The sequence below is a fragment of the Vitis vinifera genome, chromosome 2 (genome assembly GCF_030704535.1).
Source record: "Vitis vinifera cultivar Pinot Noir 40024 chromosome 2, ASM3070453v1".
NCBI lineage: Eukaryota > Viridiplantae > Streptophyta > Magnoliopsida > Vitales > Vitaceae > Vitis > Vitis vinifera.
In genome coordinates this window covers 9954015-10026103 of record NC_081806.1, presented here as the reverse complement: position 1 = coordinate 10026103, position 72089 = coordinate 9954015, and the positions used below count along the sequence as shown (strand labels likewise).

At 31.5% G+C, this 72089-nt stretch overlaps 2 protein-coding genes across 4 annotated transcripts in view; both read left to right on the top strand.

The window, feature by feature from the left end:
• Positions 1-18708: 18708 nt before the first annotated feature.
• LOC100266131 (lysine-specific demethylase JMJ13) lies at positions 18709-30056 on the top strand. 2 transcript variants are annotated; one of them, XM_010664820.3, is made up of 11 exons: positions 18709-19151; positions 21358-21742; positions 21991-22147; positions 22227-22446; positions 23218-23271; positions 23361-23440; positions 23534-23811; positions 23971-24366; positions 24480-24898; positions 25075-25347; positions 29140-30056. In XM_010664820.3, the coding sequence occupies exons 1-11, from the start codon at positions 19149-19151 to the stop codon at positions 29497-29499; spliced, it is 2625 nt and encodes an 874-aa protein (XP_010663122.1). In that variant the 5' UTR covers positions 18709-19148; the 3' UTR covers positions 29500-30056. The 2 variants fall into 2 exon arrangements, with proteins under 2 accessions (XP_010663122.1, XP_010663114.1); XM_010664812.3 differs by having other exon boundaries at positions 18710-19151; positions 25069-25347.
• A 40982-nt stretch (positions 30057-71038) lies between these two features.
• The window catches only part of LOC100250498 (probable transcription factor KAN2), a 4850-nt gene continuing 3799 nt past the window's right edge, over positions 71039-72089 (top strand). The window contains exon 1 of one of the 2 annotated variants that reach the window (XM_010664833.3): positions 71039-72026. In XM_010664833.3, the coding sequence (XP_010663135.1) occupies positions 71381-72026 (646 nt within the window). In that variant the 5' untranslated portion in view covers positions 71039-71380. The remainder of the gene's footprint in view (positions 72027-72089) is intronic. The other variant, XM_010664827.3, reaches the window with a different exon arrangement.

The window sequence follows — 72089 nt, the reverse complement described above, 5'->3', positions numbered from 1 at the left end:
ATTTGATGAACCATCTGGACCCATAGCAGTCACCTCAACTCTCTCTCTTGTTGGTATCCCATATTCCACCACTAGTGCACAAGATCCCTTGCATGGCCACATTTGGTGGGCCACTCTCAAAACCTACGTGTCATACCTCCTATATTTTTATGCATGCCTTCAAAAACTGCATTTTCAAAAATCTTGTTTTCAAATAATTTTAATTCTTCAATTTTTCTTTCTTGTTTTTAAATAAATCCAATTTTAATAAATCAATAGCTACCAGTTTCCACTAGGCATGCATCCTTCCTTTTTTTTTTTCCTTTTTTTTAAATATTTTCCATTTTTCAATAAAATTTACTACCATTTTCTTTTCAGCAAGCATCATTTCATATTTTCCTTGATTTTTAAAATAAGCTTGAATCAAATCCTATAATTCCAAATAATGGAATTTATGAAATTGATTCATGCAAAAATAAATTGGGCTTTAGTGGGGCCTAATATATGGGATTTTTTCCTTCATTGAATGATTGGTTGTCATGCTTGATTGATTTGCCTCACTTTATAATATGCATGTGATTATTCTGTGTTCATTTACTAACCTTTGTTTTGTTGAAGCAATCAGCTCATTATTCAAGTACACTCTCTGTCTTTCTCGTTCATTTGATTATTTTTATATTGATATTCTTTTGGTACCCATGTTTGATCAATTAATTGTCACACTTGTTTTAGCTTAATTAGTAGAGACCCATTTTTAGGGGGTTTAGAGTGATGCTACGATTAGTACCATACCTTCCCAATAAGTAATTTAACCTTTGGACCCAAACTTAGTTTTTCACAGACCCGTTTTTCCTTCAAGAGTCACATTTAAGGTTTTCTTTCTTATTTTGTTTTTCCCTTTAAAAATAAAACAAAAATAAGTGGCGACTCCAAGTCTTTTTAAAAAAAATCAAATTTTCATCAAATAAATAAAAAGCGAGTTGCGCCATCGAGTGGGAACACATCGTGCAAAATGCGGGGTCCACAAAAAGATATATTAAAAATTATAATTAACCCAAATTTATTATTTATTTTAATTTTTTTCTAATGAAAAAGAACAATCATGATAAAAAAAATGAAGAAAAACGCATGTATGAATAATTAGAATTACAGTTGTTTATGTATAAACTAATTTCAATAATAAATACACATGTCACTATTTTATAATGAACTAGTCACTCTCTCTTTCCTCATTTCTCTTGAATCTCCTGCTCCACTTTAAAGTAGTATTTTTGTCCCTTACTATTACATATTCTTCTCATCAATTTTGCAAGTGTAACCCCTTCACACTAATTACCAATCTCATCAATCCTTAAAGGCATAATCTCTCCTTAATAAAACTTAATACTTATTTTTAATGACTTAAATTAACTTTAAGTTAAATTATTCTTCAGTTGTTAACTTAAAACTTATTAGTTATATTTTTTTTCTTTGTATTAATGTTGTTTGATAAAATTAATTTAAAATTTATTTTAAGTTATCAAATTGACATATTCATTCTCATTAGTTTTAATTAATGTTTATTATTATAATTTTATCCAATATTTATTTTCATTGATATTAAGCAATAAACTTGTTTATTAAACACTCGTACTTCAAAGTATTACATAAATATAAGATAACTTTAAAATCTTTACTATAAAAAATTAATCATAGATGTGGAGTCATGATGTTAAATAGATTCTCATTAAATGTGAACAAACAAAACAAAAAGGATTTAAAATTAAGGATCAATTAATTATTTTAAGTTAACAATTAAAGTCATTTTTAATTGTAAGTTATAATATTAAGTTATTTTATTAAACATACTTAATTTATTTAATAACTTAATTTGAGTTATTAAGTAATTTTAAATTATTAAGTTGATGTACCAAACACCATATAAGTGTATAAAAAATATTTTAAAAATCATTTTTAGGAATCTTTATAACTTTTTAAATATTAGAAAATTTAACTTTCAAGTATTAAGAAGTGTTTTCGTACTAGAGACATTGTGATGGTAAAATCTATAGTGCTGCGGAAACAAGTGGGTTTGCCAGTATGCAAGTGACTTGGATAGTTGGGCCTTGGGCTGCTATATTTGGGCTAGACCGGCCAAGTGAGGCCAACGATGACCCGCAGGCCCATTAGTTCGAATTAAAGATTTGGGCCTGGAAAGGAGGTTCACAGACAAACACCTGCTCTCAAGCCCAACCCATTCTTGAACCACTTTTGAACCTTTCTCAGAAACCTTCCTGTTTTTTCAAACCAGGCAAACGAACCCTTAATTTTTTAAGGTTCAATCCAAAACAGTAGTACGGTAGTAGTAAAGATTTTCTACTGTACAAGGGTTGTACCAATGGAACTTCACATCGGGACCATTAAATTTGTCTTACTGAAATGTGTAAGATTTTGTTTTATTGATGATGCCTTTTAATAAAGATTTTTTACTGAACAAGGATTGTACCTATCGAACTTCACATCGGGACCATTAAATTTATCTTACTGAAATATGTACGATTATATCTTATTGATGATGTCTTTTTTATTTTCGAAAAAAAAAAAAAACCTATTGGTACGTCAAAATAGTAACAAGAGAAAACGACATAGTAGATTTTCTTTGGAATAAAGCGGAGCAGGGGGTTCCTGGAAAAGGGATGAAAAGGGAAGAGAAAGCCGAAAATGGCACAGGAGGTAAAAGTAGTAGTGTGCGGAAGGGAATAGCCTAGAAGCACGTATGCTGGCCGCCAAAACATTCAGACTGGTTCAACCAAAAATGATAATGTTTGAAGTCACGGTCTCCTCCTATAAACATCACTGTCCAAATTCTAGTCAAAGCCGAAGAATGGGTCAATATTTCTTTCCATCTTTAAGCATATCCAAATCCGAACCTCTTGTTTTTCAACCTAAACTATTTTCTTTTCTTTATTAAAAGGAAAAAGAAAAAGAAAAAAAGTAGGTATATATTATTTGGTTGGTGGCTACATTTGACCACGTGGGATTTAAAATTTGGACACGTCCATGAACGGGGTCCCACATTTGGAAGCAGTTTCCTAGAATCTGTTCGAAATACGTCGGATGAAATCAACCATATTTCAAGATCAGAGACCCTGGAATGGGTTGGGCTCCAGTGGGCCCAGGCCCAGGCCCCATTTATTATTCCGCGTCTACCTCTGTTCACTTCGCCAAGTCACTCCGTTTTGACTTGTCGCATCCAAAGGCCCTCCAATCATCCATCACTCTGGAATTTTCAAAACAAAAACCTGTCCAATGCAGAGAATATAATTCTGTCACTGACGGTGTTTTCCAGCTTATATTGTCATTATCTAATGAAAGGTTTGGTGATTAGTTTTATTTTTTATTTTTTATTTTTATTTTTTTACTTTTTAAAATTTTATATTTGCTTTCCTTTTCCATTTTTATAATAATAGAAATTTGGGAGATGCCGAGTGGTTAGGAAGCTTCTAAACCCATTACATTTAGGGTATGTTCGAGTCAAAAATTGAAGGGAGGGGGGAAATTGTAAGGAAAAAAAAAAGTAAAGGGAAAAAAATATTCAAGGTTAATAAATTATTTTTATATATATTTTTAATTTATTTTACTTAATTTTTTATTATATAAAAATATTAAATAATTTGAAAATATATAAATTTCTAACTAATTTTAATTATATTTAATTTTTTTTATATCTTTTATAATAAAATCTTACATAAGAAAACCATTTTTCTTAATTTTTTTAATATTTTCTTGAATCAAATATAACCTTACAGTTTATTTGATTGTGTTTTTAAGTGTTTTTTAATAAAAGTGTTTTCTCTAAAAGTGATTTTAGAGAATCACCTATCAAGTCTATCAGATAGTATTTTTATTTAAAATGTTTTTTCTAAAAATGATTTTGAGAGAATCATTTATTAAAAGTGTGTTTGGTAGTGATTCTATAAAACGTTTATAGTTGTTTTAACACTTGAATGATAAAAATTTTCAAGTGTTAAAAAATGTTAAAAACGCTTCCTAAAATCAATGTCAAATAGAATAGTGTATTTGATAGTAATTCTTATAAATGTTTTTAACCATTCTAACACTTGAATAATAAAAAATTTTAAGTATTAAAAATATTTTAAACGTTTCCTAGAATCACTATATGAACTCTAAATGTTTTTAGATTGTTTGGTGATGATTTTAGAAAGTATTTTTAGTTTAAAAATCATTTTTGAAAAAAAAATGTTCAACAAAATTTAGAATACACTTTTATAAATCCGAAAAATCATTTATGGTGTTTTCTAAAAAAATACTTGATATGTGATATTTCTAAAAACATTTTTGAAAAAAAAAACATTTTCACTAAAAATACTTTATACACTATAAATTATTTTTTAATATTGTAAATATTTTTTCAAAATTTTAAAAATGTTTTCAAAATTTTATCAAATACCTCATATTTTTTCAAAACCATTTTTTATATTAAAATCATTCCTAAAATCACTTTCAAAAAAAGATGAAGAAGAACACTTTTGTGAGGTTGGTATTTATTTTTAGGATTGAAAATGAGAGAAATGGATGTTTGTATGTTTGGCATACTAGAATAGAATAATTGCTAAAGATATAAGAAGAGAGAAGGTGAAATATTAGTTGACTATATGCCAAACATATTCTAACAAAATTTTTGCAAATTCAAAATAACTCTACTTTGTGTCTAAGGAAAAAAAAACCCTACTATTATTTATACTTTTTTATAATTTATACTTAAATTTGCTGAATAATATCACTCTTTTTAATGGCCATTCTGTTTACTAATAGAAGAATTAAGGGCTATTTGAAAATGTTTTCAAAAATAATGTTTAAAAATATAGTATAAGAACCATTTTCAAATACAATTTTCTAATGTTTAAAAAAAATAAAAGTTTGTTTGAAAAATTGGGATGTTTTTAACATGATTTTTGCATTTTCAAATATTTTTTAAGAATAATATCATCTGTAATGTTTTATTTTTAATTATTATAAAATTTGTATAATTATTTTTAAAAATAAATGAAAATAATATTAATCGAAAATAATTAAAATGCATTTTCAAATATCATCGTACTCTCATAACTACTTTTTGTCAAAAAATTATCAAATATGTGCATTAATAACAAATTCATACCAATCGTATAAGTATTTGAATTTTTATGGAAAAGGTATATAGCGGTATTAGAATTCATTCTTATTTGTATTAATCAAATTTGAAAACCTTCATTAACAAATTCATTTTATGTTATTTCCCTTATCAAATTAGAGGTCACCAACAAACTATATACATCACTAAATAGAAAGTGTCAAATACATGAGCTATGGTTAACTTCTCACTGAAATCTCGAAAACAATTCCTAAACAAACTTTAAAGGGCTTATTTATGAACTATTTTTTAAAATAGTTTTTTATTCTCCAAAACAAAAAATACGTTTGACAACCAAAAACTATTTTTTATTTTACGTTTTTTGTTATTAAAAATTAAAAAATAGGGTATTTTCAGATAACATATTTTAAATGTTTTCTATTATTTTCAATTGTTTTAAGAAATAATTATACAAACATATAAAATAATTAAAAATAAAACATAAAATATATAAATTATTTTAAAAATATATCTAAAAATATTAAAAACATTTGAGATTTCCATACAAGCCTTTATTCTATAAAAATCACAAAATAATTTTCAAAAAGAAACTATTTTTTAGAATTCTTTTCAAAAATAGGTAACAACCCCACTCTTTTATCCTACCCAAAACATCATAATATAATTAGAGAATCAAACCATATGAAAGGTACAAAAAATGAAATGATTAGTTGTAGTGGGGGTGGAAGTAGAATTGGGCATAAGGTACTAGACATGGCCAAGGCAGAAGTATATTAGGGTAGGGGCTTGGACTCCAAACTCTAGTAGTTAGGGGCAGTTTATTAGTGGGTGATATGTGGAAAAGTAAGAGATGGATTAGGTTTAATCATGTGGGTTTGGTGAATCATTTGATAACTATATTGGCAACTTGATTAATTAAACTCAAAATGTAGGTTAGAACTTAGTTGAACCAATGAGAGACCAACCTCACTAATAGTTTTAAATTCTAGACCTTGATAATTTTAGGATTAAGTAGTGGGGATGCTTGGGCACATTTGTTAATAGTTGGGTTCATTTTAGATTTGGTAGCTTTGGCTTCACCTAAAATTAGTTTGGTCCAACCTCAATCCCAAATTAGATTATGCAAATTAGGCTAAACTATCTTCAATTTTTGTAATAATTCGCTATAAAAATCTTTATTCTTTTATTAGAATAAGAATTATGCAATGCTATTTTTTTTCTATTTAAAAGGTTGTTTAGTAAAACTTATTACTTAACGATTTAAGTTGATTTTAAGTTAAATTATATTTAAGTTGTTGAGTTAAAACTTATTATTTAATTTTTATTTTAAGTATTAAAGTTATTTGATAAAATTAGTTCAAAATTTATTTAAAATCATCAAATTGATATATTTATCATCATAAATTATAATTAATGCAAAGGAGGTGGAGTAAGTGTGACGACTATGGAATAACAAAGAAGATCATGAAAGTAGTTAGGATAAATAAAGGTAAAAATGTAAAATGAAAATATAAACTTAAGAATAATTTAATTGTTTTTACTTATTACTTAAAATTATTTTTTACTTTAAGTTATACCATTAAGTTATTTACCAAATATATTTAATTTACTTAATAACTTAAATTAAGTTATTAAGTTATTTTAAGTTACTAATTTAATTTATCAAACACCTACTAAATTTTCGATTATTCTTTTGAATTTTTTGTTGCCTTAATTTTCTTAAATTTGAGTTTAATAAAAGCATAATAACAATTTAAAACTTTTATAAGTGAAGAATATGTTTGGTTCCTAGAAAATAGTAAAGAAAAATGATTTTTTTTATATGTATTTGATTTTATTATAGAAAATATGAAAGAAAATAAAATATAATTAAAATTTTATTTTATTATAGAAAATATGAAATAAAATCAAATATAATCAAAATCAATTAAAAATTTATGTATTTTTAAATTATGTAATCTTTATATAATATAAAAAAAGAAATGAAATTAATTTAAATAATTATATAAAAATGATTTATTTAACTTTAAGTATATATTTTTATTTTCTTTATCTTTTTAGTATTATCAATTAATTAATGCTTCTTTTATAAATTGGTGATAAATATAATAGTAAAAAGATGTTGTAAGACCTCGAGCTATGAAAATCTCACGTCACATTCGAACATAAGAGCAGTTGAAATCTGAATTGATAGTTTCCCCAAGAAACACCATTGGGGTTTAAACCCATGAGTTCGGTTCTAATACCATTTGTAGGACCTCAGATCCTATCAATTCTCCTAAAAACAATAATTATCAAGAAATGTAAGTATCCTAATCTTATAATACTTTCACTCTAACATCACATTCAAACACAAGAGTTGATGGATACAGCTTGTGATGTGCCAATAGATGTAATATCTAATAAAAGTACTTTTTAAGGAAAAAAACTTTTTTAAAAAAAATTAAAAAACTAGAAAAATATTTTTCTAGTGGTAAGCGAGGAAATAAAATTAAAATCAATTCTAAATTTTTAATTTATTGCTGGAAGGAGGGATGTGGGTGCTGGAATTTGGAAAGCACGAACGTGGGAAACGGGGGGAAAAAAGGTGATACCCACAAGATGACAAATGGCAAATCTCCATTTATTGCGAAGGTTCCATCTCCCTTGCAAAATCCCCCACTTGCCAAATATATATATATAAATAAATAAAATAATATATTTCTAATGAAAATGAGAGCGTAATTTTGAAATTGACTCAGGAAATGTCCTTGATACTATTTTTTTTTTAAATATTTTCAAAAGATAAAAATTTAAGACAATAACTATTTTCAAAAATAATTTTTAAAAAATTGATGCCTAATTTTTGTGGAACAAAAATCTATTTAAAAATTTAACATGTTTTGAACATTTTAAATTTATTTAAAAAATATTTTTTATATTTAATGTTTTATTTTTAATTATTCTATATGTTGTACAATAATTTTTTAAAACAATTCTAAAAAAAATTAAAATAATAAGAAACAATAAAAAGATGCTTTTTGAAAACACTTTATTTTCTATTCTAATAACAAAAAACAAAAATCAGTTTTTAATTTTTAAACTTGTTTTTTTTGTATTTTTTGTTATAAAGAACATAAAACAGTTCTTAAAATAAAATAAAATTAAAATTAATTTTAAAAAAATGAGAAGGGGGTGGGGTCCATGTGAAGCAGGCATGGAGGTATGGGCGGCATGGAGGCGAAATATGAAGCCATAAATGGGAAGAGATTGTCCAGCCAAAAAGGCGGAAAAGTGGGGCATTCCTTTTCCTTTATGGTTGGAGTGTGACGTGGTTCTTTCTTACACATATGTATATTTCTATCCTTATATTTTAATATATCCACTTATAAATAAATAAAAAAATATATAAAATATGAGGTGGCTGTTACTTGTTACTCCTTTCTAGTAAAGTCCCAGAAAGTATAAAAATTTTCAAAAGAGACAGAAGCTAAGCGGCTCAAAGGCTAAGAGAGTTGAGAAGACATGGCGTGGTGTAGAAGGTCAAAAGGGCAAAGTGGATTAGGTTATAGAGTAAGCGTTACGTGGGGGGCATTTTTGTTGGTGAGCGTGGTGGGGCACTTGGACTTGGTAAAGAATATGGCCTTGTACAAGTCCATGGAAGAAGTCCCCATGGTTGGCTTTCTTTCAACTTTCAAATAGAGAAAAGAGAAACTATTTTTCTTCTCAAAGGGAATTTCCCTTTTGGGATGATGGTGTTCATTGTCATTGTGTTTGGTTGAGAATTGGTCATATATAATTAATTATTTTAAAAAGTAATATTATATTTCTATTTTTAATATTTTCAACATGAAATATACTTATTAAAATATTAGAAATTGTGAAAATATAGGTGGTTGCATTTATGAGTATCATATACAAATCCGAATAAAAAATATAAGTGAAATGAAAATTGTTCAAAATTCATAAAAATAATATTAAAAATAACTCCAAAAAAGAGAGAGTAAAATAAATAATAGACATATATATATAGAAAGAGATATTTAGCAATTCTACTAAAAAAACATAGTCAATATTTGGTAAATCAACTTAATAACTTAAAGTGATTTATAATTTAATTTAAGTTATTAAGTAAATTAAGTATATTTGATAAAATAACTTAATGGTGTGACTTAAAGTAAAATAAACAACTTAAAATAAAAAAATAAAAAAAAAACTTCAAGTGACAAGTAAAAACAATTAATTTATTTTTAAGTTCACATCTTTATTTTACATTTTTACTCCAATTTGTCCTAATTACCTCCACGCTTTCTTTTGTTACTTCACAACCTCCATTATTACTCGACCTCATTTGCCCTAATTATAATTTATAAGGATAAATATGTTAATTTGATGATTTAAAATAAATTTTAAGTTAATTTTATCAAACAACCTTAATACTTAAAGGAAGAATTAAGTAATAAGGTTTAAGTCAACAACTTAAGTATAATATAATTTAAAATCAACTTAAGTAATTAAGTAATAAGTATTAATTTTTACTAAACATCCTCATAGTAAGAAAATTTTAGAAAAATTTTAATATGTCAAAAAGCTAAAAAGTAAACTACAGAACAAAATAAAAAATAAAAAAAATCAATATTTCAATAAAAAAAGATAATGAAAACTTGTATAATTCATAACATAAAGTAAATTGATATTTCTAGTTTGAAGATTAATCCATTGTGTTCTCTTGTCTTGTCTTTTTTTTTTTCTCTTTAAAAAATAAATATAGAGTTATAAGTTTCGTGTGTGGGATCTCGCATTTGTCCAAGTATAAATCCATTTGCCATCCAGGTATTAGACGGACAAAGGGCTATTCAGGCAATGTCCATATTCATTGTGCAAGTAATAAATGTTCCAAACCATTACAAAAAATGTCTCACTTTTAAGCCCAAAATCATTATTCACAAGGCCAATTATTGGCATTTAAAGCATTAAAGGAACACATGAAACGTTATGACTCTATCAAAATAAAAGGCCACTAAACATCAAATTTAGGTATGGGAAAAACTCCTAAACAAAACTATTGTCCGTCTCTTCCAAAAACTAACTTAAGCTTCAGAGGGGTATGATCGAAAACACCATCCAGATACACTTGTTGTAAATACACTTATCGTTCATTCGAAGGAAGCTAGTCGGAAAGGACATTGTTGGCCATGCACCAACACCATGTATGTGAGAGTAGGATGAATTTAAGTATATCTTTCTTTCCTTTCCATATTCATGTTATTTTAATATCCATTTTAAGTAATTAACAACTCAACTTTATATATAGTATAAACAAAAGCCTCGGTCTTGGGCATTTTAAAAATTGTGACTATAGGGTTAGAATTATGGTTATAGTCATTGTACAAACTACACATACTAACAAAAACTTAAACATTTGTCACATATAAAAGCAATTCTACATATATCAACTAAAAGATTGAACCTCAACCATACAAGTCTTAAAAGAGAAAGAGAAGATAGATTTTTTTTTTTTTTTAAAAAAAGTATTAAGAGGGAATTCTCATTGAACCAAATATTATGGAGAAATTATTACCCTAATATCAACTAAAGGTATAAAACTAAAATAGTAATTTCAATTAGCAAACAAAGGGAGGGGGACACCTAACTCTATGCATATGAAAAGGATGGTCTTCAAGAGGATGAACTAGAAAAGGTTGGAGAATGACTATGAAGATGATATACATAAATGATGGTTGAAGAGGACAATGTTGGAAGAGCTTTGGTCTACAAACCAAAGGCCAATTCAATCAAGAAGACACTTAAAAGATATGAGAATGTGAAATTTAATAGAATGATGAATCAAGTATATAGTGTGATATCCCACATTGAATTGAGGAGAGAGTTCTTAGCACTATATGTGTATGGATTCTTTTTTGTCTTGTAGATGCATTGTAAAGCGGTGAAGGCCCCAAGGCTCACAATAGAATAATATTTATATGGTTGGAAGCAGATCGTTATAAATGATATCAAAATCAATGGTTGGAAGCAGAACATTATAAATGATATCAGAATCAATCCCTAATGTGGAGGTATTTTTGGTCTCATGAGGAATGTCAGTTAAGAAGGTTGTTATAAATGGTATTAGAGTCAATCCCTAGTGTGAGGGTATTTTTGGTTTGGTGAGGAATGTCAGACTGTTTGACTCCCTAAGGAATATCTGTCTTTTAAGTTTTATAATCTCATAGGACACAATGAGGATGTTGTGTTTGCATGAAAGGATGATTATTCATTCTAACCCTATCTGGATCAATCAAATTTTGAATAGTGCAACCTAAATTCTAACCAATTAATCCACCAATGTCAACTAAAAACATAAAATTGAAGTAGTTATCTCAACAAATGAAAAAATAGAAAATGATAACTATTTAGACTATGTTTGGTTGGTCAAATATATCATGAGATAGGATAAGAGAGTGGATATCATATCTCATCCCATGCTTGGACGTTGGTGGGATAAGATAGGTTAGTCCATCATTCATCTTATAATTTGTTTAACTAAACATGAGATAAGATAAGTTGTGAAATATATTATCCATTTTTCTTTTATATCCCTTCTACATATGATAATTAATCTTAAGTTAAGATGTGGGATATACATATTCATGTATTATAAATTTATTCTTTTTATTCTTTTTTATTTTTTATATTACTTATTTTTTAAAATAGAATTTTTTATCATAAAATTAAATTTGTGTTTAAACAATAAAAACTAAAAAGATATTTAAAAATAAAATAATATATATTAAATAACATAATATAAAAAAAATTTATTTATAAAATTTAAATATTTTAATCATGAATATTATTAAACGTAAGATAAATTTCACATTTTAAAAAAAATAGAAAATACTGTAATGTAATATAATTTTTTATTTTAAATATTGAAAAATAATATATATTCCATTTTTTTTTTTTTTTTTGTACTCATACTACAAACTAAATACAAGCATAACATAACATATATGATTGGATATGTTACCTTACAACATTATATCCACTGAATTTAATATCCAAATATATGATATTCTATTACAAATCATATCATAAAATATGTATTTCTTATCCAATAGAATATTGTTTCCTAAAATAGACATATCCTATCATCTTTCATCACGACAACCAAACGTAACCCAAGAGCATGATATTTGTAGTTTTATTGGGCATGAAGGAGGTCTAAGAAGTTTAGAGTTAGGATAATAAACTAATTAGGTCTTTTAACTTGCTATAAGAAAGAGATAATTCCATACTCTTAGGTTATGTTTGGTTAACGAGATATGATAAATTGGATGTTTATATTCTAAAATATCATATCCTTGTGGATATGAAATGCATATCATATAATATAAATTTTTAATGGAATATGATATTTTTGAAAATTAAATTTAATGGACATGATATCGTAAGACAACAAATCTAATGGCATATGTTATAGTATGCTTATATTTAGTTTGTGAATGAGCATCCTCGTGTCTTTATTCATAAGTCCACAATGTTTGATGTTTGGAATCCTTTATATTTGGATTCACTCATGCATAATGGTTCTCAAATGCACCACAACTCTTGTGTACCACAACCTTTGTGCAACATAACCCTTATGCATTGCGATTCTCATACACTACTTCCATGCTTCTACCTTTCAATATTTACTAATTGTATAGGAAAAGTACATTTACCTATAACAAAATATTGGTTCTATACACTACATGTAACAAGAGAACAACAATAAGAGAACAATCAACTTCATCTTCTATAAAAATCCATTTTCTATATCTTTTATACTATTTGCATGTTTAAGATCGGACATTTCCTGGTTTCTTATAGAAATCTTCAATTTAGTTTCTCAAGATTCTTCACCATGACTCTAATACTGTTTGTTCCACCGGTTGAAAGTTAAATGTTTGCATGTGTTAGTACAATAACTTTAAGATAAAATGAAAATATTCAACGATATACAAGATTTTGATGTGTTTAGTTAACTATATTTAATATCCATGGATAAGAAAAAATCAATTCATGGATGAGAGAGAATTAATGTAGAGAAATTATAAAGAAAGAAATAGATATAAATCTTAAATTTGAAACCACATTATATTTCCTTATTCCTAGCATCAGCCTTAAATCTTGTATCACGAAGTATTTCATTAGATGTTCTGGACTCTTACGATTCTACCGATCCAATATAGTTTTTACAAACTTATAAAATTTTCTCTTTAAGACCTATAATATTTATAAAAATATTTTGTAAAATTTTTATTATTCTAAAATGAAATTTATTTTACAAGTAATAAGTATTCTATAATATTTTATTTTAATTTTATGATTTTATTTTAATTTTAATTTTGTGAGTATAAATTCATTAATTTTGAAGAAGATTGGGTCATGGGACATGGTCCACATGACCTCATCCTAAACATTGGAATAATTTGGTGAATTACTATGTTGGGTAATCTTAATTTCTATCAAGTCCAATTGCAACAAATAATTATTAAGGTCAACAAGTTGACTTCGTCAACCTACATGAACTAGGCATAAAAGTTTATGGGTTAGTTATTACCATCAAAGTAGTTGACTTTTGTGTGACAAAATTATAAGAAATGATGAAAAAAATAGACAAAGCTACAAGTCAACTTATCCTAACCAGGCCAATAATTTAGACACCATATATATACTGCCTATTTATGAAAGCTTATTGAAAAGATGGTTGCATTTATGGTATGCCATGGAAAGTTTGCCAGACCAGAAATATGCCATAGAATACCTTTATTTGGATGTTAAGGTCTTGTTTGGATTAACTAACAAATGGAAATCTCTTTTTCAAATTAAAAAAGAGTTTTGGATTTAATAAAGAGTTTAACATGAAAATTATGATATGTTTATATATATATATATATATAAAAAAATCCTTTAAAGTTAGAAATATTTATGTCAAAGTGTCCAAACATTTCCCACTTTGAAAAAGTAATTTTCATATGTATGAAATTGTTTTTAATTTATTTTGAAAATCAAAAGATTTTTTTTTAAAAAAACTATAAAAATATTTTTTAAGCTAATAATTTTAAATCACTACCAAATGAGTTCTAAATAAATTTAGGTTTGAAGAAACATATAAAAATAATAGAATTGTAGCTACTTGAATGGAAGACGGGTAGAAATTAGGGTTATTTGATTAAAAGGTAATTGCAAGCTCAATTTTAAAAATCTAATCCCTCATCATTTTTTGGTCTCATTTTAACAAAAATACCCTTATTATTATTATTATAAAAATAGTCATTTCTTTTAAAACATATTATAAATACTTGAAATAATCAAGGGTATTTATGTAAAAAATTGATTACTCTTCAAACAAAAACATGGAAAGAAATTTCATTCCTTTGAACCAATTATTTCTAGAAATTAATATGAATATACCATTTTTATTCCAAAGTTTGGGTATCTCATCTTCATTGGAGCTTTAGGAGATTAATCTTTCAGTAGAGGTTTGGGTTGTTGTTCAGTCCATTTCAATTTAGTACTTAATAATTTGGTCTAATGCCACCTTGCACTATGCCCCATTCTGATAGCTGATTTTTCCAAACTTGAATCTGACATCCATCATTAATAAAAGTTTTCTTTATATTAGAAAAAAAAAAAAAAAGGTTCTTCTTTCTCATCAAGACACTATTTCTGTCAGATTTTAATTTCAACTTTTGTACTTTCCCCATTAAATTTATTAAAAGACATTTTTCACTTAAAAAAATAATTTAATATAAAAATCTAAAATATGAAACTATTTATAAAAATTTATTTTAACTTCTATAATAAATATTTTTAATAAAATTTTTATAATATTTATATTATACTTTAAAATTTATTTGTTTGAAAGTTATTTTCGAAAACAATTTTCTGTTCTTAAAAAAGAAAAAGAAAATAGGTTTAACTACCGTAAATCTATTTGTTGTAAAGTGTTTGAAGATAACATCCTTTAATTATTATTATTTATTATTTTTATTTATTTTTTAAGGATTATTTTAAAAAATAATGGTATAAATATATAAAATAATTAAAAATAAAATATTGGATACAAAAATTATTTTTAAAATATTTTTAAAAATATCAAAAATATTTCAAAACACATTTTTATTGTACAAAACATCATAAAATAATTACCAAACAGAGCTTTAAGTTCTAATTCTACTTCTAATTTAAGTCAGAAAAATAAAAAAATTATTATAAACCAACCTTAAAATTCTCTCTTAGTATATAATTTTCATTACATTCTAACAAATTTAATTATACATTTTTACAAATTCAATGTCATGAATATATGAAATCAAATTTTTTTTTTTAAAAAAAAAGGAAAAAGAAAAAAAAAGAAAGAATGGAGCCACCTTGGGTGTGAGGATAAAGTAGGCTTAATTTCCTTAAGGACTAAGCCTAGTTTGAACTTTTGAAATTAACTTTAATCCTTCACTTTTCAGCTTCTAGTGACACATAAATGATGCAACCACCTCTTGTACGGCATTGTCCTAATCCTAGAGACAACAACACTGCCTCACTCTGATTAAGACTTCACTTCCCCACTGATGCAATATTGTTTTGGATCACCAACTTTCCTTTATTTTTTTATTTTTATTTTCACCCTTCTTGCTTGACTATTGGGTCAAATTTCTTGTATATACCATGTAAAGCTACTTACTATAAGCCAAGATTCCATAATTTTTATTTATTTTTATGGATAGTGGATGTGGATAAAAATAGTCGGTGGGGGAGTTATGATAAGGCTCCATGATTGAATAGTTAAATGGGGTGTCTTGATGGGATTGGATTGGTTGATTTAATAAGATTCCTTAAGGAAGCAGCCACTAGGAATGTGACACCGAGAGGGAAAGACTCCTTAATATTTTTTTATTCTCAAATTGAATTTGATGGGAAGTTTTAAAAGCCAAGTTGAGACGTAGGGATGATTAGAGCATTTGCATTTAAATTAATTTCTAAAATTCTTACATTCATTGAATTTTGAACTACAAAAAAGGATTAAAAAAAAATCTGCCACAAATTTAGGGCTAATTTGATCGGATTTTTTATTCTTTAATTTTAAAATAGTTTTTGAAAACAAATTTCAAAAAACATGTTTAAATTGACCCGTGTTTTCATTTTATTTTAAAAATTGGTGAAAATAATTCTTACTTGTTTTTTATTTTTATTTTCTAAAAAATTGTTTAAAAAAAATGATCAAAAAATAGTATTATGAATTTTTAAAATAAAAACTATTTAATATATATATTTTTAATCTTCTTCTAAAATTATCTTTCAAATATAGAATTTAAAAAATACCATTTTTTTTTATTTTTAATTTTATTTATTTTTATACAAAAGATCACATACTCGTTGTAGATTTTGCACATGGGCAGAGAATCTCCTTATGGTATTCTTTTTCCATTTTATTCAATGATAATAATGGGAAAAAATCTTATAGAAATAGTAAAAAAGTAATTGAATGTCAAAAGGTAGAGAAGAAAAAATAAACAATAGGGGAGTGAGTATTATGGTTTACCAACTTGAGGAGGAGTAAGTGGGTCAACTCAGCATGTGCTAATTGAGTGTGTGGCCCACACATTCTCCAAATGAGCAATTTGTGACACCCACGTCGCTGTTAAATCTTCCGCATTAAATTTCTATTTTCGGTTATATTATATGCTTTTGGTGACATTCCATTATTTATATACTAACCTTCATCCATACTCATAATTGGGTCTATTTGCAGTAATCTATTCCTTTATTTCATTTTTGGTCTCAATAAAGTCGTATGCCCACTTGCCTCAACAATTCACTTCTTGTACTTGTGCCTTTGGAAATGTAAATCTAGTAATCTACTCTTTATTGGTCTTGTTGGAAGCTGGAAGCCTTTGTGTGTGGCAGCATCCGACGGTCAGGAGTCGATCCATCATGTGGGAGAATCTCTTTCGCCCTGCTTTTGGTAAGGGGTCCAAGAAAAGGACAGATTGTACCCCAAACATACCAGGGGAAGAGGCAGGGGCAGTTCCGTGATTTCGCCCGAAGTTTCCAGAAAGGGAATGGTATTGGTATCCGCAGTCGCGGCTCATTAAAAGCTAAGCAACACCTGCAACCGATGCGGGACACGTGGAGGGTGGAGTCGCCTGAAAGTACGGGAGCGCCCTTGATATGGATGACCCTGGGGTGAAGTCAACGGGAAGCGGAGAAGCTAATTTGAAGGGTTGAGTAAAGGGTCATTCATTGGTAATGGCAGTAACTTAAAATATAAAAAAGGAATCTTTTGTCATTTGGTGCTCACTGTCCAAACCCACAAGGTTTCTTTCCATTTTCCGCCAACAATGCGAAGAAAGGGAGAAAATTGAGCCGACACCAAGTCGACTGGAGCCGCCGAGCCAGCATTACAATAAACTTGAGGTAAAAAAAGAAGAAGAAAACCAACCAACAAAAGAGCTAGAAAAAGGAGAGAAAGAAATGGTAATAGCTAAATAGGCACACATTTCTGATTTTTTGTCTTCAAAGCTTCGTTTTCGCTGACTGTTGAAAGCTAATGATTAGACCAACCTCCGCGTAACAAAAGCTAAAAAGAGGAGCGGCCAATGGGAGGAAGAGAGAGAAGTGGGAGTCACTGGCAACCGGGAAGCAGGGTGGCGTGACTGAGCGTAGTGGTTCTCGTGAAAGCCAAAAGCTGGCCGGTCATATTGGGCGTGAAACCTGCTGTAACCGCCAGCTATTTCCGTTCTGGCAGTTTTGCCCATTTCCCGCGGTACGCACACAGTAAAAAATACCAACCCCCAAAACTGCTGTACTTTTCTGCTGCCACGTGTACTTCCCTCCTCTGCCATTGGTCCACGTTTCGCCTTCACGCCCACCCCGACCCTGCCCGCCTGTCTTTTTAGGAACCTCGCCTGCATTACGGAAGTGTTCTTTTGGTGCGTCCCGATCAAAAAATCCCAAACTTGCCCTCACCCTCTTCTCTCCAAAACGCAACCAACCGGGGACGTTGCTGTCTTTTCAACCATAAACCTAACTAACCGGAAGGTAGGTGAAACATAATCCAGTCCCACTCAGCACTTGGAGCGTCCACGCACACGCACCTGAAGATTCTCTTCTGACCGTTGAAAGTTAGACAGCACGGGATACACGGTTGGATCTGTTTGGACCACGGAGAATTCCATCAACGCGCGTGACTCCTGATAACTCCTCGATTTTAGCCAGTTTCACATCTCTGACCAGAACAGCGCTTCGAGAACACCGTCTCACGAATTGTCGAAAACGCGCTCCGAAAGCAGAGCGCCAGCGCTTTTTTACGGAGTTCCGCGGGGGCATTTTCGGGATGACAATGTTGCGAAAAACAAACAGGATGCCGGGGTAAAACGCGTTTTTGGCCGGCAAAGCGTTTGGTTGAACCACCTAACAACAACCACTTTCTTTTCCTTCACACTTCTTACCTTTAATAATTTTCAAATAATATTAAAAAATTTATTTAAATAAAAATTAAAAACCCGTTGTTTTTCCATTAAAGCATTAATAATATAAATTAATATTTATTTATTTTTGAGTATAAAACTATAAATCATCCTCTCTTTCCTCTTTTTCCGTTTTCAAAGCCTTCTTTCTCTATTCCATCTACTGTTCCTCTCTCCTTTTTCTCTCTCTTATTCGCCCGGAAAACCTCCCTTTCTAGCCGGGAAACCGCTTTTATCTCCGGCGGCGAGGCTGCTAACTCGCCGGAAAATTCTGCGCTTCTCTCATTGTCTTCTTTTCTGGATTTTTTTGGCCGGGTTCGTGGCTCGGTCTAGGAAGCCTTCGGATCTCTGAGTCTGACTCGGTTCTTTCGCGCTCGTGGTGGTTGGCGAGAATGTGGCGGACCTGGTTGTCGGCAAAGGTTCGTTGTTGATTGTTCGTGACGGAGATCGTGAACTAGGGTTTGGTTTTCCTGATTTTCGTTTCGGTTTTTTCTTGTTTTGGTGGAAGAGAGAAGACGGAGCCGTCCAGAGGAGGATTTCGGAATGAGATGGTATGTGATTGGGGCTTTTGGATTTTTTCTCTCCCATTATTATTTTATTCTTGTGATAATTTATTTTTATTTAATGTTTGATACATTTTTTCTTCATCTCGCTTGTTCAGATCTGAGACATTGTTTGAGTGCTTAATAATTTTCGCCATATTTTCGTTGGTTTGTTTTTTTGATTGTTTTGGCTCACTTTTTAAATATAATTTTTTTTAATAAAAAAATTTGTAACAGCTCTCATCAGATTAATTTATTCTTATTTTGATTTAGAAATATATGGAGTTTATATTCTGAAGATTACAATGCGATCACCATGTTTCTCTCTCTCTCTCTCTCTCTTTTTTTTCAATAATTATTATTTTTTTTGATTTTTGATTTTTATTTTTAATTTTGAAGTTTGTTGTTTAAATTATAGATGGTAAGCATTTCCGTAGGAAAAATGAAAGGAAGGGATAATACCCCTCCTTTTTTCTTTCTTTCTTCATTTTGACAAATGTTCTATTCAAAACAGCAACAATTCAACTTGGAAACAGGGGAAGCCCATTTGATAACTGTATTGTCCTGGTGCATCAGAGGTTGGTTTGACCGGGCTTTTCTTTGAATTTATCTGGATAATTTTGAGAATTTGGAATGAAGAATATGTGGACTGTGATATGGGTGTTTTGGGCTTATTATTGGATGTGAATCCAATTGACTTGGATTACAGTGATGTGTCTGTGGTTGATATGATGATGATTACATGCGGTTTAGGCAATTTTCTTGAAATTTGAAGTCTGGATTTAAATTCAGGAAGGAAGATGTATGGGTATGGGTACGGTTTACCCAAGATTGACTGGGTCATGTTAGTTGATTTTGATGTATTGGAGATTCTGAAAATCCTAATTCTTCAATTTATTTTGATATGTCAGAAATTCTGAAAATGCTAATTCTTCAGTCTAATGTTTAATTCATAATTCAATGCAACTGACATCAAAAGGAGAGTGATGTTACTGCCATTAGCCATGAGAAGGATATTATGTCTTAGAGTGCGCTGTTGCATCAGATGGTTGTTTGAATGAATGAATGAATGAAGTTAATCCCATCTAAAGGAGATTGAGATCATTGTGATGGTTGTTTGAATGCAGTTTCTTTGCAAATGAATTTAATGTAGGATAAAGAATCGTTTATTTGTCTTTGGATTTGGTGCCTTGGACAACCATTTTTCTCTTCTGCTCCAATGCCTTACAGATGTTTTGGAATCACTAGGGTTCTAGTTGAAAGATCTGCAGAGAAGATGACCTGTCCTTCATCTTGAACCAACAGATTTCTAGTGGATTAATGCATAACATCTTGGTGTGGTGACAGTTATGGAGTTTATCTGGGGAACAACTTACTGCTATAATGTGTCTGGAAAATGATGCTGATGCTTCACATTAAATATTGATCGCTTCTTAAGTTAGTTTGCCAGTCTGATTCACAACCCATGCTAATTAATCAAGAAATCTCTCTTCTTTAAGAAGCTTCAATGGCAAAGTCATACATCTATTAATACTTGCTGGAGAAATGACTTTGAAATGAGCATTTTATTCTCTACCACTGGCCTTGTCGTATCATGATATCCAGCTGTGCCTGATTGGGGAGGTGGCATGGGTTGAACTAGGGTGAAGCTCTTTCACCTCAGTATATTTGTAAGATTGTTGAATGTTGAATGGTGATATCCTTCCTCCAGATCAGTGTTTAGGTGGATGGTTGGATGCATTTCTCGGTTATGAAACTTAACATATCTTATCCCTTGAAAAAAATCTTGATTGTGGATGGTGGTTATAAAGCACTGATCCTTCTGGGAACTTGGAAACTTAAGTATCAAATCTATTCCATTGTCAGGCACTTAATATATGGGATCGGATGATTGTTTAATTTTTTATGTAGTCTGAGTTTAAACCACTAGTACTGCTATAAGTCAGAAGACAAAAAGAATGATATGTGTATTTAGAGACACATGATACCAAAAAATAATACTGTGATAAGAATGTATTGTTGATTAAGACAACATGTGATATGAAATTTTAACTACAGTTGCCTACTCTCTGTTTAGATAAGTATTATTGTTCTTCACACTGATAACTTGAGAATGTTGAACAGAATGTTGTAGCCTTATATATGGATCAGGTCATCTTTTCCATTAGACATCAGCTAACTTTTTTTCCTTTTTGTTGCTTCAATTTTTTAACAGGTGGAAGGAAGGGTTTGTTTGTCTAGAGAGGCTAAAAATGGGTTAGAATTTCTGAGGCACAAACGGCTTCAGCGAATGAAATCAAGAACTGCCGATCAGACTGTAAGTGTCAGTAACATGATGACTAGAAGTGGAGGAGATGCTTTAAGACCTTCATCATCATGTGGTGTGAGATTACATGGTAATACAGATTCATTTTATAGATCCAGTGGAGCTCTAAATGAGAAGGATGCCTTTTCAAAGCGTAAGGTGGATAAGTTTGATACAACTGATCTAGAATGGATTGATAAAATTCCAGAATGCCCTGTTTACCGTCCAACAAAGGAGGATTTTGAGGACCCACTGGTTTATTTGCAAAAGATAGCTCCAGAAGCTTCAAAATATGGTAATGTCTTCAACTGCATTGCATTGAATTATGGTTCTGGTAGGATTTCATGACCATTGTTTTGCATTGTTGAAAAAAGGCCATATATATGTATGGTTTATATGTCTGTATGCATATAGTCTTTATGATTGCTCCAATTTATCTTCTTCATTTCTGAAGATCTTAACTTTGGTGGTTTGATGGCCTTCTAATCACTTGAATTGAGTTTGCACTAACTTCTCTCCTTGTTCTTCTCTATCAACTTTCAGGTATATGCAAAATTATTTCCCCTTTGAGTGCTTCTGTACCTGCTGGGGTTGTATTGATGAAGGAGAAAATGGGTTTCAAGTTTACAACTAGAGTACAACCTCTTCGTCTTGCTGAGTGGGATAGTGATGACAAAGTCACCTTTTTCATGAGTGGAAGGTTTGTTTCTTATTAAGTGGAAATGCAAATTTTTTACTTAATTATTTTTCTGTATTTGAATGTGAACATGATTTTTCAGAAATTATACATTTCGTGATTTCGAGAAAATGGCGAACAAGGTTTTTGCTCGTAGATATTGTAGTGCTGGATGTCTTCCTTCCTCGTACTTGGAAAAAGAATTTTGGCATGAAATAGCTTGTGGAAAGACAGAAACAGTTGAATATGCATGTGATGTTGATGGTAGTGCCTTTTCATCTTCCCCCAATGATCAGCTCGGAAAAAGCAAATGGAATTTAAAGGTGTTGATTCACTATTTTTACTCTCTGCTTTCTAGAGGTTCTTTTCCTTAATTCAAACGTCAGAGATGGTGGCATATAACCCTTTCTAGCACTTTTTAGTGGTGATACAACACTATAACCATCTGAGTAGCTTTTGAATTCAAGACAAGGAGAGACATAGAATGATATTATAACTGCATGCCCTAGCTTGGCAATACTGACCTCCGGCAATGAACCAAAGGGCTCATGTTCAAGCCTCCCCAGTATTTAAGTGGTGTATGGTAGAGGGGTGAGCCCTTATTAGTTGGATTTGCTTTACCCACAGTTGGGATAAATTCCTAGCTGTCATTGTAGGGATGAGAAAATTCTTAGGAAAGGAAATACAGATAACCATGATTCTCTGACTTAGAGGACATTTTATTTATGTGTTATTTTTTCAGCATTTTATCATCTTTTGCTGTGCCTTTTGGAAGTAGCATGCTATTCCTGGTTTTTACAATTATTTACTTTGTCCCTGAATATGATATCCTTATTGATTTTACAACATTTGTCCTTGGCATGCTTGATTTATGTTTAGTGTTTAAAGCTGCTCTTAATACAAAAACTTCTTTCTTTCTTTCTTTCTTTCTTTCTTTCTTCAACCTGTTTGTTTTTGTCTTTTAAATTTACCCTTCTGTTTTTTACTAGATGCATAGATGCATTCTGGAATAAAGTTATTACCATTATTTGGAATTAGTTTCATGATATTCTTGAACTTCTCTCATCTGTCCTGTTCTCCTCTTGTGGTTTCAGAAACTTTCCCGGCTGCCCAAGTCTATTTTACGTCTTCTAGAATCTGAAATTCCGGTACTGGGACAATATTTCTTTAGTTGAATTGTGATTTTATTTTATTTTTTATTTTGTGCTCTTTCTGACTTACATTGGGTTTATTTCAGGGAGTAACTGATCCCATGCTTTACATTGGAATGCTATTTAGTATGTTTGCTTGGCATGTGGAGGATCATTACTTGTATAGGTATATGTTAGACTAATTTGAGTTCTGTTCATTCTAATGATATTTCTTGTTCATATGCTCAAATGTTTACCTTTTTACTCTCTTTGCTTGCAGTATCAATTATCATCACTGTGGGGCATCGAAGACTTGGTATGGCATTCCAGGTCATGCGGCTTTGGAATTTGAAAAGGTGGTTAGGGAACATGTGTATACACGTGATATTCTATCAGCTGATGGAGAGGATGGAGCTTTTGATGTACTTTTGGGCAAAACTACTTTGTTTCCTCCAAATATTTTGTTAGAACATGATGTTCCTGTCTACAAGGCTGTGCAAAAGCCAGGGGAATTTGTAATCACCTTTCCTAGAGCATATCATGCTGGATTCAGTCATGGTGAGTTATTTCTTTTTGTTTTGTCCTACAGTTTGGAAGCAAATGAAATATTGTCAATCAGATCTGCCATTGATTACTTTCTGTATGCGTATTCTTATTTTGCATTATTACTGTATCAGAATTGTATAAATTCTAATTGTTTGTTTTTTAAAATTTTAGGTTTCAATTGTGGTGAGGCAGTAAACTTTGCGATTGGTGATTGGTTCCCGCTAGGGGCAGTTGCTAGCCGACGATATGCACTTCTTAACAGGATGCCTCTCCTTCCTCATGAAGAACTCCTGTGCAAAGAAGCAATGCTTCTCTATACGAGTTTAGAACTTGAAGACCCAGATTATTCATCTACTGACTTGGCATCTCAACATTCCATGAAGCTTTCTTTTGTGAATCTGATGCGGTTCCAGCACAATGCTCGCTGGGCTTTAATGAAATCAAGGGCATGTACAGCAATATTTCCAAATTCTGGTGGAACTGTTCTCTGCAGCCTATGCAAACGTGACTGCTATGTTGCATATCTTAACTGCAACTGTTACTTGCATCCTGTGTGCCTTCGGCATGGTATAATCCAATTTCTAGCTTTAAGATAATGTTGGTCTTTTCTTTTCCCTTTTGTTTGGTGGATCTTTTATGTCACTTCAATTCTTTCTTATATTCTTGATTTCTAAATCCAGATGTTAACTCGCTTAAGTTACCATGTGGGAGCAATCATAATCATACCCTCTCTTTGAGGGAAGACATTTCAGAAATGGAAGCTGCAGCTAAGAGGTTTGAGCAGGAGGAAGAAATATTTCAGGAGATTCAACATGCTAAAAGTGATGATGACTTATCTCCTCTGTCAGATATGTTCTTAATTTCTGAAGAGGATGGATACTATCCTTATTGTGAGATAGACTTTGGACTGGTCCCTGGGATTCCAGTAGCTACCCAGGATGAGTCACCAGAGCTAGAGCAGAGTGCTCCTAGCCAGCCTCCTTTCAACAGTGGGAGAGAATATTTTAGAACTGAAATGTCAGATGCTTCCCTTTCTTGTGCTGCATCAACTCTTTGCTCTTTTCTAAAACCAGTTGAGAGCTCTTCCATACCCAGGAATGTAAGATTTAGCTCTCTGAGTTCCATATGTTGTTTATCCCCTGTTTTATTGTTTTATTCTCTGGCATTACTTAAGTTTTTCTGCACTAAGAGTCTTGAAGTAGATCAACACTACTTCAAATTTGTAGTCAACTGATGTACAACTTTTGATTTCTATATTTTCCCAACCAGGTACAGGGGGATGCTAAGTTTAACTTAGGAGATCATGTTTCTAGAAAGTTTTCTGAAGATATATCCCAAAATATACATGAATCTTGTCTATCCTCTCTATCATGTGATGAATGCTTGAGTACCCATCAAAATTTTCATGGATCAGAGGTTAAGCCTATCATAGATCAAGACAGTGATGATTCTGATTCAGAAATATTCAGGGTTAAACGCCGTTCTTCTGTTAAGGTGGAGAAAAGAAATGCAAATGATGCCTCATCTGTTAAGCATTTTGATCATCAGGTTAGTTCCAGAATTCTTTCTGAACTAAATTTTTTGATATGTGATATAGGTCTAACTTGTCAAATGTAACCGTTACTGCCTAATTATGAACATCTGCCTATTGTTCTTTGTGTCATATTTATGCATTGCTCATTTTCACTTTGCAATCTGTAGTTTTCTATTAACAGTACCATGTGATATTATGATCTGATTTATGCTTAATTCTAGGAGTTGGTAAGTTTTGCTCGTTTGGATCTGAACCTAATTCTTGGAAGTTTACAAAAGTTGATAGTGTCTGTCCCTCTCTTACACATGCATGCGCACACATGTACACACAGGAGACCCTCCTAGATGTCTAATGTAAATTAGTACAGCACTCACATCACGTTTCTTTGTTAGAAAAAAAGACATCACAAAGCAGTAGCTCTAGGAGGTCAAATTTGAAAATATGTCCACCAGTCCCCTGTAATCTCATTATACTTCAGACTTGCACATGGAGAAGGAGATATTTTATTTCAGACTGACCCTCTGGCAATCTGCTGTTTTATTTAATATTTACTATCATGATGTATTTTAAGAGGGGCTGAGACATGGATATCCTTCTGATCATTTCTACCTCTTTCACAATGTGTCAACAATTATATTCTGGAATCTGGGATTGGTAGATTAAACACCTGTCAAAGGTTTCTGTTCCATTAAGGGGGTTGCACGATAAAATTTTCCATTGGGGAAAAGGAAAAAAAAATAAAAATGGAACTGCCTTCTGGATTTTATGTGGAGGATGTCTGTTGAGATTTTTGTTGTTTCCATTTCTTGAAAACCTAAAAGCAATCCTAGTAATTTCTGAGTTTCCCTGATTATGTCTTGCAGCTGTTCCATCAGCAAATGCTGCATTTTTTAAAACCCTGTTTTAGGTTAGAAACTAATCATGGGTATGGTACTCTGTTTTCATTCTAGGATCAAAGATTAATGGCTCAAACTTATTCTCTTCTAGGGAGGGGGGAGGTAGAGAGGGAGAAAAAGAAAAATAAAAAGAAAAAAAAGATTGGAAAACATTGAGGACTCAATTACAGTTGTTGTGGTTTAGATTATTCCTAATCTCTAACAATATTCTTATCCCTACTTTATCTAATTCCTATATCTAATCTATAAACCTCGCCTTGTGTTTTAATTCTGAATGGTTTTCAAGTTGCCTTGACTACCTTGCAATCTTTTTCTCATTGTTTTGGTTGTTGGGTTGGAGAAACTTGCATAATATTTTTTGTATAGTTTATTGATTGATAGGTAGCTGCTTGTGAGGGGGAAGTCTAAGAGCTGAATTAATATCCTTCCCTTTCTAATTTGATCTATTTTAGTTCCGCTGCCTGATGCTGTGAAGTAGATGCAGTAGTGGCGTCCATATATAGAGCGCCATAATGTATATCTTCTTTGGTTAAGATGAAAAATGTTCGAGACAAGCAAGGAAGGTTGAGAATGTACTATACTCTATCTTGGATTGCCCCTCATGTTAGGTGTAGTTAATCTAAGGTAACTAGTGGATGAGAAGTGTATAAAATGAGTTAGGCAAAGAATATAATGGTGATAATTCTAGTTATTTAATGGTCTTTCCAGGCCTTTTGGTCTCCCTTTATTTCCCAGTTTACAATAAGATTGTGGTTCTTTAATCCCTTTTTTCCCTTATCCTACTAGGGAGTTGCAAGTATCATGCCAATTAAGGCATCAGGGCAATGCTTTGGTCCTTTAGTCCCTTTATGTGAGTTGTGGCCTATAGGTTTTCCTGGGGTGTCTATCACACTATAATTTCTTTTTGTTGATCATCTTCTGATTTCATCATCTTAGCAAGCCTATCTCCAGCATATCTTATGATGCAGTAAGTGATGTACCATGTGCCAGGTCCCATTGTGTGTTCCGTGGCAGATGTTGCTATCCATGTTCTGAACAATACTGTCCATAATAATTAAGTTTTGATTTTCAGCATGACTTTTCAGTATTGCATTTGTGGATGGATGGAAATGGAACATTGTGGAACTTGTAACCAGGCGGATGGTTGCATTTTTCAACTTATCAGTTTGGAGTTTTAGAGGATACTTCCATTTACACAAATAACGTGGTTTGCGATTGGCATTCATTTGAATGTTAATTACTAGACTGGTGGTCTTATGGTATTTGCTGCCAGTATGGTTTGGTTCACCAAACAAGATTAGGTGTTCACCTAACTTAAAATCATACATTTAGAATATAAAGGTTAAAGTTTAAGCAAGAGTGGAACACAAAATATATGGACTGCAACTAGAATGGAAAATGAGGGAACAGTGAATATTGGTGGCATAACTGGAAGTGGCCATTTTTATTATCTTGTATAAGATATGGAGATTAGAGATAATTTGACCTATAGAAGTAGAGGATGAATGGAGCAGTGTTTTTGCATATAGTCCTAGAATACCTACCAAGTTAAATGCACAAGTTTTATAAGGCTGCTATAGATCTTGCTGTGCTGTATAGTATTGAATGTTTGGCAGTTTAGCCGCATAATGTTCAAACAGTGTCTCCAAAGCAAGGATTATTAACATAGGGAGTGCAGTGCAAAAGGAAAAAAAAAAAAAGTTGATGGAATAAGAAATGAACGCGTTTGTAAGAGAAGTTGTGATGCAGGACAACCCTAAGATGGTTGCCTACACTCAAAGTAAGTGGGCTAGGGTTTTTATTTTTCGAGTGTAAGAAGAGGAACAAGGAATAAAGTTTATTGTGAAAAAATAGAGAGAAAGTAGAGATGACCAAGTAAAGATGGAAACCTTAGAGTCTTACTAAGGCCTTCTAGGAGTCTCAACTAGAAGAAAATCAATGGAGTCTCATAATTGCAACAATTGCAATGAAAAAAACATAATATTATTAATATCAATCAATTCATTTTTTAAGTTAAACTGATTAGCTTTATTTATAGGTTTCTCTAAAAAATTCAAAGTCTACTAAGATTCTAATAACTTATTATGACTTTAATTCTTATTATAATATTCAAAGTTTATTAGGATTCTAATAACCTATTATGACTCTAATTCTAATTATCTTATAACCTAATTAGCTAATTCTAATTTGATTCTAACAAATACTAATCTTACTTTACTTCCAACTAATACTAATTTTAATTTAATTCCATTTAATATTAATCATAATTTAATTTTAAGTAATACTAATTCTACTTTAATTGCAGCTAATGCAAATTCCTTTTCTTGGTGTATATTTTAGAGATTCATCCTCATCAAGTTGGAGGTAATATCAGTTGACAACAAGATTAGGCAAAATCCTCTAATGTGGTTTGATCATGTGTAACATCAGTTGACAACAGGATTAGGCAAAATCCTCTAATGTGGTTTAATCATGTCCACCAAAGTTCAATGTGATGTGTTATGATGGAGGCCACATTGTTAATGTTCTCTGTTCTGTTCGTGCATTTGTATCTGCATCATGTAGATTTGCTAAAGTTTGCCACATTTGTGTATAATCTTTGGGAAGAGGTAGAACTTGGTATCAGTTTTTTTTCCATTCGTGTACTTGTATCTGCATTTTGTGGACTCAATTAAAAGTTTCTATTAAGAAACTTTCTAGTACAATTTATCTACTACTATTTGTCAGCCCCGGATCCTTCTAGTTCAAACCTCATAGTTTGCTTCTTTTTTATGTTCTTACTCTGTTTTTGATTGTTTAATGCTCTACTGAAGTGTTAGCACTAATCATTTTTTTTTTTTTTTTTTAATATACTGATCTTGAATTCTGGCGGGTAAAGTGTGTTTCTCATCATATTCATGATATATGCAGGGGCTTAAACGACTGAAGAAACTCCAGCCTCAAGGAAGATGTGGGCAATTGACTTTATCAGAGTGCTCAATGACTAATGAACAGAACCGAAGTTTTAGCTCCAGCTCTCATCATTCCAAGCGAAGCACTGATAATGTTCCAAGAGACAGGTTCTCTGCAGGAACCACCATGCCAATCTCCATTAAGTTTAAGAAGATGGCAAATGAGGAAGCAATGAGTAGACAGAGAGAACACCACAGGAAGGATAGGTTTCATGATTTGGGAAAGACAATGAGAGAACCACCGTCTATAGAGATTGGGCCGAAGCGTCTAAAAGTCAGAGGTCCATCATTTCTAGGATGGGAGAGCAGGTTGGATTGAAGATCAGATCATCTCCAGAAAATGATTCAGAAATCTGGTTGGCCTGCCTCTGGAGTGTCTTCTAGGGCCTGACTTTGCTAACTTTGTTTTCTCTAATGGGGTTCTAACAACACGGTAAAGCAAAAAGAATTTGATTCCGGGGAGCAGCGACTGAAATTAACCAACTTTTAGAAGGAAAGAAATTTATATTCTTTTGTGCAGGACCTGAAATTGGGGCAGACCTGCACGGATGGTGATTCTTGGGGTTCTCAGGCCGGGGGGTGTTTTTCGTCTTTGGCAGGAGAACCTTCCCTGCAAGCAGAGAGAACGTAGACATATTTTGGTTAGTGTGACTCCTGTAAATTTGTTTTTTTTTTTTCTTTTCAACCAGTTAAAATTGCCATCAATTCTTGTGCGGCCTGTGGGCATTCCCACTGGTCCTCTCTCTCATTGAAGTTGTCTGCTGCTTCCCTTTCTAGGGTTCTTTATTCTTTTTTTTTTTTTTTTTTTTTGTAGCAATGGGTCTTGCACCTTGGACTACTTCAATAAAATTGCAGAGAAATGTCCTTTTTTCTCTAGTTATCTTTCTGTTGTGTGTGTGTGTGTGTGTTTTTTTTTTTGTTACTTATATGGGGATAAATTAATTTCCTTGAGGCACAAGAAAACAATGGTTAGGTTTCAATATGTTGGAAATTAATTTCCAATTGTTCACTCTCTCGGTCTGACCCACTATCTAATGGCCTTATGCTTTATTTCTTGAATGTGGAAACTATTTCCAGCTAGGAATACAGCCCATTTTGTGTTGGAATTTGGGCCAGAGGTGTGGGCTTGGTATTATGGCCCTAAATCCAATATGTCCTTTTGTATTTGCAAATTTTTGTTTTGGGTTATTATTATTATGATCATCACCATCATCTTTAAATAATATTGCTATATTATCTTTAAATATTTTGAATCTATAAGTCCTTTGTTGCATTTCTAGCTTAACATGTCTTTTTTGGGTAGCAAGGCATACACTTTTTCAAATCTCTGCTAAAATTTTTTAGTCTTTGACGTACGAAAGACAAGTTACCAAGGAACCGTGCATAACACTGAATAGGGAACCGTCGAATACACCAACTAAGCCTAACATGTGGAATGGGTGCATAAGGATGTTGTGCTCAGCCTGGAATACAATAATGAAGTTGAAGGTACCAGAGATTCCTAGAAGAAGTTATGAATGATGAAATGGAGTTAGGGGGGCCAAGCCCAATAATTGAAATGTGGGCTACTTGATTCCAAATAACCTACCAGGAATGGGGTTCAACCTAACATTGGGCTCAGCATGCTTTGGGTTCGAGAATGTCTCAGATGATCAACTTGGTTTCAGCCAATTTAGATTGAAAATTTCAAAATCCACACTTCATGAATACTATCATATGAGTAGTTCTGACCAAATTAGCAATCTAGGGGTCATGGCAAATTATTCAATTTGAACATAAAATCTTTTGTAATTCTATCAGTGTTTTTTTTTTTTTTAAATAAAAATTATAATTATATGAATATAAAGGATAATCAAGTCAGCTGATTCATGATCATGTTTACTAAGCATGATAAACTAACATATGTTAGAATAGTATTCATGATCAAAGTTTCAATCCAAATCCAAATACCATCCACTGAATAAATCAATTAAATGAGTTGACACTAATAATTTTGAAAGTCATCATGGAATTCCATGAGGACAAAGTGGTCCAAATTCTCCCCCTAAGATAAGCAGTCTGACAGGAGAACCACCATATCCTAAAGTGATTGGATAGCATGGCTGGAGGGTGGTGTGGGACCTGCTTTCCCATCCAATCATTTCCACCTTTATTTGAAGTTGAAAAGAAGCATAAAACTGTGGAATAGAGTGGAAAGGCAAACAAGGAAATTATAAAAAAAAAGAAAAAAAAAAAGAAAGGATGGAATGAGAATGGAACAAAGTTGAAACATGGCCAAAAATATGTTAATGGGTTCTTGTCAAAATCTGTTTAATTTGCTTTCAGTCACTTGTTTCTCTAGATTTGTGGGACACCCATCAAGCTTCTCTTGCTCCAAGTCATAATAAAAGATTCAATATGTTTCATCTTTTTGAATTTTGTATTACAAGCCTACCCCCTCAAGAACAGGATCCTATTCCTATAGCTGGGACTCAACTAGAAAAAAGGGGCATTTGCCACTTTAAGTCTTGTTATGTTATGTGGGTTTGATTGAGAAAAATCTACTTTTCAAAGTGTGGTCAAGTTTCTTAGGGCATATTTTTCTTGTTGGGCAAAAGTCACTTGGAGCATCCTTTCTTTTTTAAGGTATTCAAAGTCATTACATGTTAGGGAATATTTGTGAGGTATTTCTAACTAAGTAATTATGCTCACTCTCTACTTTATCCAAATCCATCTATTAAAATACCCAATGAATTAAAGAATTGGTCCCAAGTAAAGGGAGACTCTAATTCTCAAGCAAAGGAAAAGGATGGTCTTGATTTTGTGCATAGTTTATTGATGACATGATTTGTTGTTCTTGCATTAGAATCTTGTTTCCTTCTTTAGCTCTTCCTTCCTTTCTTTTTTTTACTTATTTTGCCTTTAAAAGAGGAATTTTTTTTGGAATTTTTATTTAATTAATCACTTAAAAAAAAAATAATCATTGCCTTGAAAAAGAGAAATATAAAATTTTCAAAATACCTTTTTTGCAGATACCCCATCAACAAGGCTACATATACATATATTCTTAATGCTATTTAAAAAACATATTTTGATGTGCTACTAAAGTTTGATTTGGAATAACTTTTTATTTTTATTTTTTGTTTTAGTTAAAAGTTGAAATTGAAGCTAGAATTATAATTTTTAAAGGATAATATTGGTATTATAAAAATTTTATCAAAACATTTTATGTAAATCAAAATAAAACTTTTACAAGAAACAACATTTTTTTTTTACTTTCATGAGCTCATTTCCATAAAATTAATAAGATATGCATAAAAGGTCTTTTTAAATAGTTTTTAGTATCGTAAAAATGAATCCAGATTAAATTTTATAAATTATTGATTTTCTTTTGAATTTTTTTTTTTACCTTAATTTCCATAATTGAATTGAGTCCGAGTTGGAATAGAAACTTTGTTCATGATAAAGATAAAAAGCAAAACCAATTTTTTCTCCAAAATTTAGCCAAAGATGAGGATACTAAAAAAACACAAACAAAAGAGATATAAGGCAAGTCAAGATCTCATCAAATATTCACCATTTGAAAACAACGTCAATCACTAGATTCCTTCTCACTTTGGACAAGAATAGTGATTGTATTTCAATCATGTTGACTCAAGTATAGCATCTCATGTCAAGATATCAATTTCAATTTTTTTTTTAGCTATTTTATTCAATTCATGGGAATTTTTGTAGATGCTTAGTTTTTGAGAATTTTATGTTAATCAAATATTAATATAAGAATAAACTTTGGACTTGGACATCGTTATCCCTACAATCCATCATTATCCCTATATACATGTATATGCATGCTAATACATTTTCACACATATATATTCTTTTGGAACATTTATAAAAAATAGATTTTTTTTTTTTAAAATAAGGAAAAAGTGTATTTCCATATACCATACGAAAAAAACCACAAAATAGAAATCTGAATTTATAAAATACAAATTTCAAGCAATCATTTAAAAATAATTAACATTTCATACACTTTTTGATCAATGATACTATATTTGACAATTCAGATACTACCTTTTAATAATATATATACTACTTTTGACTATCTTAAGTACTATATTTGATCGATGAGTGTATAAAACTTAAATTATTTTAGAAGGTTTTTATTTTATGATTATTTTTATACGAGTGTATGAAAAACCATTTTTTTCGATAAAAAAAAAATTATTTTTAGTTAAATATATTGGACCCTTAAACAATAATCAGATAAATTTTTGTATCACTTTGCTTCTTTAATCAAGTGATTTATTTATAACCCTTTCATTTCACATGGTCAATTTCATTAACAATGGATCCCTTTATTCCTTATTGGCATGTTTATTTAAGATTTTTACTTTCTAACATTATCTTTAAGCTTTTTTTTGGTGGGAAGTGATTCTAATTTTACTCCACAGTATACTCATAGGTGTACATCTTAGTTTTCCTTCCCATCTATCCCTTTGGATTATAATGAAGACTATTTATAGTCACTTTGAAAAGATTAAGTAACAAGTCACCTCTATAATGAATGCAAACCTAAGGAGAAGATTCCATATTGGTGTCATGATAAAAAAAAGATAAAGATTTGTATACCTTTATGAATGATTTCTTTTTCATGTTTTGATTGCAAAACTTCTTCAAATGCTAAGGTGTGATGATTTTTCTTTGTTTTCATTGGATTGAACTTTTATTGTGTGAGCATTCTATGTGCTTTATTCTTGGATTGTTATAAGCCTTGAGGGGAATGAAAAAAGAAAATTTGAAATTTTAGATAGAAATTAGGAATGTTGTGTTTGCCCTTGATTTTGTGTATTGTCATGTATTTTTTTTTTCTCTTTCATATTTTTTGGTTTCTGTTAGTGGATTAGACTATTTAAATTAAGTTGATAATTTTATTCAATCCATTTTAGTTTAATACTTTATGTATTTTTGTATGAAAATATGAAATCTTTCTAAAGTATGAAATATTTTTAAAATTCTTAAGTTTCTAATTGTGTTTTTTTTTTTGGTGAAATATGAAAATTTTCTATTTTTTTTTACAAGATTATTTAGTTTCCTATTTTTTTTTTTGGTAAAATATGATTTCAAAATTGATTCTAAGTCCATTATGTTCTCTAATATATGCATATTGAAGGGGTTCTATCAAGAACTCGTGCACCTAAATTTTAAGTAATTATTCTTTATGCTTGACCCAAAAATCTCATAAAGCTCATGATTCTTTTTCTTAGGTTCATAAGAGAGATTTGTATTCCCTCAAGATATTGATGAATCCATGAATGAGCATGAAGATAATGTGTCATGGACGTAAGATTGAATATAAGTTTTGGGATGTAAGTCCTGACATAGCAATCAATAGATAAATCTGTGTACATTTTCTTCATATTTAGTGGATTATAGTTTCAAGATTTTTGATATTATAGTTTTTATATCTATGAAGTCTTTGAGTGGCTTTATGAGTGGTTTTCCATGTAAAATCATTATGCCTTACACAATTGATTTCTCTTATTTTTCTATAATTCTTAAAAGAGAAATTTAAAAAAAAATTAATTTAGAATTAAAAATAAAAAAAATACTTTTAATAGAGAGAAAACATGATGATTGTCAACTTGAAAAAATTGTAATACGGAAGCACTAAAGTGATAACAAAATGAACCAAAAACTATAGTCATATTTAGGACAAACTTTGGACTAAAGCAACCACGCTTGCATGAAGAGAAAAATGCGATGGTAGTTAATCTTTTTTTTTTTTTTTCATATGGGTTCATTAAAATGATAAAAAAAAAGTGAACTTCCTAAAAATATGATCATATTTAAAAAAAAAATATGAGCCTTGAACATGGAAAAATAGCTCATGATAACCTCAAAAGTCCCCTCTTAATGAGGGTTTCGTAAGGTGATAGTCATTAAAAAATTTGTCATGTAGAAATATTAAAATAGGAAAAAAAAACTTCATTAAAAATATGGTTATATTCATATAAAAAAATGTGAGAATTAAACATAGGAAACTAAGCTCATACTTAACCTAAAAAAATTGCTCTTAGTGAGTATTTGTTTTAAAAATTGCTATTAGTGAATATTTGGTAAAACAATTTAATAACTTAAAGTGACTTAATAACTTAATTTAAGTCATTAAGTAAATTTAGTATATTTGGTAAAATAACTTAATAATATGACTTAAAAACAAAAAAAAACTTTTAATAATGAGTAAAAATAGTTAATTTATTTTTTACCATTATTTGCCCTAATTGCTTTCCTGATTTCTTTTACTATTCCACAACTTCCATTATTACTTATCCTCTTTTGCCCTAGTTATAATTCATGAGTATAAATATGTCAATTTGATGATTTATAATAAATTTTAAATTAATTTTATTAAATAACTTTAATACTTAAAGTCAAAATCAAGTAATAAGTTTTAAGTTAACAATTTAAAAGTAATTTAATTTAAAGTCAACTTAAATCATTAAATGATAAATATTGAGTTTTACTAGATGGCACCTAGGGAAGAAAATTCTATTACAAGTCAACTTAAAAGTCACAATCTATTTAAAAAAAATATCACATGGAGAAATTAGAATAGCCAAAAAAAAAAAAAACTTTAAATCAACTTAAAAATATTGTCATATTCATGTCAATAAAAAACAAGAGGATTAAACTTGAGAAAAAGAAGCTTATAGTTAAGCTTAAAAGTAAAATATTATGTATAAAAGTTATTTTTAAAATACATTTCAAGAATAATTTTATATTCTTAAACAATTTTTTGTTTTATAAAATGTTAAAGAACAATTTTCAAGAATTGTTTTTAAAATTTGTATTTTAAAACTATTTTTGAAAGTACTTTTCAAATAAAGACTAAATTTATCCCAATAGGTTTTGGCTTTTGGGTTTAAAAAATTACCATCCCATGGATACAAACATGTAACCACATTTGTAATGGAAATCTTTAGTTAACACATATCTAAGAATATATTCCCATTTCTAGATGGAATCCAAACACTTAATGAAGAAAACAAAAATATCTGGGCAATAATGTAAATATAAAAAAAATTCAATATGATATATATCTAGAAATTGAATTGGGTTTCTAGAAGAAAGTGGTTTTCTTAGGGATTTGGAGACCACAATATTACCAATTTAAAAATAAGTAGTCTGTTTACATGCCCATTTGATATTATTTCTATGAACAAACAACATAATAAGCAAATCACAACAATACTTCTCTTCTAAATCCAATGAAGAAAACCTTTTCCCTAATCATCTATGCAAAAGAATTTTGAGAATCTCATTTACTTTGGCTTCCATAACCAAACTACAGCAAGGGGAACAAAGAACACATACCATTCCATGCATGCCTTGGACTACTAGAATCTTAACCCACTACTAGCTAGACATGTAGCAAACTAAAGAAACCCTAATCAAAATCCTTAAATATTGTAAGATTTGGGAGATTTTAGAAACTAGGTGGTCATGTGACCACCCTTACTTATGTGAGCTTAATGGGTTATTAGAGAGAAGGTGAAAATTCTTTGCTGCTAATGCAATATAAGCAATGAAGGGTATGATGTTAGTAAAATAGGACTAGAGATAGTCACTTAGTTGAGAAAGGTTAGTGGAACAAAAATTTGTTTAAAGGTCAAAATGAGACATAGGGCTTCTCTCTCTCTCTCTCTCTCTGAGTTGCAGGCAAATATGAGAATTTTGTATGCATATACCACTAAAAAAACCTAAGAATTATAGCAATCCAATTAAAAATTTAAATTGAAAAGTCAGCAATGCTCATATGACTTCAAAGCAAGATGTAGACAGTGGTTGCTATGCCCATCATGCAGAATGGGCTGGGCTACCTAAGTCAACCCAAACCAAGGTCAAGGTAATAAGTTACATGCTCCTGAACTTTTCTTCTTTGTAAGTTGAAATTTATCAAAACAATTTTTGGTTTTTGTTTGGATTGGATGTTGAAAAGCTAAATTATGGTGTTTTTGTACTTATTTGGTTCATTTTGTTAAAGGAACTTATAATTTTAAAAAGTTTAATAGAAGAATGAAGAAAATATTAGAATTTATTTGGGAATTATTTTTAAAAATAGTTTTTTGTTTTTAAAAATAGAAAATTGTTTTCCAAACTAAAAAATATGTTTGATAATTTTTGACAAAAAATAATTTCTTGAAAATTTGTTTTGAGAATAATTTTTGATTTTTTTAGTTGTTTTAAATTATTTTAAAAAATAATTGTATAAATATGGATACAATTGAAGATAAAACATTACAAGTATTTTTTTTTAAAATTATTTAAAAATATAGAAAAATATATCGAGAATATTCTAAGTTCTCAAATAAACTTTCCTTTCAAAAGCTATTATAAAACTATTTTTAAAAATTATTTTCAAATTTTTTTTTTAAATATTCCCAAATCTCTCTCTCTCTCTCTCTCCCTCTTCTTCTTTTTTTGTTTTTTATAAACATATTCTCATGCGTAAAAAGTTATTCTATATCTAATTTTGTTAAAATTGATTGCAAACTCAAATTTGAATTTGAACATCATAAGTCCCATCAATGAATTAGTGAATTGGAGAGGGCCATACTACATGTTGGTTGGGTTTGGGTTGGAGTTGCCCCACCAATGGTGGAATCTTCAAAAGGATGTCTAACTAAGACCATTTATACATTTTTTTTTATAGGTCACACACTTATCCTAGCTACTAGGGTTCTACAGACCATTAACTTATGCCCTTGCTCTAGTGTCATGGTTTCTTAAACTCCCAATAAATAGCCCAATTTAATAGGCTTGCAAACTCACAACCGAACCTTTGAGAGGAAAAGAAAGTGAAAAAAAAGAAGATAAAAGATGTGTACCTCACTATTGCTTTCATATTGGTGAACCATAATGGGATTTTGCAATTCGTCCCTTACCTAATTGGCTATGGTGTCATTCTTAGCACGTGCTCCTCCACTTAGTTATTTCCATCGTAGTGTTAATACCATAGATATTATGAATAATTCGATTCAAAGTTTAATATGTCTTGAGTAAACCCTAATCAATTCATGTTTCTAGTTGAACTCTTCTCTTCAAGATCTGTAATTAGTGAGTTGAGGTAATCCTCGACTTCGATGATTTAATTTGTTGGTTTATGTAACATGCCCTTATCGAGTTTAGTACTTGTATTTTTACATGTATTGATTTTGAAGGATTAGGTGTATTATTGTCAACTGACCATCTAAGATTAAAACCTCTAATCATATGTTTAAGAATGATCCTTAAAAGGTTAAAAACTTTCTAATACTTGGAAAAAGTTTTCTTATAAAATTAGATGTTGAACAAAGTTTTTAAAATTACTTTTAAAACCTAAAAATTACTTCAAGTAATTCTTGGATTAATATATGATAAGTACTTTTTCCATTATTTTGTTCAATCATAATCAAAACTATCTCGAAATTTTCTTTTTTTTTTTGGATTATATTTAAATGAGAATTGATTCTTCATAAATCAATATACTATGACAAAAATACTATTATTAAAAGATTATAAACTAAAAATACTTTTATCAAAATCACTCACAAATGAGTAGTTATTGCTTCAAAAGTCTTTGGACTCTTGCTTGGTTCATTAATACAACAAACTTTAGCTTTGAAAAAAAAACACAAATTTATAAATTTACCTCAATTTAAAAATATTTTTTATCTCTTTATTTCATATTGGTTACCAATACTTTTGAAAGTATCCAATTATTGAACATTTTTCAAGTTGTATTCAATTGGCCATTAACTATAGTATGTAACTTGCCAATGCTCGTTTAATGGAACTTTTTCAATTCTAGATGCCTTTTGACTATAGGCGTGCTTAGGAGGTTTGCACGACCAAACAATGTTTGACACATTGAAATGACTGTTTGAGCTTCATTATGCTTTCAAATGGGTTGAGCTAAGGTTGTGCTGTGATGTTGAAGGGTATAATACTTTTAACAAATTAAAGGGAGCAACCTTTAGAAAGAGATTAAAATGTCATAAAGTAGGAAAGAAGCTAAAGAATTTTAAGCTTTAGATCTGTATTTTATGATTTCTATTGATCCATATTCATCAGAATTTTATCATCAATGCCTTCTCAAGGGAAATGAAAAAGATTGAACACTGGTAATAGATGCTTCCATGTTAGCGTGTGCTTTACCCTTTTTGTTAGCCTATGGGATAGTTTACCCTAGGAATTTCAAGTGATTTAATGATCTTAATTAGACTGATACAATCTATTATAGTACTAAGCCAACTTAACTAGGACTTGTGAATAAACTTGAGCCCAAATAAACTAATTGCTCAAATTGAACTTGAAAAATCGAAAGTCCAATAGGGAACACCCAAAAGGGGGGTGGTTGTGTGAATACGTGATATAAAAATTTTCAATAAATATTTATATGTTACACTGAATTCTTTTACCCTTCCAGATATTAGGGGTAAAATATTCTTACAATTATAGGCAATTTAAATAGAATATCAAATATAAAATATATAAACAATGAAACATTTTTTTTTATGTGGAAAATTCTCATACTAACTGTGAAGATAAAAAATCACGAGGTCTAAGACCTACTAATCTAAATCTACTATACGAAATCAAGTTATATAGGTTTATCTGATCGCTTTACCCTAAAGACTTATTCTTTAGTACCTACAACTTGATTCATGTTTGCGACACAGCAACCCTTGATTGTCTAGTAGACCACTTCAGCCTCGCCGAAGGGATGAAAGTCTTTAAACCAATATTCAAAAAATGAATCATTGAATGAGAGATCGAGAATGGTGTAACACTTTAGGCTTTCTCTCTAGGAGATCCTCTTTAAAGAATGAAAGGTCTCTTAACAATCTATCTTCAATTTTTATGATCTTTAACCCTCAAGGGGTTAAAAGAGAAGTATTAATAGGCAAAAGTTCAAAGAGTTTCGGTTTTGAAAGGTTTTTCAATTGAATTTATGTGAAATACTTAGTAGAATCTACATGACCACTTGAGCCAACTCACTGACCGCTTGAGTGCCTCGAGCGCTTGAGTAGTATGGACTTGAGTGGTCCTGAGCACTTGAGCGGTCCTGCTCTATTTAAAATTCATTTTATAAATCTTTTAAGTTCAAAACAAAACCAATCCTCTTTAATACCTCAACATAGCCTAATTTGCCACAAGCTACACCTCTTTAAACATACTTGTGATTTCCCGGTTGGATGAACAACAACTCTTAATCTTCAATGGAGAACAAGTTACTATCTAAAGAGACTTCTAGCGCTAAACATAAAAATGAACATGATTGCTAATACATAAACAAGACTCAATGTCCTAACAAAACTACCTTAAGCTTGAGTTGAATTGGAATTAACTAAACTTAAATCAATCTAGCTTAAGTAGACAAACACTCATTTAGGGTTGTTTTGATTACACTTAATTGCTCAACTTTGCCATATGAACTTATACATAGGGATTCATGTAGAATCTATTTGCTCAATGATGAGAAGTAGGGTATATTTATTATACAAGGGGAAACTTAATTTGATTGCATATGCTAATGTAATAATATAAATGTAGAGGAAATATATAACCTTAATATACATACATACATATATATATATATATGAAGATTATATAATATCTATATGGGGGAGCAAGTCATTACATATGGTTTTAGAGCCAATTCTTGACCTTGATATGAGACTCTAAACGAGTGCTTTGAGAGTTTTGAGGAGCACCGCAACTCTATAGGATACAACAAGAACGTTATATCTTTATAAAAGAAGAAGAAAGAATGGTGATTATGATATCCCACATTGAATGGGGGAAAAAGTTATTAATACTATATATATATTTAATGAACTTTTCCTAATTAAGTAGACATGTTCTAAAATTATAAGAGCCCATTGGGTTAGAGTAGACAATATATCTACATGAAAGGAAGTAGATTATTATAGATGATAGAAAACTAATCCTTAACTTTGATGTGGGACTTTGAGTAAGTATTTTGAGTGTTCTAAATAACCCTACAATCTTGTATGACACAATGAGGATCTTAGATATACATGAGGGGGTTGATATCCTATATTTGTTAAGAAAATAAGTTCCTAACACTATATATGTAGGGATTGACATGTTTTTAAAGCCATAAGGGATTATTGGGCTTAGAGTGGACAATTTTTACGTGGAGAGAGTAGGTCTTTCTAAGACATAAAAGGGTGCATTCAAATAATAATTTTTAAAGTGGTTTAATTATTTTAATTAGAGTGATACAATCTATAAAAGTTCTAATTAAACTCAACTAGGATTTATGAACAAAGCTTATGCCCAAGATAAACCAATTACTTGAATTGAACTATCTTTAGCTTGATTTAAGCTAGTATGAACTTAAACTAAATCAACCCAACTTGACTAGAAAAACACTCAATTTGGGTTGTTTTGATTACATGCTTAACCTTGTCACATGAGCTTATACATTAGGATTCATGCAATTATATGTGCTCTATAATGAGAAGCAAGGTATATTTGTACAAAGGGAAGCTTTGATTGTATGTGTAATAATATAAATGTATAGCAATTAATATACATTTGATATCCCATATTGGTTAAGAGGAAAAAAAATTCCTAGCACTTTATATGTAGTGGCTCCACTTATCTAGGTAAACATGTTTTAAAGTTGTGAGGTCTTATTACATCAAGAGTAGATAATATCTATATGGGAAATAACATATCATTATAGATAGGATTAGAGACAATCCTTAACCCTTGTGTGGGACTTTGAGTGGCCTCACAATCCCATGAAATACAATAAGGATATTATATTTATATTTATGAGGGACGGGGGGAGGGAGGTGATCGTGATATTCCAATGTGATTCCAATCAATGTGAGTATGAATTAATAAGGCAAAAGTGCGGGATCAATGACTAATTCTACCTTAGGATCTTTGCCTAACCTAAGGACTTAAAATTCCCATGAAGGGATGGTAAGCTAAGTTATACTATTCCTTTTCATAAAACTAGGTAACATACTTTGAGATGTGTGTGGTTTGAGGTTTTTCATTTTGTTTACCATTCTCTTATATAGTCAATAAAAAGAATGAATCAATTTCCATGATTTGATAAAGATTTATCCTTTAAATCTCCCCATATGCTAGATTGTTTTGACCTTCCTTATTTGTTTCAATTAATTTCTTAATTTTGGGTCTTGTCTTATCCTAAATATCTTATGCCGGATTAGTCCTCAATTTCCTTCTAGAGATTTTGCCATATATATATATATATATATATATATTTTTTTTTTTCCTTTTATTTTCCTCCATTTATATGGAGTGCATTTTTCATTTCTTTATTCTTTGATCCTAGTCAACATTATCCATCTCTAAACCCATAATTCAATGCAATTAGCTACATGTGTAGCTAATACTAGCACATCCATGTTAGCTTTTTCTAAACCCATATATGTATAAATGTTGAAACCATACATTCTAAGCTCCTCTTGTTGTAGTTCAAGATACCATTAGTAGTGAATCTCCTAGAAAACAAGATGTTTAACACTTGCAAAATAAAAGACTAGACTTAGGCATTCTATGTATAAGAACATAGATGCTTAAGTTAATATATTTATAGAGAATATTATATTAGGGTTGTAAACACACATAAGCATATACCTAGTTTTCTAGAATTTCATGGTTTTTATAGAAATTGAAATTTCAATAGATCTAAGAGATGAATATACATAGACTTGATATATATATTTTTTTGATACATAAGCTCAAATATAAATATTGAAAATTATCTCTCCTTTATCATTTACAGACAATAAATAGACATGGTTAGGCTTTGGTTGTATCATTTAGGATCACGTTTATGAAGATTCCTTCATTGTTCTCTCTCTCTCTCTCTCTCTTTCTCTCTTGCTCTTTTTAGAGTGTTTAAATATCTAGAAATAAGAAAATTCTAGTAAAGGCATGTGACAATTTCTCAAAATTGTCTTTATGGTTTATAACTTGCATCATAAGTCTAGGTTTTGTATCAATTTAAGGCTCACATGAGAAACAATCTATGCCAATTAGTGGCTGGCCCAATAGGGTATATTATCAATATAAGGCTTGTTTAATGAGGCTAAGTGATGCCTAATGGGATTGAGTGATACCTAATGGGGCTACGTTATGTCCAATGGGACTAAATGATACCTAATGAGGTTAGATAATGCATAATAAAGCTAAGTAATGCCCAATGGGGTTAGATGATAGTGAAGTCAAATGATAATGCCTAATGAGGCTAAGTAACGCTTAATGAGGTTAGATGATAGTGAGGTCAAATCATGTCTAATAGGGCTAAGTAATGTCCAATGTGGCTTAATGATAAAAACTCAAATATAATATTTTTAGGGTTTTTTAGAACTTTTTGTTTAATGGTTTGAGTACTTATAATTAACCTAATACCTCATGCTTAATGCTTGGTACCTTAACTTTGGTATTTGATGATTTTTCTTATGTTTAGCTTGTTTTCAAAAATCAAATTGAGCATATAGTGCAAGGAAATATTCTTGAAGTCTAAGTAGTCAATTGGAGAAGGGGTGATAAGCTAAAAAAAACTAATTGTGGAATAGCGGATTGAACATTTAATCAAGCCCAAGGATTATCAATTGTTAATGAGAAGACAATCGATCATAGGAAACTTGAATAGAATAATTGTACTAAGTTACTCTTAAGCAACAATCATTAAGAAAGAAGGAAATGAAACTGGAAGTTACAAGGGAAAAGGATCATGACTACGATTGACTATCATATGAAGCACCTAATCACTCTACTTGGTGAAGTGAATCATTAAGTGCCTTGCACACCAAATCTTCAATTGCCTTTGATATAAGAGGGATAATGATCAATTGTCCTAATTTAATTCTTATTCTTCTAGTGAAACATGATGAATGATTAGTCAATTTATAGGGGAAAAATGCTAGACCGTGAACTATAACTCTAATAATTTTGAAGCACCATCAAGCCACAAGAGCGAATTGGTATTTATGCCTTGGGATTGGTGCAAGGATTAGTATACCATGTTGATTCATTTTGCCATTTGATTTATAGCTAGGTTGGGATAAAAGTATAGTTGGGTATAAAAAAAGGAAGTTGATACATATACTTGGGAGCTTTTTGGGTTGTCTTCTTCATAGTCATTTTTTGGGAAAACAACTCTTAGATCTAAATCTCATGAACATATCACTAAGATCCTTGGTGCGATGGAAGATGCCCAATTTTTCAATAAATCATTCTAGGGTGTTTTTAGAACAAATACCTAGATTTTGATATTCCCAAATCTTTTTCCAAGTCGAAGTAGAAGTTGTTGGAACACCTTAGAAAAATCTAGTCTAAGGCTTGAACCTTTAATGCGTGCATGCATCTAAGATCCTAAGCATAGTAGAAAACTAGAGATCTCTTTAAGACTTTTCTAAGGTTAAGATAGTAAGAAGAAATCATACCTTAGATTTGGATATTCTCAAATCTTTTTCCAATGGATGGAGAATACAATCTCGAAGATCTAGAGACCTTCAACCTAATAGCTCTTCCTTGAATCTAGGTAATAAAGAAGACTGAACTTCTCTCTCTAGAGAGATGGAGGCTAGGGTTCTCTCTATCTCTCTTTAGAAGACGATAATGAACTAAAATGTTTGAACCCTAAACTATAAAAGGGTTTATATAAACCTTCTTGTAGGCTTAATTGACTTAAGTTCATCATGGGCTTGGGTCACCCAATATAGCCTATTCGGTTATTATTAATTAATTAATTAGCCTTATTAGGATTTAATTAATTAATTAGCCTAATCCAAAATGACAATTACTCTTGTGCAACATTCTGTTTTACTAAACTACCTTTATGGACACAAATGAATAAAAACCCAAATATCCCTTAGAGTGTGAGTTTGAGTGGAGACTATTGGAACCTATAGGAAAATATTGGCTCTTTCATAATTCAATTTTGAAGTTAGCTTAACAACCTACAATAGAAAGTCAATTTTACCCCAACATCCTAGGAAAATACGAGTATGTGGCCTACTAACTACTACATATAAGCTCCTCATGAACTAGTGTTCGTAATATAATGAGGTAGAAGTTATCAACCTCTCAAGATTACCCTTACCATCCTTGAATTTCAAATCTTGTTATTATGTGAACAACTAACATAATCTAGTTTATCAAAAGCATATGCTAAATTTAACTAAATGAATTATTGCGATGCTGTAGATTTTATGATCATAAGTCTTTATAAGTATCTAAAGGGACATACTGTCCCATGAGATATCATGGTGCCTATCTCAAGAATATATATTGCCATGTACCTTAATCAATAATGATCCAATCCATAGGAAATATATGACCATCTTAGAATCTCACTCATAGGTCAAAGCCACTAAAGACCTCAACACTAGCTCAATATTTTCTCAAGGTTGAGAGCTCATATAGTATAGTAGCTTGGTGAAATCATGACTAGATATTTAATGTTATGATACACTATATGTTCTATCTAATGTGTAACCATACATATTAATGCACTCACCATGAGAAACCTATCTCAATGATCAAGACAAGTCATTCTTCAAATTAAAAGGTAGTGCACTACACCTTAGATGGATTGCCTAAGTCTAGGAACTGACTATGAACAACAAATCAAATTATAATAAACCCATGACTTGGATCTTCCATACAAGTCCTAATACACCAAGTTATATACAATGTAAGTGATGCAATGGTCAAATCATTTATAATGCATAAATAGGATAGTAAAGTAAAATTAAAATCATAAAACAAATATTAATGAATTCATATGTTGTTACATCATATCATGCTTTTAAGAGCTCTATTCTAATAGACTCCTACTAGCCCTTAAAGCATGCTAGGTATACATTTAGCGCCTATGCTATCCCTATGACCATCAAATACTTTGTTTGACAAAGTCTTGGTGAAAGATTCTATTATTAGGATAAATTTCTTAAAAACATAACATGATGTAATAAAATTTGGGATTTATGATTTATTAATAAAGTTATTGTTTCACTTTTATCCATCCTCATTCTCCACAAGGATGAGTTTGCATAGACTATACCAGAGGTATTGATTATTAGGATTGAGCCCCTAAAAGTAAGACATGATGTAACAAAGTCAAACTTGACTATCACCTTATTGTCCCATTTATGCATTGATATTGATTTGAGTATTTAACCAATATCTCTTATATAGCATATGAATTAGATGCATTAGAAGTTGCACATAAGATATAAGTGATGAGTTCTTTGTAAGTAGATAAGTTGTCCATAATCATTTCATGGATTTGGGCAATCCAATAAAGACTGAAATGCACTACCTCCTAATTGGATGAATGACTTGTCTTAACCATTGGGATGTGTTTCTCATGGTGAGTATACTAGTGTATATGATGCACATTGGACATGACTTATGGTGAATCATGATGTAAGATTATCGATTATTATGTTTTACCAAATTACTATATTGCATGGACTCTCAACCTTGAGAGGATATTGAGCATATGCCAAAATTAACATGAGGCTTTGACTTGTGGTGAGACCTTAAAGTGGTCATATATCCCTAAAAATTGAGTCATTATTGATGGAGGCTAATGACAATAAGTATTCTCAATAGAAACACCAAGATATCTCATGGGTTTGAGACAATATGTCTAATTTAGGTAATCCAAATGACATGTGATCATGAAATCTATACTCGCAGTAATTCTTTTAGTGGAATTTAATATATGCTCCTTAAAGCTAGAACACTATGTTAGCTGATTATAGAATAAGTGAGATTTATGACTCAAGAGTTGAAGATGTAGTCTTGAGAGGTAATGACACTACCTTATTAGATTATGAACATTAATTCGTGGGGAGTTTGCATGTAGCGGATAGTAGGTCATGGATTCAAGTTTTGTCTCGTTATTATTTACATAAGGTGCTAAAATATAGTTGATTCTCTATAGTGAAATATTGAATCAACTTCAAAATTGGATTTTGAAGGAACCAATACTCATGCGGGTCTCAATGGTCTTTATTCTAAGTTTATATACCATGATGACATGATTTATGAGGGTTGGATTGACTTTAGGTTCACTTTCATGCATAAGGACGTTTAAAGAATTATGCAAGGTTACATAGGGGATAGTGAACAAGATCTCTGGATTGGACTAATTGATTAATTAGATGACTTTACATGATTAATTAATCAATTAGGACTCGATTTGGATTAGATTAAATAATTGGAGACCATATGATCAGGAAAGTTTTGACTCTATTAAGTACTCCATAATTTTGGAAACCAAGCAATTAGTTCTTTATGAAAACTAAAATTGCTAGATTGGTTGGAATGAAATTAAGAGTTTGAGTGAAAGTCAAAAAAAATTTCTTGATAATTTATATTCAATTTTAATTTTCCAAAATTAGTGGCGTTCGTTGATATACTAGTTTTCTAATTAGATTTATGGGAAATGTTCCATAGCAAAACTAGAAGGTCTTATACTAATAAAGGTTTCATAATAGGCGATTTTCTATAAATAAGAAACTTTCTAAAAAGTTCTCAATTTTCTAAACAAATCAAGTGAGAAAGAGTTTTGGCAAACCCATGACCTTCATTACCAAATTTGATGATGATTTTATACTATTATAAAGATGGGTGAAATCATGGCATCATAAAAATTGAGCTTCATTAGGATAAACTGGATATGTTTATAATGGAAGTAACAAATCCTATAAAAATGGAATTTCTCACTTAGTAACATTGATGTCAATTGTAATTGTTATACACTTAAAAATAAAATGGTGCAACTACCTAAAGTACTATATTTTATTTTATTTAAGTGGCTAAATAAATGACATGTAAACCTTATTTTGTAAATAATCAAGGTTGATAAGGTTGATAATTAGACAAGTTCCTTACCTAGTTATAAAATCTAGACTTGCTTAAAATAAGACAAAATTTTCTGATACTAGGATACCATTACATTTTTAATTATAGTATGAGAGCAATATAAATAGTTATTTTGTTAAAGTTTTTACCTTGTTGATTATTCCTTTTAATACACTCTTTATTTAATTTTTCTTAGATAAAATGCCTTCGTTTACCCCACTATTGTTATTCTCACACAAAACTAACTCACTAGTGTTGGCAATACTTAGATTTTTTTATTCCCATATGATGAGAACTCAAATTGTGTATTGAGATGGCTATTTGAGAGCAAAGTTCAGTATATTTGAGGCACTTATTACATGCCTAGATCTAACTTGTTAAAACCTTAGTAAGGATTCCTTTGATGTGTTTTGTGATCTTTTTTACAGGATTGAAGTATGCTTAGTGCATTTCTAGCGCTTTAGGAACAAAAATAACACTTTAGTGGAGTTCGCTATCGCTTGTGCACTAACGAAGTGCCAAGCCTAAACTGTGTAACCTAGGGACACCAACACAAATTACGTATTGAGAGAAGTGCACTTAAGGTGTACACTTTCCAGTGGCAGTTTGGATTGTGCACATATGAGCCTAATTTAGACTAAGGGTTTCACAAGTGTAGTAAAGGGGACTAGCCCAAATTGCACATGGTTACATAAGCAGATTGCCCATTTCCCTTGGGTGGTCAATGCACAATCATAAAGTGCACTAGGGAAGTTAGCATACCAAACGACTCTAAGTTTGTAGGGACTCTAAACAGTACATCATGACCTATAAGTGCACTATTGTAATAATAAAGTACAACACACACCATTAATTTGGTGTGCACAATTTTGATCAATAATAGTGGCCCTCTATAAAGTGTTCTCTCTTATCCACCTATGAAGGGCTCCTTGCAAAGTCCATATTCCAATGCACCGCCTTGGTCGCTCCACTGTGTGACTGAACAACATCTTATTTTTGCATATTGGTCAAGGTTGCGTAACACTTCTGAAGATTCAATTGATCTATTCGTACTTCCATGTCATTGAGTTGAAAAGAAAATAGCCACAATTTTGCACTTCATGCAAACATTTTGTGATCGACAATTGTATAAACCTAATACATCATTGACATAGGCAAAAAATATAACTAGTAAGGATAGGTTAGGAACAGTTAGAGAGGGGGAAATGAGGAGGATTTTCTCATATAAATAGGAAAATTGTAAATAGAAAAATGAGCTTCCTTGGAAGGGATAAATAAGAGGATAACAATAAGTTAGATTTAATTTTTTTTCTTTATTTTGTAATATTTATTTTATTTTATAAAGTTTTTGATTTTCAGTTTTTATGTTTGTTTGTTTCTTTTCGTGTGTTTGTTTACTCCATTAGTAGCAAGGAGAGTTGCAATCTTCAACTCTTGAATTGTCTTACCCTTGGTTTGGCTATTTATTTTTTAACGTGGCCTATCTAGGGCAAGTGGTCAAAATGACCAAAAGGAGTACCCCTGGGGAGAAACGACGATATATAGTTTGGGTTGTAAGGGTTGCGAACTATGCAACGGGAGCTGTAGGTCTACACTCTTCTCCATTGTTAGCCTAATAGACAACAAACAAGCTTTTTGACATGAAGAATACTTTTTTGAATCAACTAATTGCAAAGACATGCAAATGAGCAATCAAACTAAGTTGAGTCATTGTTAAAACGATTAATCCTTGTATAAGTTGAAACCCATTTTCATGGGTGTAAACCCTTAGTTTGAGCCATGTGCCACAAGCCTTAGATTAGGACCTTGTAGGTGGGTGGACTCAAGAGTTGAGATTTTGACTTTTTTTTTTTGTGAAGTTTATGTTTCTTTTAACTTTGTTCTTATTTTAGGTTTTCTCACTTTCTTAATAAATCTCTATTTTTGTTTTTTTATTTCTTTGCTTTACTCATACCTTCCTAACTATCCTTGTAAAGACAACCTAATCGTTATAAAGTTGTTAGTTTTTTTTTTTTTTTTTTTTTAAGTTTTAAACTAGAAAACTTCATAGCAAACCTTTTCCTAAAGTTTGTTTAAACTAAGAATAATTATAAGGGCAAAAACAATGTCATTGTTAAGGAACCTTTTGAACTCCCCGACTTCCCTATCTTTGTTCCCATCAAACACAAAGTTGTGGCAGCTTGTCACGGAATGGAACCAAAAAATTGGCATAGCTCATAGGAAAGCTTGATCGATCCTTTCTCCTTGGGTTAAACCACCATCCTTGGACCATTAAGGTGTATGCATAAATATCCTAGGCTTCTCTAAATCTATAAGCAATGGAATTAATAACATTTAAAAACTTAGATCTAGAGATGAAAGGTCATACTTGTAATTTGGATGTTCTTAGATCAAATCTAATCGAAGAAGATGTATTGTAAGTCTTAGAAACCAAATGGTTTTCCACTAGATGGCTCTCTTTCCAAGATCCTATCATGAGATGAGGCAAAATCCTCTTTAAAGAGTGTGAAAGCTAGGATACTTCTCTAGAGTTTAAATGACATAAGATTTTTGAAGTCCTAACCCCTAAGGAGGTTTATATGGGCTTCCCTATGGGCATTAGTGACTTAAGCTCATATTGAGCTTAGGTCACTTAATTTATCCTATCTATGTCCTAATTAATTAATTGGTCCTCTTGGGCTCTAATTAATTAACCCAGTTTAGAAAGATCATTCATAAGTTCTTATGTAACCTTGCATTTTTACTAAAACACTTTTGTTGACTTTAGGATTTTTTGAGAATGTTTCTCTTGTATTATTTTAATAGAATTACATCAAATATATACAAATTGTAAGAGATCAAAAATGGAAAAAGGGAAGGAGCTTATTTCAAGCCTAGGATATCTCTATTTACAAAAAAGAATTAGTCAACTAAACTAATAAGGAAAACTAGATTAAAAAATATTTCTTAACTGGAAAGTTTTCCTATAGGTTGTTTATATTCTCTAACACTCTCCTTCAAGTTAGTGAATAAATGTTCTTCATCACCAACTTGCTTGTGATGTTAGAGAACAAATGTGTTGTAAGTGCTTTAGTCAAAATATAAGCTAATTGGTTTTTTGTGGAAATGTAAGGGGTGCAAACCAGCTCACTATCCAAATTTTCTTTGATGAAATGTCGATTGACTTCTACGTGTTTAGTATGATCATGCTGAACTGGATTGTGGGTTATGCTAATGGCTACATAATAAAGTCTCATTGGCCATTCCCACTTAACCTTAAGGTTGGTGAGTATGATTTTTATCCAAAGAAGTTCACATATTCCATGTGCCATGGATCAAAATTCTGCTTCTGCACTTGATCTTGCTATCACTGATTACTTTTTACCCCTCTAAGTTACTAAGTTACCTCCTAAGAAAGTGCAATAACCAAAGATTAATATTTGATTTGCAACTGATCCAACCCAATCGACATCTATATATGCTCCAAGTTTGGTTCCTTCTGCCTTTTGAAATTGAATCCCTTTGTCTGGTGTTGTTTTTAAATAATGAAGAATTTTGAATATTGCTTCTATATGTATCTCATTGGGATTATGCATGAACTGACTCACTACACTCACCACATAAGTTATGTCCAATCTAGCATGCGATAAGTAGATCAACTTCCCCACTAGTAGTTGATATCTCTCTCGATCTATCAACATATTTCTTTATCTCCATCAAGTTTGTGATTTGGCTCAATCAAGGTGTTGTTTGTTTACATCCCAACATTTCTGTTTCTTTGAGAAGGTCAAGTGTATACTTCTGTTATGAAATAACTATTCCTTCATTTGAATATGTAACCTATTCCTAGGAAATATTTTAACCTTCCAAGATTTTTAATTTCAAACTCATTTGCAAATTTCTTCTTTAGTTTCTCTATTTCCTCCAGATCATCTCTTGTTACCACGATGTCATCAACATATAATATAAGAGTTGTTATCATTTCTTTCTCCAAATGTCTAATGAAGAGAGTGTGATCCTCTTGACTCTGACAATAACCCATTTTTTTCATTGCTTTAGCAAATCTCCCAAACCAAGCCCTAGGCAATTGTTTGAGATCGTAAAGAGCCTTGTTTAGTCTGCAAACTTTATTTTTCATGGAGTCTTCCATAAATCCTAGTGGTAGTTCCATATAGACTTCCTCCTCTAAATCTCTATGTAGGAAAACATTCTTTACATCAAATTGTTGCAGGGGCCAATAAATATTAGTAGTTAGAGATAAAAAAAAATACGAACATTATTCATCTTTGCCACTGGAGCAAAAGTCTCCTGATAATATATCCCATGAGTATATGTATAACCCTTAGCTACCAATCTCGCGTTATATCTTTCTAATGTCCCATCCGCTCTATTCTTAGTAGTGAACGCCCATTTACACTCCACATTTCCTTTGCCCTTGGGAAGATTAATAAGTTCCCAAGTATTATTTTTCTTCAACGCACTCATTTATTCTAACATGGATTTCTTCCTATTCTCATCCCTAAGTGCCTCTTGAACAATTTAAGGTATTTTTATATAGCTAAGTTTAGGAACAAATGCTCAATATGAGAATGGCAAGTTGTAAAAAAAAAAACAAAGTTTCTTAGTGGATGTTTGGTGCATTGTTTTTTTTTTTTTTTTAATTTTCTAAGAGAAATAGGCAAATCAAGGTCACTAATGCCATTGGGTGTAGAGATTGTTTGATTTTCAGTACCTTTATCAGAGTGAATGGTTGGAGCATGTAGAGATTCTAGAGCTAGTTGCATCATCCTTGAATAGACTTAAGTGGTGTTGAATGATTCTCCCCCTCTTTCCTTTGAATGATAGACTCATGCTTCTCTATGGACTTAGGATGAACAAATTCTAGAGTATTGTGGGGTAAAAATTCAAGTGAAAAATTGGTTTTAGAAAGTGAAAGGGTAAGATCAGGAAAAAATTCCTTATCTTCTACGAATGGCTTCCCTTGAAGATAAGATTGGGGCTTTTCTTTAAGATAAGATGAGGATAAGAAAAGTTGTTGTTCGTTAAAGGTGACATCCATAGTTACAAAAAACCTCTGGGACTTAGGATGATAACACTTGTATCATTTTTTTTTTGTTTGGAGAATAACTAATGAATATACATTTAAGAGCTTGAGGATCCAGTTTAGTTCTATGATGTGCTTGAATGTGAACAAACGCAACACACCTGAATATTTTTGGGGTTATTAGACTAAAACTATGAAAGTGTGGGTAGAATTGTGCGAGAAGATTTATGGGTTCTTTGAAATCAAGCACCTTGGAAGGACATCTATTGATAAGATGAGCAACAGCTAAAACAACCTCCCCCCAATAAGTCTTTGGAACATTCATTTGAAAAATCAAGGCTTTAGTTACCTTTAATAAATGTCCATTTTATTCGTTTAACCACTTTATTTTGTTATGGTGTATCAATGCAAGAGGATTGATGAACAATTCCTTATTTTTCAAAATATGATGATAGACATTGGTTGAAGTACTCTATTCCATTATTGGATCTCACTGTTTGGATTTTGGCATCAAATTGGGGTTTTACCATTGTATGAAAAACACGAAAAATAGTTCTAACATCAGATTTGTGTTTCATAAGAAATACCCATGTAACCCTTGTGCAATCATCTATAACAGACACAAACCATTTTGCCTTAGAAATACTTTGAATTCAAGTAGACCCCCAAACATCAGTGTGGATTAGGCTAAGTGGAATATAACATTTATTATTCCTTGAAGGAAATGACACACGGTGATGTTTAATGAATTCGCACGCATCATAATGAAAAATTTGAATAGTTAGTTTTCCAAACATAGTAGGGAACATCCTTTTTAAAAAAGAAAAAGATGGATGACTAAGACGGAAATGAGATAACCAAACTTGAGTCTTATTGGTAATGTGTTCTTCCGATATGTAGGATAGAGAGATAGATTCATATTCGCCACTTTTAGCTTCAAGAAAGTACAACCCTTCTTTTTCACTAGCATGCCCAATCATCTTCCTTGTAAAATGGTCCTGAAAAACACATTTAGAATATATAAATTTCACTAAGCAATTAAGGTCTTTGGTAATATGATGAATTAATAACAAATTTGTAGACAACTTGGGATAATGTAGGACATTTTTCAAGGTTAAGGATGGTGAAATGGAAATGTTTCCTTGACCAGCTATATTGACTAAAGTTTCATCAACAATCTTTATTTTTTGGTTTCTAGGACAAGGACAATAAATGGAGAAAGACTTGGAGGAATTGGTCATATGGTTTAAAGCCCCAGAATCCAAGATCCAAGTGCTTATGTACTAATTTCTAGAGGCACTTATGGCTTAGGAATACTTACCTATTTAGGCAAAATGACTAGAACCCTATGTTTTTTCAAGTTGTGAAATAAACTGCTTCAACTTATTATCTCCTCTTTGTTGAAAATTTCTCTAGTAGCAGTATTTTACAACTATTTCGCTTCTATATCAACAACATAACTTTGGGGCTTGTAACCTGAATTTCCTTCTTTGCTGCCATTATTTTTTCCAAAGAAATTTGAAGGCTTGCTATGTAGCTTCCAATAGTTTTCCCTAGTATGATGATTTTGTGGTAGTAGCTACACCAAAGTGAGTTATTTTCAGTTGGTTCTTGTCATTCCACCTTTCTTTAATTTGCAGCATTAGCAATGACAATAGTGGTAGTCATGACTTCGTTATTAACAATTGACTTAGAAATAGATAGTGTAGAACCATCCACATAATCAAAAGTTTTAGCATTACATTTCTTCGTCTTTGTTCTCATCTTACAATAACAAATGCTTCATTCAATGAAGACAATGGATCTTTCCCAAGAATCTGGACCCCAATTTGATCAAATTCACCATTCAAACTAGCTAAGAAATCACAAAGTCTCTCTTTCTCAAGAAACTCTTGGTATATTGTTGCATCTTTATTGCATTCCATCTTAAAACTTTGATAATGATCCAACTCAAGCCATAATCCCTTTATAACACTATAATACTCAATTATAGATATAGTACCTTGTTTGACATCATGGATTTTTGTCTTAAGTTCATAAATTTGAGCAACATCCCGCACCTTGGAGTAGGTTTGATGAATTGCATCCCAAGTTTCCTTTGCTATAAAGAGGAACATGCAAGTAAGACTTATTTCCGATTGCATAGAGTTTCATAACCAAGACATAATATGTGAATCTTCTTTATCCCAAGAGACAAAATTTGGATCATCCTTCTTAATTTTAGGACTAAGAAGATGACTTAGCTTCCCATTTTCCTTTAAGATAGGTTTTCACCAATTAAGACCACTGAAAATAATTTCCATCATTAAGTTTGAAGGAAGTAGAGACATTTTGATAGTCATCGAGAGTTGTGCTCTGGATTGTGAATTGATATTAATTTCAAACATGTGTGGAGAAGAAAAACAGTTTGTTTGGAAACCTATTAGTATGAAAGAAAGTTGAGTTACCAACAATTAAGGTTGGTATGGAATTAAAAGGGTTTTTTCTTAATAATGAAGACCGAGTAGGCTTATGGATGAGGAATGAAGGTCAAATGATGGGAAGATGGATCTTGGTAGATAGAGTTTTCCTGCTCTAATACCATGTTGACTTTGGGATTTTTTAAAGAATTTCTTTCTCATATTATTTCAATAAAATTACATCAAATATATACAAATTGTAAGAGGTTAAAAATGAAAAAGAAAAAAGAGCTTATTTCAAGCCTAGAATATCTTTATTCATAAAAAAAAAAAAAAGTCAACTAAACTAATAAGGAAAAACTAGATTAAAAAATATCTACTAGCTAGAAAGTTTTTCTACAAGCTATCCATATTCTCCAACAAATTTTATGCACACATATGAGTAAGGAACTCAATCCTTCAATAAAGTTTCATGAAGGAACTCAACAACTTTTATGCATACATATGAGTAAGGAACCCAATCCTTCAAAAAGTTTCATAAAGGAACATGAGCTTGAGCGGGGACCATTGAGACTTATAAGAAAATATTAGCTTCATCAAAATCCAACTTTGAAGTTAACTCAGCATTGTACTATTGAGAGTCAACTACACTACAATATTCTATATAATTTTAGAACAAAATATAAACTCAGATCTGTAACCTACTTTTTACTGCATGCAAACCCCCTATGAATTGATGTCTATAGTCTAGTGAGGTAGATGTTATAATCAACTTCTCAAGATTATCTCTCCAATCCCTTAGTCTCAAATCCTCCTATTATGTATCAAATGACATAATCTAACTCTAAGAGCATATGTCAAATTCTAATTAAGGAATTACTAATACCATATATTTCCTGATCACATGTCCTTAAGATCGCCTAAGGGGACATGTTGTCTTAAGCTCAGGAGATATCATAATGTCTAGCTATATTGAGAATTCCCATTGCCACTTGCTTTAATCAATAGTGATCAAATCCATAGAGAATATATGACTACCTTAAAGTCTCACTCATAGGTCAAAGCTACTAAAGATCTTAACGCTAACTCCATATTCTCTCAAAGTTGAGAGCCCATGTAGTATAGTGGCTTAGTGAATCATGACTACCTAATATCTAACATCATGATTCACTATAGATCCTATTGAATGTGTAATCATACACAATAGTGCACTCACCATGAGAAAACCTCCTTGATGACCAAGATAAGTTATCTTCAAATTAGGAGGTAGTGTACTATAGTATCTGATGAATTGTCCAAATTTATGAACCTACTATTAACTACTTATCATCTTGTAAGGAACCCATGACTTAAATTTTTTTGTGTAACTTATAATGCTCAAGTCACGTAAAATGCAAGTGATAGGAATGTAAATGCCCAAATAACAATGGATGCTAATAATGATAGAAAAAGGAACCAAAATCATAATAAATAAATTTATTACGAAACTTTATTTAGGTATATTATGTCATGCTTTCAAGGGTTCTATTGTAACAATTGAACCTAACTATGTGGATTGGAAAATAAACCTAGATATAGTGTTATCTACAAAGCAACTCAAGTAGGTAACTTATGAACCAACCCCTGTGGCTCTTATTGACTCTTCTACTCAAGAAGAGAAGAATGATTATCAGAAGTGGAAATTAATAGAATGATGAGATGACAAGGTGTTATATCCTTGAGTCACTCAACAAGATGTTGCAACAACAACATTAATCCTTACTTTTACATATGACATTCTTCTTAACTTGCAAGAGATGCTTGTAGATAAGGGTCGGTTTGCTAGATAAGTAGGCCCTTAAACCCATCGTGAATACAAAGAAGGTAGAAGGAACTCATATTAGGGAGCATATGGTCAAAATGATTGAGCACTTTAATGTGATGAAGATCCTTAGAATCGAAATTGATGGTGAGACCAAAGTTGCTATGGTTCTTGAAACCTTACCGGATTCCTTAAAGTAGTTCAAGTTGAATTATACAATGAATAAAATGCTTCTGACTTTGCCTAAGATAATGAAGAAACTCTAGATAGTTAAAGGGACCCTCAAGAACAAAGGATCAATAAACATGGTCTCCAAGGATTTTTCCAAGTTTTCTAGAAGGAAGAGGAAAGACAAGGGTAAGTCCTCCAATCAAAAGCAAGACAAAGAGAAAAGAGAGAAGAAACAAGGAAAGAAACCCAAAGAGAAGTGTTTTTTTTGAGGCAAAGAGGCCACTAGAAGAAGGAATACCTAGGATACTTGAAGAGATCGAAAAACAAGCAATTCTCAATTACTATAGTCATTGAATCATGTTTAGTGGTAGATTCTATTGGAACATGGTAGGTAGGACTTCAAGCCATTTATCATATCTAAAATTCTTTACAGGGTTCTCAAGAGACCAAAAGACTTGAGTAATAACAAGATGCTCCTAGTCCTTGAATCATGTTTATTTGTAATGGTACATTGGTGGATGGTCTTTATCATTTTCTTATTGATATTTATGAATCACAAGAGAAACATCCTTAACAATAGATTTATGGAAAAAAAATTACCTTTTCTACTACCTATCTAACCTTCAATCATCCTTGCTATTCCTCCCAATAAATAGATATCAACCTCACATCGTTGAGATATACCACTCAGAACCCATGGTGGCCATTGAGAAAACACATAATAATTAAAGGAAAAAAAATTGTATTATTTAAAAAAAGAAAAAAAGAAAAACATAACTGTATCTCATTTCCTATGTGTACATCTTATTCAACCTAGTAGGTCACATATCTAAATTAGGAATCATAGAAAAACAAAGCAAAAAGATTTTGGTAGAGATTCTACAAGTAACTAATCCAAGATTACGAGCAGTGCTCATACAGGTACATGTGCATGAAGTTGGGCATATATTAGCCTTCTAAGCATGTCGGTTAAGAAACCTTTTAGCGGTTTCATGTAATCATTTTTGTGCATGCAATGCTACTACAAAGTAGGCTTTTTATGCGTACTTGAGCACTCCTGTTGCTTGTGAAGGCATTTAAATGTTTTTCCCAAGTCATGTAAAAGATTGTTGAAGTCGATCACACATGTCACGCCCCAAAACCTACTCCATGGGCATGACAATCATTTCACACCTCAAGCCCGAAGGCTCAAAGTGGAAACAACACAAACATTCATCTTGTAACTGGAAATTACCAATTACCAAATTCATGTTCAGAGTAGTAAAATAAATAAATTCTATAATCCCCAATTCTCAACTTTAAAAAAATTAACATATCAACCAAAGTATTATTGTCCAAATAACTCCAAACTCGGATAATTCAAACAGGAATTAAATTTTAACATCTAAATAATGTCCATAATAAAGTTTGAACCAAAATCCTAACAAAGAAAAATTCCCTAGCCTAGCCATCACTCCTTGCTCGAATTGAGAATACCTGAAAAATTAGCAATGAAGGGCCATGAGCTCAAAGCCCAATAAGAAACATTAATACAGTTTCATGGATCAAATAGTTTCAATCATGCTTACAAATAGGAGATTTAGTGTAAAATCATTTTCATAAAAATGTCTGACTACAAATATGCTAATACATTTTAAAGTGTTTAACCAAACATTTTCATATATATCAAAATCATTTCATATCCATTTCAAATCAAATACATTTCAATTGTTTTCACTCTGATTATAAAAAAACAAATGATGCCCAATTAGGTGGGACTTCACAAATGAGTGGTTAGTTTCAAATTTGTTCTATTTAAGGTGAATAAAACCAAATGTCAATAATTATAACACTTTGAGTAGGGTCATAGAAATATCAACTATTATAACCCATTGACTAGGGTCATAGAAATGTCAATAATTATAACCTGTTGACTAGGACTATAGAAATGTCAACAATTATAACCCATTCACTAGCATCATAGAAACTAGAGTCAAACACTTCATTTCATTAATTCAAACTTACAAAACAAAATATCATCTCTACAATTTTCATTTTTCATAAACAAAGAAAATGCTCAAATATATTTTTCATACAAAACAAATATTTGATCCATGCATAAAAATAAAAATAATATTTTTACATATTTCATAATACAATATAAAAAGAAAATTATTTCCTTTTACAAAATCTGCATTAATTCTCTTTACCTTGAAGAAGCACTCAAAATCTTGAAGAATTTACTCATCACCTAACATACTATTATACACAACATTTATTATTGATTATTTATCTACAGATATAAATTTGACAATCCTAACACATTTTATATAGTTCTTAATAATTCTAGTTAATTTCCTATGTTAACATTTTTACAAGTAATATTATTTTTGTTAAAAAAATTAGGCTAATCCAACCTATGGAAATCACCCTAAAGGGGGGAAGAGGGGGGGAGAGGGGGGGTGAATAGGGTGATGGTTTTTTTTTTAATCAAATTTAAACTATGTGAATGTAAGAGACAATTATATGCAAGTATATAATAAACAATATAAAGACAATTGCATATAAATTAAAAGAGTAGGGAAAAGAGAATGCAAACACAAGATTTTATAGTGGTTCGGCGCAACCCGGCCTACATCCACTCTCCTCTAGCTTCAATCCCAAGCTTGAGGTTCCACTAATTCAATACTTTCAAATCAAGCCTTCAAGCAATACAATTAGATTATGGTTCCAATTCACCCTCTTAAACTTTTGGCTCCAAGCACCCTTTACACTTCTCAAGAGATATCTCACTCTTGAACAACCCCTCAAGTGATACCCCACACTTGAGAAACTTCCTCTCAAAGATTTACAAATAAATGATCTTACAAAATCCTAATACAAAAACTTTAAGCTTAAATGATACAAAAAACCTAGGATTGAAAGGTGCACTAAGGATATGCAAGTTTTAGAACAATGGTGCACTCAAAAACACTCTTCCAAGGCTCAAATATATTCAAGAAAGGTTTGGGAAGGTTAATCTTATTAAACAATGAAGATTGGAGCCTTTTTATAGAAGAAAAAAATCAAACTAGCCATTTAGGGGTTCGATTGGTTGAGTTAGGGGTCGACCGGTTGACTAGCCGTTAGCATTAAATGTTTGGTAGGTGACCGTTGGGCCTCAATCGAACCTCGATCGGTCCTCGACCGGGAAGAGAAGGCCACTAAGAGAGAGATAAACTTTTTGGCATCCCTCGACCGGTCCTCGATCGGACGAGTACAACCGGTCGATCAATTCCTCAACTGGTCGATCGGTTCATCAACCGGTTGAACCGGTTGAGCCATCTTTTTCAACTTAAAACCTTTTAAAACAAGTTTGAAAAATATTTAACACAAGGTTTTAGTTGAAAAACATGAAATCATCCATTCTTAAAATATTTAAAACAAAATAACTCTTGGATGATTTTGGTGCATAAGTAAATAATGTAATGCATGAAAATCCTAGTACACCAACAACCTTACAAAGAGATCTTATGAAGCTTGGGTCTTGAAAAACACTTCTCTTTGAGGTGGTCTTCTTCTTCATGATTTCTCCTTGACTTGATTTGTTTTTGTGATTGCCACTTTGGAAATCGTCTTGCAAATCATACTTGAAATATAATCATTAGTTTTAAACCTTGTTTTGTTATCATCAAAATCAAGATTAACCAAACCTTGGTTTCATAATTTTCAACTTCCTAAATAATAATAAATTAATTTAATAAGTTTCCAAAGTTTTATAAAATTCATATTCCTCCCAAATTTTATCATAACTATTTATTTCTTTATATACTTAAATTAAATTAAAGCTTGTACAAAAACTATTATTATTATTATTATTATTATTATTATTATTAATCCCAATATCCTCTCTTACTTAACAAACTACCCATATACTTTTAACAACTCCAACAACCCCACCTTATTATTATTATTATTATTTTAATTTATTCCACTATCACCGTTTCACCTTTTGGCTTTCACGATTAGATTGATTTGTTTTTTTACTCAACAATCTCATATTCATTCTTCTTTTCTTTTTTTTTTCTTTTTTTTCCTTTTGGAAATTGTTGCCCCAACATACCTCCTCAAATTCCAAAATCTAGAAACCCTACAATTTTTTTATTATTATTATTTTCTTTTTCCAATCTAAAGCCTCCACAAACAATTTATTTATTTATTTACCTTCTAAATCTAAAATTTCTCTTCTTCCACTAATTTTTCATTTATTTATTTTTTATTCAATTGAAAATTTCCTATTTTCATCAATAACATTTATAAATTTTCAATCTTTTGGTCTAAAAAAAAATTATATAAACAAACCCTAATTTAGATTGGGATTTCTAAAGTATTCAAATCTAATTAATGAATATATAATATTAATCTGATGATTAAAATCTTACTTGAAAAGTTGATCTTTAAATCCTAAACCTTCAAATCTTAGCCCTATGCTCTCTGATATTTATGATCTCCATATAAAAAGGTTTTCTGAATAGAGAAGATAAGGAAAATCTAATTTATACCTAATACTTTTAAAAGCGAAATAACTTTTCTACCCTTATTAGATTAATTAATTTTTAAATTACGATTTTACCCTAAATTGGGTTTGGGGTATTACAACACATCTTCGTGAACACGTCTTTGTAATTGTTTTGGGCTTTAAGAAAGGACGATTAAGAGTTTGCATTAAGATGATCACACATAATCGTGATTGTTTTGGTGAAAAGGTTTTGCAAGAATTGAAACCATAAGGACCTTGATTACTCTTACTGCACAACAGGAGTGGCAGATTTTTTTAGCTTGATGTTACATCCTCTTTTTCTAAGTAGGAAGCTTGAAGAAAAAATCTATAGATCGAAGAAAGCACTTTATGGGCTAAAACTATCTCCCCGATCTTGATACAATAACATTGACAGTTACTTTAACCAAAATTGGTTTGAAAGAATTGTATGCAGAGAAATAAACCTGCTTATGTCCTCATGGTATGTGTATATGTAATCTTATTTTTAGAGGGGATGAAATCAAAGTTGCACAAATTCAAGAAAGACATGATGCATAGATATGAGATGACAGATTTAGGAATGCTTCACTATTTCGTGGGGATTGAAGTTTCACAAAAGGAATATTTATTTCATAGCAGAAGTATGTGAAACATATACTGCAAAAACTCAACATGTCAAGTTGTAGTTCTATAGCTACACCATTCACTATAGATGAAAACCTGAGAAGGATGATGGTGCAAAGAAAGCAAATGCTTCAGTTTATAGAAGCCTGAAAGGAAGCCTTTTATTTCTTACTGCTATTAGACTGGAAATCATGTTTGCAGCAAGTTTACTCTCAAGATTTATGCAGAAGCTAGGTCGAATTCATTATGGGACTACCAAGAGAGTATTGAAAGATTTGCTAGTATATCTTGACTACGGCATTTTAGACAGGGAAATAGAAAGATTAGGATTAATTAGCATGTGTTGGGTTCTGGAATTTGTTCTTGGCCTTCAAATCAAAAGATTGTGGCAGCAGCTAAAGCAACTTCTCAAGCTGTATGGGTGAGGAGAATTCTTGAAGACATTGGAGAAAATTAAACAAGATGCTAGAACCACTTTATTCTGTAATAAAAAATCAGAAATTGCCACAAGAAGAAATCCGATCTTTCATGACTGCTCAAAGCATATGGCAATCAAGTATCATTTCATTAGAAAAGCAATTGAGAAAGGTGAAATAGAATTGAAGTGTTGTAGGGCTCAAGAACAGCTTGCTGATAGTTTTACTAAAGTAATCCCAAAAGAAAAGGTTCTTACTTCTTGGAGAATTAATCCAAGTAGTGAAGAAAGTGCATCAAGGGGGATTGTTGAGCTGTAATGCACTGTTCCCAAATTGCAGAATTTATTTTATGTCTAGAAGATCCTTATTTGGAAGGGTTAATTCTTGGAAGTTGTTCTCCATGTCTTAGTAACTTGAAGTAAAGTGCATTTCTAGCTATTTCCATATCAAGTCATTTATGTCTTCTTTAGAGATTTATGTTTTGGTTAAATATAAATCTTTGTATCTTATCATTTTAAGTTATGCAAAAAGACAAAAAAAAGTTCAACTTCTATAAAAATTATTCTCCCCCCACAGCCTTTTTTTTTTTTTTTTTGAGCCCTGTAGTACCAACTTATCTAATCATATATTCCATCCCACCATCATTTCATGCCCACACTAAAGATATCAACCTTGACTGTCACTCTGTATGCAAAAAAAAAGGTTGTTACAAGAACATTAGCCATTTGCTTTAAACAGTCCTCCCCCCAAATCACAGACATACCAACCAAGCAAGCTTGGATCAGTTCATTCTACTCCATTTCCAAGCTTGAGGGGACCTAATAAAACGATTGAACCCATCACTGATCAAGTGATCAAGCTCAAGCATATCCCACCAATTATGGGCTACCAATAGACACAAAAGAAAAGGCCAAAGAATTGACAACTAATTTAATGCAATGTATGTCTTTATCATAGGGATTATGTCCATCAGGAATCAGTCAGCACAAGCAATCTTAAACACAATTTCCCCTCTTAAGCAATCATGTTTCCTTGCATAACTTTTTTACTGTTCCTCTCCGATGCATGTATTGGTAGGAAGTTGTAAATTTAATTATTGCTCTGTCCATGGATTCCAATACTTCCAAGTACTGTATTGGATGATTTTTCGAATTGATTCTCACAATTTAAGTTTTTATTTTTGTACATGGGAGGGGTGGACAAACTGAGTAGGGGACCCCCCCAATAATCCAACTAATGATCGTAGGCCCCGCACTGAGCAAGCCTTGGTGCAGTCTTTCATTTTTTGTAGGTCTTCAACATCTTCCTGCTTGGAATATCGTTCCCTAATTATAACCAGAATCACAATATGAGGAGCTCTCTTTCAGCTTTCCTTCTTGGTGACAAATCTCTTGATAGGAAAAATAGAAAACCATTTAGAGATCTAAGACTCCATCTCGTCTGAAACTGAAAGCTATGACAAGATAAGATCATGCTATGCACCATAATTCAACAGTATGAACTCACTGAATTTCCTGGTTTCATTTTCCATGAAAACAATAAAGCCAAACCAACCCATTTGAAGAAAAAAGAACAAGGTGTCTCCATTCTTTCTTCCATTCTGGATCAGTCAAATCTACTTCACATTCCTGCACTAATGTAATTCCTTAGGCACATGTCGACCAGCATTTAGCAATCCATCCCTAACCAAGATCCTGTGATTCAAATGCTAGGAAGTAAATTAATGAGAAACATGTTGACCCATATGCATTTATAAATGATGGACAATGTCCAGAGGACAGCGATGTGTGATGTCGGTATGAGTGATTCCTATTTCCCTATAATTAAATTAATGAATTGTCTTTAAGCTCACATAGGGCTCAATCAATTCATCATATTCTATGCAAAATTAACAAAATCACGTGATCTAAAGCCCTCGCCCCTCAAGTCAACACTAGCCAAGACACTTTATTCCACAAATGGTGGTTTTGTGAGGGCATTTTCTAAAGGAGGTGCCATAACAAGCCCCCATGTCGGAAGTTGATTAACAACATTACGAGACTATTTCCACAAAACAGTTGCCTAGGGGGCCACCTCAATCCCATGGTTATCATATGTAGCTGTGCGCATAGGAGACATGATCTTCAAATTATAAGCGCATGATACGGAACATACTCGAAATCAAAAACTTCCAAGATGATTTTTAACACTAATAATTGCAACATACATCTTAGTAATGCAGAAAGGGAGAGATATAAAATCAAGCAACCAAGCTCAACGTAGCCTAAAAGTATGTATTCAAAGATGCTTTGGAGCTTCCTAGTTCAAGGTTTTGAGCCAATAAAATATACCCACACAACCCAAGTCTGTATATGCTTCAGTCCATGAGAAGTTTGCGCAAAATCAGCACCCTGAATATAGAATTAATACACAGTATCTGATGATAGAGCTGGTGGTATTAATGTAAGATTCCTCAATTTCTTTGGATATATAATATGGTCATGGCCTGGGGAAGCTGAGACCAAGCCTAGAAAATGGCACCAATTCTTTTTTGTGCTGACAAAAATCGATGCTTCCATGTAGCTCTCCATTTGTTTAAAATAAACCTCAAGAGTACACTACATGTCATATTAATTTGAAACCCTAATTCACGTTACCGATGAATGGTTGACATTGATCTGACGACTTAGTTTTAATAATGGCTGCCTTAATGATATGAAGTTCATTGCTACAGAAAACAAAATGTCAGTCTTCCATTTCTGTTCCGCATTGGTCGCTACGAACATTACTATAATTGAAAATCAGAAACACACACATAAACATCGACACAAACCGATATAAATAAATATATGTCTAGTACAGAGCTTCCAATGCTGTCGGGAACCCTAGGAGGACCAATTTATACTTTTATTAGGGTATTTACTAGGCCATCAACCAAGCAAATGCTTGTCAAGGCTTACCTGGAAAGTTTACAAAATTCATTGAGATTTGGACGTTCAATTATTTAACTTGGAGGAGGTCAAGGGATGCATGCCCTCGTGATCCAACGGGCACGGGCGGTGCCACGTGTCGTCTCATCGTGTTGTTCCTGAGCTCCAAGGTAGGATTAAACTCCATTTTATTTTTTTTTAAAATAGTTTTTGGGATAAGATTTTGTGTCTTCTTCTTATGAGATCCCCAAGGTATTTTATTGGTCTCAAGGCAGTGTTCATGGGCGTATTAATGAGCAGGCTAGAGACAATGTGATGATGCATGAGTCTTGAAACATCTTTTCTGCGGTCAAAAAATAAATTATGTAGTGAATTCTTAGAACAACCCTCTATTATTATCTATGGTAGGGCACCCCAAAAATTATTGGCACCGATAAAAGCCAAATTGGTGTGCAATTAATTAGGTTGAATATGTTCAAAGACATTTATGTCTTTCCTCTTGGGGGCTCTCAAAGAATATCCAACAACCAAAAAGACATTTATGTCTTTCCTCCTTCTATTCCATAATTTTAAAGGCGATAATAATTGTTTTTAGAAAATTTGAGGAAAAATATTAGGAAAAGAAAATAGAGAGGAAAAGTAGCAAGAAAAAAAAGTGAAAGAAAAAAAATTTTGAAGTCAATAATTCATTTTTTATATATTACTTTAGACTTATTTAATTTATTTTTAGGCCATGTTTGGTTTTTGGAAAATTTGAAGGAAAATGCAAAGAAAAAAAAATAAAGAAGAAAAATAAAAGGAAGGAAAGAGTGAAATAAATATAAATTTAATAAACTATTTTTATATGTTTTTTCAAACTCAGATTACTTATTTCTTTCTATTATAGCAAGATTACATAATTTTAAAATATATCAATTTTAAATTAATTTTAATTATATTTCATTTTTTTTATGGTGCAATTGAATATGATAAAACCATTTTTTTTTCTTTTCTTAGTATTTTTCGAAAATCAAACATAATCTAACTCTTTTATATAAAGATGAAATAATTTAAAACTATATAATTTTAATTATATTTGATTTTTTATAATATTTTCCCTAATAAATCTAAATTCATTAATATCTTTTTTTCTTTCCTTAATACTTTTAGAGAAATAAATACGCCTGTATGAACCTTGACGGGTCCTCCTTAACCTTTGAATAGTCAACTCATTATCCAATATCAACTTGAGCACAACCAACTTGATGATGCCCAAAGGACAAGTTCAAACCCAACCATGAGTGGGCTGGGCTGAGGTTATAAACGGGTTGAACCCGACCCGTGGAGGGGTTAATTGGGCTGAATAGGTTAGGTTTAAAAAGGTGTTGGTTGAGTGGTTTTGACTGATTGTTAATGAAAGGAGAAGAGGGGAAGGTGCATGGAGGGGTGGGGGTGGGAGTGGGGACCCCAAAGTTTATCCAGAAAGATAGCCATGGATGGGTGACTCAAAGATGTGGGCATCAAAAGCAATGTTACATGCCAAAGGGTAACGCTTACCGATGCCCCTATGACACGGTTAAAGGTCTTTAAAAGCTTTGCATCATCTTTCTATACAACACTCCCTGATATAATTGATTCTACTTTTATCATCAAAAGGGGAGAAAACAACCTTTGCTTCTTACAACCTAATGTTACCCATTTATATCTTTGCTCCCTTTTTTCACACTTCCACCAACAAAATAAAATGATCATCATCTTTCTTTTCTTTCATTTTTTTTTTCTTTTTAAGACATTTCAACCAACCCTTAACTCCTCAACCTCTGACCGGATTGAACCCATTCAGCATTTTCCTTTTCATTTCTCCCTTTTGTTTCTCGAGATCCAAATGCTGTCTTAGTCTCGCACGTTCGTTTAATAAGTTATACCTTTAGGTGGCGGCGTTTGTTTGGTTTTTTTTTTTTTTTTTTTTTTACTTAATTCTAAATAAAAGTTAAAATTAAATAACACTTAAAAGTATTAAGTTGTTTATTTTTTTAATATTTTATTTTATTAAATATTAAAAAATAAAAAAGAATTTTTATTATTAAAAAAAAATCAAATATTTTGATTTTTTTCTATTCTATCAAAAAAATTAAAAATAAACAATAAATTAATTTAAAAAAACTAACTATTTGAAATCTAAAAATAAGTTGCTTTCAGTAAAAAATTAAAAAAACAAACATGTCAATAATTTTTTAAAACTTTTTAAACATTAGGGAGTGTTCAACTCAAAATTGTCTTATGAAAAATTTATGTCCAAAATCAAGATTATTCTAGAGATATAGAGAATAGAAAGGAGAACAGGAAATCATGGATTATAGAATCACTACTTGTTTGGCCTTGAAGAATTGCCACTCAAAATTTCAACATGAAGTGAGAAGGTAGAATTTGAATTTAACCAAAAAGCTATGCTGACCCCCTTGAGACAGAAGAAAATTTCTGCCCAAAAGAGAGCCATCCTTGAGTTCCATTTATCCTTATTAAGAATAGTTGGAATGTTTGAAGTGTCTAGAATTGCTCGAATGCTATTATAGATTTTAAATCTTCAATCTCTTTTCTCCTATGACTATACAGAAGAACTTCCATATTACTTTGGAATACTCATCGATCATCACAGTTTCCTTTACGCTATATTTGGTTTCTAGAAAATTTGAAAGAAATAAAATAGAGAAGAAAAGTAGAAGGAAATAAAAATATAGCAAAAAATAAAAAATAAATTTAAAATTAATAAATTATTTTTATGTATTATTTCAAACTTATTTCACATATTTTAACTTTTCAACATAAATATTAAATATTTGAAAATACATCATTTTCTAACTAATTTTAATTATATTTGATTTTTTTTGGTGTTTTTCATAACATGTTTAAACATGAGAAAATAATTTTTTTTAACATTTCTTTTCTTTCATTAGTATTTCCCGAGAATCAAACATAACCTTAATTTTTAGTATTTGATTGATAATGATCTTTGTTCCCAATACCATCATAGTTGATATGCTTTTATTGTATATTTCACTTGCTTTTTAACAATTTTTGGTGTCATACTCATCATATTAATTAGCCAATGCATGATGCATAAAACAAAACCAATACGAGAAGAGGGAACACTGCGGATAGATGTGTAAGCAAAAAATTGTACATTGCAGTACTCCTTTAATTGAAGTGCTATATAGATTTTTGAATGCGCATAACTTTAAAATCTAAATAGATATTAATTTGAGGGCAGGAATGCTTGTACTTCTTTCATCACATTCTCATGTTTCATTTTATTTTATTTTTTGATTTCGACAAAACCTCTAAAAGATACGTATAAAAAGAAAATAATTCTATTGGTGTATTAATCATCTCATTTCAAACACTTTTTTGGGCATTTGACATCATACATCGTGGGCAACTTGTCCCTATGTTTAAGAAAATGATATTATTACATCTTAACAATATTTTCTCTGATATGACACTCTTATAACTCGAATTAATGACCCTTGATTTGATATTAATTTTTGAATTGAACTTTGATAATCTTGCATGAAAATTAATTGATGTTTAATAAAAATATATATGCCAAATTTTGTACGACATTTCACATCATACCTAACGACCTTATTCTAGGAATTGTCATCAAAATTAAGAGTTATATGAAAACCTTGAGTAAGATTTTGAATTTTAAGTACATGCATGAAACCCTTGAAATTTGATCTAAACAAATCCCGATTCACAGCTAAATTCATATAAGTTGGTTTATTTAAAAAATACCCAAAATATGTATCAAGTAGGAAATTTTTATTCACCCAAAGTTCTATAAACTTAAGGAAAAAAAATAATCTAAAAAAATATATAAAAATAAGGACCTATCATAAGGAATAGATGATACATGCATTACTTCTCTAGAACGTGCATCTACATACATTCATGGAGATGATTACTTTATAGAAGCTTACCTCACTTCTCAATGTCTCCATTATCATCACTAAATATTCACACCAAATTGAAACTTCTGCCCCCTTACACGGTGTATGAGGGACATAGACTTAATTACACTGAACAACTTGCATAAAAGGGAGGATTCGGATTAATCATGCACAAATGGGTCATTGGCTTGAGCTCACTTGAGAAATTTACAAACATTAATAAGATGAGTATATTATGGAATCTTACTCCAAACCCAACTTGGAGATTGTTTTTTATTTTTTATTTTTAACCCAATGGAGTTTATAAATTGCTTCTTGTTAAGGTTCATTGCATTATGATCTTTATTTAAAAGAATTAAAAATCAATCAAGGCCCATCACAATTTGAAGTAGAAGTTAAAAAATTTTATAGTCCAAACCCCACCTCAATGTATTAAAAACATGTTGAAACCTAACAAGCATAAGCTGCAACCCTAGCAAGAACATATGGGTAATGACCAGTGAGATAGGGCGTCCTTTTGTTGGAGGGCCCTGCTAGTGAAAAGACATTCCTACCCTATATTAAACCATTCCTCTGCTTTATGTGCAGAAGGCAATTTTGACTTTCCCACTGTCCTTACTTAAAAGAGGGCCATCCCTAGTACTATACATTAACATTTAAATAAGGGCCAAAAAAAGAAAAGAAAAATAGTACTGAGAATTTCTCACGAGAAATTGATGAGAGAAAGAACCCAAAAGAAAAATGATTGAAATTATAAGAATCAGGATTTCAAGAACATCAGAACGAGTGGTTGTAATTGGGTTGTTAGCAAAACCCTAGAATGTGGAAAAATAGTGAATGTTTAGGGTGGTAATGTGGGGTTTTGTGAAATAATTTTAATGGTTTTTTGGAGGAAAAAGGAGAACCAACCACAGTAGGTTTGAGTTCAATGAAGAGTCATTGAGTTAGAAAGGTAAGTATGAGTTTGTTGAGGACAAAGGCATACACACGTTAAAAAGGGTTTTACGCTAAAATTTCCTTTTCTCTTCCCAAAGAAAAACAGGAAAAAGAGGAAGTAGTGAAAAGGAATCCATAAATTCTCTTGAAAAAGTATTTACTCTCTCTCTCTCTTTTCCTCCGTTTCTCACTCTCACCCCCACGTCCACAAAAACAAATACACCCTCTTTTCTGTCTCTCTCTTCCCATAGACCCCTCTCGCAAGTGTCATTTTCTCACATATACTTCACACAAAAGAAACAACCATTCACTTCATACCTTGTCATTTCTTCTCTCTTTCCTCTCAGTCTCAAATCTCTGCAACTACTCTCTCCTCAATTCATCAAAGCCCCCAAAAATCTCAAAAAAACCTAGAAATCTCACCTCAAAATTCAAAACCCATACCATCCGCCACACCCAAAACAAGTTCCTCTGATTTTTTGATAGTGATACTCTCCTAGGTATTACTGCACCTAGAACCATAAGGAAGAGGGGAAAGAAGAGCGAGAGGAAGGAGAAGAGAGTAGAGATTGGTGGAAGATGGAGTTGTTCCCAGCACAACCAGACTTGTCTCTGCAAATCAGCCCACCAAACAGCAAGCCATCGTCAGGGTGGAGGAGAGCAGAAGAAGAGGTGGATTTGGGGTTTTGGAAGAGAGCCTTGGACTCCAGGAACTCCATCTCTTCAATGACCAAACCAGATAGCTGTTTCGAGCTTTCGCTCTCGAATCCGAGGGCTACCTCTGAGTCTAACAACAGCAACCATTTTCATCTCCTTCAGAATGGCAACACCAATCTCCTCCATTCCTTTCAACAAAGCCAATACCCACATCATCATCACCATCAACACCAACTTCATCACCAGCTGTTTCAGCAGCAACAAGGATTCAGCCAAGAGCTTGGTTTCTTGAGACCCATAAGAGGAATTCCAGTCTACCAAAATCCTCCTTCTTTCCCATTTGCTCAGCAGCCCTTGGATTCTTCTATAGCTTCTTCCACTACGACCAACACTGCCGCCACCACCACTGGCTCAAGTCCTTTCCAGTCTCATCATCAAGGCCTAATTCGATCGAGATTTTTATCGAGGTTTCCGGCCAAGCGCAGCATGAGGGCGCCTCGGATGCGGTGGACTACGACCCTTCATGCTCGCTTTGTTCATGCTGTTGAGCTATTGGGTGGCCATGAAAGTAGGCTTCACTTCCAATTTTGCATCTCCTCTAGTCTTGCGGAAATTTTCTTCTTCTCTTACA

Excerpts from the sequence above, each read along its gene's own strand:
- LOC100266131 (XM_010664812.3), top strand. Across the intron at positions 22,148-22,226 it reads ACCTTTTTCATGAGTGGAAG|AAATTATACATTTCGTGATT; the intron begins GTTTGTTTCTTA and ends ATGATTTTTCAG. Across the intron at positions 24,367-24,479 it reads TCCTGTGTGCCTTCGGCATG|ATGTTAACTCGCTTAAGTTA; the intron begins GTATAATCCAAT and ends TTCTAAATCCAG.